General features: G+C 41.8%; 1 protein-coding gene across 4 annotated transcripts; it reads right to left on the reverse strand.

The window, feature by feature from the left end:
* Positions 1-16,683: 16,683 nt before the first annotated feature.
* On the reverse strand, positions 16,684-50,598 carry LOC101484908 (axin-2). 4 transcript variants are annotated; one of them, XM_012917573.4, is made up of 11 exons: positions 50,542-50,598; positions 30,729-31,672; positions 28,054-28,194; positions 25,276-25,378; positions 23,332-23,472; positions 22,306-22,727; positions 22,071-22,220; positions 21,751-21,984; positions 21,511-21,615; positions 21,005-21,130; positions 16,684-18,484 (listed from the first exon to the last, which is right to left on the reverse strand). In XM_012917573.4, exons 2-11 carry the CDS (start codon positions 31,559-31,561, stop codon positions 18,358-18,360), a joined length of 2,382 nt encoding a protein of 793 aa, XP_012773027.2. In that variant the 5' UTR covers positions 31,562-31,672; positions 50,542-50,598; the 3' UTR covers positions 16,684-18,357. The 4 variants fall into 4 exon arrangements, with proteins under 4 accessions (XP_012773027.2, XP_012773025.2, XP_012773028.2 ...); XM_012917571.4 differs by lacking the exon at positions 50,542-50,598 and adding an exon at positions 33,071-33,318; XM_012917574.5 differs by lacking the exon at positions 50,542-50,598 and adding an exon at positions 32,750-32,894.
* Between the last annotated feature and the right edge of the window lie 21,491 nt (positions 50,599-72,089).

Below are 72,089 nucleotides of genomic sequence, written 5' to 3' on the forward strand. Positions count from 1 at the left end.
TAAAAATCAGCTTTGCTCCATGAGATCTCTCTTTATGAGCCCCATCTATCACGAAACTGAACTAATCGCCTGGTTATTGGCCGCGTTATCCACAGTTTGCCCCTTCTGAATGGTCTTTTGCCACGAGGACATGCCATTGAATGAAGACAATTAAACTACAAAGGGCTCGATTACAACTGTACCACTTTGATGAGGGAACAATAATTCTGCCAATACGCATCCTTATGAGTTCCTCCGGGTTAAACATTTTGGGAAAACAGTGTTAAGCTGTATCAAATTAAGTCAGAAGGGGGAAGTTCATTTAATAGCTTGGAACTCCAGACTCAAGATTAAATATCTTTTCCCATGAGCCTTTGCCCACTGTGCCCCTCCTCCCTCCCTACAGTGAGGCCTAATTTTCCTGTTTTCAGCAGGAAGATTTCACGGTTCACAAGATCAAAAGCTCGCATAAGCTCTGTGTTTGTTTACATCAGCCTACACCCAGGCAAATAAAGCACTGCTGAATATCTTTCCTGGCTTGCGCTCGTCCGCCATCGCATATGACCGCCCACCTCTGTTCGCTGCACATGCTCTCATTCACTTTCATTTTGCACTTCTAACAATCCCAAGCGATAGATAGAATCTCAACTCGGTCCATATTCATGAAGGGATCCCAAAGAGTTTACAGCTAAGGCTAATGCTAAACTTGGATCCTCTGAAAATGCCGTCTCTATCCACGAGAGCGACTGACAACTTCTTCCCTGTCTCCACATGGTGCATTTTGACACAGCCCAAATGAGGTCCTTTGACATTTGAAATGGAAGTGTGACAAGAGGGACAAAAACAAGCACCAAATCAACACATGAATAAATAATCTGTTTGCCTTTTCAGCGTCCCATTTCGACAAACCGCAGGCCATCCCTCCTGAAAGATGCCTGTGACTCATTTGGTGCTGAACTGTTTTGAATGAACACGTCTCTTTGATGTTCGGCTGAGTTTTGACATGCCTTTATAGTTCTATTGTTTTATACAGTAATTTTCCAGTGACTGGAGTCATTTAAACAATAACAACCAGACAAGCAAGCATCTTGAACAAACTTGTTGAATATTACATATTGCAATAACTGAAGTTACTCACTTTTGCACATTTCGGTCCTCATGTGTATATGTAGTTGCTAGTCAAGCCACTTTTTTAACTATGGAAACTTAAGAAATTAAGTGAATCACAAAGAAATGTCTCAGGCTGCAGTAACATCTTCCCACAGTGCAGGTTAGAGCAATAAGTAAGTAAGTTAAAGACAACTTTTCAGTTTGCAAGACAAATTCTATTTAAATGCCTGTACGTCTGAGAACAGGGCAGCTAGTCCTGACTAGAGGACAAGCAGCTCTGCTGAGTTACAGCTGAACCACCTAACAAACACAGGAGGACAGGCATGATTACTTAACTCATTTCAAAGGTAGATATCAAGCAACACCTATGAAACAGTCCAATTTTACCTGCCGCAGAATAACACCTCCCGGTGGAGAAGGACTTCCAGCTAGCAGGAGACTAGGAGGTAAAAGGCAGACATGCTGTAGAGATTAAGTCTCTTGGATGACTTGGGATTTCTAAATAGGCCCTACAGCATATCAACACACTTGGGCTTGCTTTGCAGCCACAGCCATTGACTATGAACTCAGTATCAAAGTATAACAGGATATCATGCAACAAGATAATTATCCCATAGACACCACCAAAAGTACAACAGAATGGCTTAAAATGAAAGGAAACAAGGTGTTGCAATGACCCAGTCAAAGTCCAGACCTAAACTTGAAATCCTCTGGCATGGGCTGTAAATAGGTGAATGCCCACAAACCTCAATGAACTGAAACAATGTAGTAAAGAAGAGTTGGTCAAAATTCCTGCACAATAACGTAAGAGTGATGAAATAATAACCTGAAGTTGTTGCTGCTGAAGGTGGTTCCACTCGCTGCTAAATCACAGGATGCACTTACTTTTTAAATTCTATTTTTTCACATCACTGTTTGAGGATTTATTACTTTTTTCTTTCAGTCTCTCAAATTGTTTTTAAATAATCCCAATTGTAGTTCAAATAAAGTATTATTTTGGACATGTACTTTTATTTGATTTATAAATTTATTTAAAGCAGTATAATACTTCCCAAATTTTGGTGTTTCAGTCATAATAATGACTTAATACTCTTGACCAAACTATCTCACTTATATTCAGGCTATGTAATCCTGGAGGCCTTGTCATCTCATGCAGCCCTCAATACTCTGCTTCTTACACAAATAGCCGTTACAGAGCTTTGAGATGTGATTTAGTGCTGGAAAACTAATGATGGTCCCATTAAGCTCAGACTAGATGGGATTGTGCATCCCTAAGCGGTGCTGTGGAAGCCATACTAGTTAAATGCTGCCTTAAATTGGCCTTAACCAACAGTCACAGCTCCTCCTCTACATATTCTACATATTCAAACGTTAACCTTCACCACTTCTCACAAAGACGCAGCATCTGTAACATGAAATCTCAAATTAGACCAAAAGACCAAAGTGCATGTTTCCCCGGCACAGATGTCCACTCCAGTTTCTTTGTTCTTCCTCAGCAGTGGTGTCTTTGCAGCAGTATCAGCCATGAAGGCCCGATCCGTGTAGTCTCCTCTGAACAGTTAATGTGTCGACTAACTGTGGAAAGCTGATTTGGGCTGTAATCTGAGGTGTTTACTTCTCATCAGAGGTAACACTTGTCCTTCTAGTTGTGGCCCTTGAGCCAGCTTCATCGCACTGTTTTATTCTTTTCTGACACTCAACTTGAGGAAACTTTGAAAGTTCTTGAAATTTTCTGTATCAGCTCTGTTAAAGTAATGGAAGAGATATTTGCTATTAACCAACACTACATGAATTTTCACAACTTTAATTCAAACAAGGCAAAGGCATTCACCTGTTATCAGTAAGAAGCTCAAAATTCTTCTTCTTTTTTCCCCCTTTTACATCTGTTGGTACCACATTTGTTAGCCTGACATGTCATCATCTGTTTTCAATCATCATGGATCTTTCTGCATGCAAACGTTCTTTCAGCTGTGAGCACGGAGATGTTTAACCCTGCCAGATTCCCCGAAAACAATCATTAGAAACAGCAGAATAAGCATTGCATGTGCATGGATGAAAATCACTGTTCACAAATGACTGATTGCACTGTGGTCTTTGCATTTCTGGTGTTTGTTTTGATTTGTGAATGTGTCAAAATGAGGAGAATCATCTCATGCTGCAAATTTAGTGAAATAGGTCCCAGGTTGGTTCCATATCAGGTCCAAAAGATTTTACTGTCATTGCCAAAAACTGAAACTTTGACAAGTTGAAATGATTGCAGATTTAGAGCTTAACTGAGTGTAGACTGATTGTAGACTGTACATCATTTTCAAATTACGGTAAGTATTTTACACCTGGAAACAATGTACTGTTAATCGGCAATGACCTATTAGGGCTTTTCCCACAATAGTCAGCCAAAGACTGTATATAAAGGATGGATGTAGATGTGCATTGCACAAATACCTGCTAATTAGTAAAAATGAATAAAATTAAAAGAGGCCACCTGCTGGTCATTAAAGATAACACAGAAACCTTTCAGTCTCTAGGAGTAATTTTATACTGTCTAAATTTTGAAGCCAAAATGAAATACTTGCTTAAAAGAACTATATTTTTTAGCAGGTGTGAAATCTGTGTTTTATTCTCATTTCAAATTAGAAGTTTTGCAATAATTTCATGCATACAGTTCTGACAAATGTGACTGCAACTTTGCCATGCATCATACAGCTTTTGCTTCTCATCAATATCTTAAAAATAAACATATGCCTTTTTGTGAGTGTGTTAGCCCTCTTTTGAACAAGCTTTACTAACAAAGGCAACAAAGACAGGCGTAGCCATACGTGCCAGAACAAGCCCATCACCACTTCTCTCAAGAAAGAGACTCTCCTGAAACAGTAAATATACCACATTTGTTTTTTAGTTCTCCCGACACACTGATGGATATATTAATGATTTCTTAATCACAAACACTTTCTCTTGCCTAGGTCCAAAAACATATTTCCACTTCATCTGAAAGCCACTTGTACAAATAAAAGCTTTTCAGACATCAAAACCATGTGTAGTGAAATTATTTAGTGTCAGTCCCACATAATCAAGAACGGATGACTTTTGTTGACTGTTATTTGTGCTTTGATGTCTAACAATGATAAAGTGAGAACTCAATAAAAAGCAATAAAAGTATTGATTTTGATAAATGATGCAAAACAGCCACACGGTTAAGAGGTTATGACTTAAAAAGGAAATCTGGTTTGATTTAAGGATCTTGAACTTTGAATCATAAACTGCTACAGGTGAAGTGCAGTAGGTAAAGGGTAAATTACGCAGCTTTCCAAACACTTTTGCAACACTAACACCTGGAATGCTCAAGGCTGCACTTCCGAATGAAACCAGGCATCCAAGATCTTTACCTCCCACAATCGATTTAAAGGATCTCATTGCATGTAAAGTCTGGTCCTCGGCAGATTACAAGCCAATTGCACAAAGGAAGAAAGCAATGCCTCCCACGCCCCGACTCTCACTACCTCTCCTACAAGGCAACTGGACCACCACCGACTGGTGTGGATACACCTCAGACACAGGAGAGGAAGAAGGAGAGGAGAAAAGTGTGTGGTTCTCATGAAGGCTCCTTAATGGCAAGGCCAGTGCCAGCAATTTGAGGTGCCCAAGGCAAGTGAAAGGATTACAGCAGGGGAGTGTGAACCGCTGAACTTGAGCCAGAGAGCGAAAAAGAGACACTGAAGCAATCAGAGTTCATGATAAGAAAACATGTTGACTTCACAATAAAACTAAAATATGTCTTTCAACAGTGACAACCTAAATTTTGGGTGCTTTCAACAAGATATACATACATGTATATGATCTAATCCAAATATCCCACATTAAGGACGACTCTATCAATTGCCAGGGGAAAAGTCAGATTTGAAGATGATTAGGCCAACGTACTTCCCTCTGCTCATCGCAGGAAACAAACAGTCCGGCTCTGAATTTAATTCAACAAACAAGAACCATATGCCTGTCTTTCTTCTTCCGTCATCCTCTTCCACCGCCCTCTTTTCCATGAGAAACATGTAAATACTAAGACCTAGAAACACATGTGGTTAGTCATAAAGCTGGAAATGCAGCCCCCGCTCCCACCCCTTCTCTGTTTTCCACCCCCAGCCTCGACCTCCTCACCCAACAAAACCAACCCGCAAGAAAGCGGGCGAGAGAGAATAAACTTAAAGGAATCGGACAAAACCAAGAACAAAGAATGTTGGTAGAGCAATCACAGCATTGGGAAACTGACTTAACTGCCTGTGTGTGAAAAGCAAAGGAGAAGAGGGACAAAGTGGCGACAGAGAGGAGAGAAAAAAATAAATAAATAAAAAAAATCACACAGGGCTGCTCTGGGCTCCTGCTGACTCTAGATCCATTTCCTCACTATGGTGGACTCTCGTTAAACTAAGGAGTCCATGCTGGTCCATCAGTAAGTTACGCGAGAGACGAGGAACATAAACCAGAAAAGACAGCGCCACTGCAATCCTCATTAAAAGACTGTTGTCTAGTTTGGACAAAGAAAGATTCCTTCAGAGACAGCCATTTTGTTCACACAACTTTCTACCTTCTCATCTAACTTAGTCCCTTCCCATCATCAGGGCCGATTAGCCTAATCGTTTGTGCTTCAGGGGTAGTTATCTTCTTGGGTGTTAGATGAAAATGGCTTGCAGCTGGGTTGTGTAGAATTCAATCTCTAACAGGTGCTGGGCTCTGTGGGTAAAGAGTAAACAATGGTGGCTAAGCCCTGAGCTTTGCCAGGCAGAGTGTTTAGGGTGGGAAACAGTCAGGCTTGTAGGGCTCGCAACGCAGGTGGCTTTCAGAGGTTCATTTAGGCATGTGTAAACTCTTAGTGTGGCTTAACTTGTTTTGGATGATGAAAATCAGTGATAAAATAAATTTAAAAGGTAAGTTTAGATATTTTACAAGTTAAATCTTAAGTGTGAGGCAAAAGACAGAAGATGAAAGTGTCATGGAACTGTTAAACAAGGATCAAATCTGTGTGTGCTAGAATTTCTTGTAGATTATAATATTAAGGAAGTTGATGAAAATCACTTGTTGCCCGGTCTTTCCCCTCTTCGCTGGACTCTAGTTCCGCAAGAATCACATGACTGCATCACATGACAGAGGTTTTTTTTTTTAATCCCTGTGGTTTCTGGGAGGCTTCCAAACCTAGAGTGGCCTCACCACATTTCCCACAGCCGTCTAGGGAATGGACTGCGGACCTGAAGGTATGTGTGAGGCACAACACTGAAGGACTATGGCTGTCTTAGGATGAAAGCAGAGAAATTCCCCAGTTTCTAAAAACAAGCGCAGTTCAATATTTTCTGAGGCAGCCACACCCAAGCAAGACAACATGTACGGACAACAACGTTTGGTCGCTGCTGCAGATTCTTTCTCAGGATCTTGGAACACAAAGTTTTTTGACTTGTAAATCTAGAACGTGACCGCATCAGTGTTTAGTTCTTCTATGCTACTTATCAACAGTGTTCAAGGGAGGTGTTACTGCAGTAACATGCATTGTACTAAATTTAGTACTCATATTCTAGTTACTAATCGATGAGTTGTGTTCTTCTGTCTTCTACATGATGGATCAATAGAAAAAACCAACAACCAACAACCTTGTTTTGTTCTGTGTACACTGATGCAGCCATTGCTTGACCTTACGGCATGTAAGAGATGACAAAAATGACAGAGTCATCTACAACTTCAATCATTTTTGCATGTATGACTATGCCAAGGTTTGCTTGGGCCTGTGGGACATAAATTTTCCTCATCAGATGGTGCTTACTAATTTCTACGACCGTGAGGACTCATCCACAGAGGCTCCAAATATATGTCCTTCATGTGGACTTCAAAGAACAATAACAGGAATGACTTCTCGTCCATGGTGACTGCAGCTGTCTTTGTCCATGCCCCCAACCGAGTATATAATCCTCGTCTTGGGGAGAGAGACAATTACTGTTAATTTTTTGTGCAAAGGGGCAAGAACATGACATTAAAGAGCAAACTGTGCTCAGTCGACGAACAGCAATCCACCGCTGTGGATACAACATCAAAGCTCTAAGAGCAAAAGCATTATGGTAACCTCCTTTATGTGCAACTGATAAATAACACAACCACATGGTGGTAAGTTGTGTTGCCGGTTTGAATCCACAGGCGGGCTGGGACTCTTCTGTGTCAAGTTTGCATGTTCTTGTTGTGTTGGTGTGGGTTCTCTGTGGGTACTGTGGCCTCCTCCCACAGTCCAAAGACATGTATGTTAGATTAAGTGGTGATTCTAAACAAGCCATAGGTATGAATGGTTGTCTGTCTGTGTATGTTAGCCCAACAATAAAACCGTTCCCTCAAAGCAAGAAGGTCTTGAGTTCAAATCCACCAACACTGTGTGGCGTTTGGATGTTCTCCCTGCATTTGTGTGGGTTCTCACTGGGTACTCTGGCTTCCTCCCACAGTCTAAGGTTAGGTACATTCATAATTCTAGATACCCATAGATGTGAGTGTGAATGGTTGTTTGTTTCTCTTTGTTAGTCCGGCCATACACTTGCAACCAGTCCAGCGAGTACCCTGCCTCTCCCCCTATAGCAGCTGGGACAGGCTCCTCATGACCCTGAATTGGATAAGCGGAAGAGAACGGATGGATGAAAACAAAATCCACCAACACATGAAGGGGCATTAACTGTTGGTAATTCAGAAGTAACTCCAATGAGTTACTTTCTCAGTTGGTAACAATGTAACAGATTATTTTCAGCTCTCAGAACTGTTACCATGTAACAAGTTACCTTTTAAAAGTAACTTTAGCCAACACCACTTACCATCCTGAACAGCTCAACAAAACAGAAACAGTGACAGGTAGTACAACCAATGTGTGAGTATACATATGCGAAGAACAAGCTGTTTTATTGTGTGCTTTTTGCACTTTTGATAAAGGTAAGCAAAACCATAGTAGTAATGTGATGATAGCAGAAGAAAACCAGTTTGCACTGCCATATCTATAGAGAAGTGGAAGAGTCCACATCTTTGACCTCTTTTCTCTCATGCAAGTGAAACATAATATATGAGTTTTCATAACCTTAATAAATTTTTATTGTTTTCAGCCATACACGTCTCTCACACCTCCTCTGCCTTGAAGCACTTTTCTCAAGCTGTTAACATTTTTCTTTCAGATTTATCAAGTAAGTCTGGTGCTTTTCGGGTAAGAAAGTTTGGGTTTTATGGCTATTGACAGATTTGCTCCATGAGCTGAAGATATTCTACAAACTTGTTTCCACTTGTGATTCATTTATTTCCTCTGTGGCTATAAAAGATGCAAAATCTTTAATGACACCAGTGCTCTGACCATAATTGTCAACATGTTTCTATCTAGTGCTCAAATGCAAGACCACCCCAGTTTTTTCAAACATAATAACCAGGAAAATAAAGAAAAGAAAAAAATCTTATGAGCAAGATGGCAACAGCCAAGATGATCATTTCAAGCAGGTCATCAAACCAGTGGGCTGTGTCCATCTTTTTTATACAGTCTATTGTTTGTACAAAAGAGCAAGAGAAACAAAAAGAAGAAAAAGACATTGTGAGTTGTCTGCAAGACAAACAAAACAACAACCACAACGGCAACAATGTAGCGAGTCTTGTCCAAGAGACCGCAGTTTTATTGTTGCTAAAGTTTAATGGCTTCTTGACAAGTGAATGAGTGTCACAGACATCTGAGTCAGCTTTTCTGCTAAACTTACAGCAAAGACAATTTTCTACAAGTGATTACTTGTCAATTACTTGTCAACCAAAAACGCTGCTAGAATCACAGAAGCAGCTTTTATCCGTAAAGGATTGACATTTTCCTTCTTGTCTACACCACCAATTCATGACCAGACTTCATAGGCGACAGACTGGTACTGGTTTATGGGTCGCATCCATCCCAAATATGTCTTTATTGTAAGAATATGTTTAGCTTCAAAGCCTTTTCTGACCCCAAACTCCAAACCAGTTCTCTGTTTGCATACCAATCTGCTCACTGTGTAATGTAGGCCAATGTGATAACAAGACTCTGGGTTGCCATGTATTGACACATTAACATACTTTGTATATGTACAGCGTCCCTAAGGGAGTTTGAGTCAAGTGAAAAACCACAATACCTTAATCAATGTATTTTTAGAAAAGTGCCTCCCAATATTCAGGATGGTACAAGAAAAGAGTCCAACGGATTCAAAATACACCACACACCCTCCAAACTGAGGCCACAGGCGAAGCCTTTCGAGGGACTGCATTCCTCGGTCACTGAGGAATGTGGACAACGTTACGTGCCATGACTAACTTGTGTTATCGGATCATTTGGCCATTCTGAACTTCTAAACAATGGCGGTCCAAGCAGCGGTCAGAGTAGACCAACTTTGGGCCGCATGGCATAATTCTATCTGTTTCTGCTTTTGAGATCTGAGAAAGATACCGTCCTGTGGTGTTTACTGACGAAAGAACATTGCTAAATGGAGCTGTGGCTCACCAATCTGTAAATATGGCCCTAGCCAGCCAAATTGTTCCCCTTGTTGACAGTGGTTTTGGCCCGAAGCTGTATCTTGCCCAAAGAACACAGGCTTCCCTTGGGGGTGGTTGAGACCCAACAGGGGATAGTTAGACAAAATAGACAATGCCTATCCACCGCTGACACAGAGTTGGCACAGGTAGAGAGAAAGGGAAAGAGACGGATGGATGAGCCCAAAATAAATGAACGAATGCCATCCAAAAAGAATGCTCTTAAATCCGAGCCGAGGGGGCCGGAAAGCTGCTATACACTTCTTTGAGTTTGTGATTACTGTAGGCACAGAAAGAGATAATTAATGCCATCAAAAGAATTCTGGAGAATTTTTGTAATTGCATTTAAGGTTCAGGCTTCCAGAAATTCCAAGAAAAGAAATATATCAAGTTCCTCTTACAAGGACAAAAAGTTCATACTTGTATCTTTTCCAGTAGCGAATAAAGGATATCCTTTGAGGCCCAAACTTTCAGAAAAGTTGGTTAGTAGCTATTTTGGTCCATCAAGCTACTAATCATCTGCTGTTTTGTAAAACTGTTGAATCAGCTTTTTATTTTTCTTAGATCAGAATACGACTTTCTGGACAGCAAATTTGTCTGACAAAATGTTTTATCTCATGCACTCCTGAACTTTTCTGGGACTTATCTGACAGAGGTGCATGTAAAATGTCAGCAGCTCTTTTTCTCTGGCCGGGGGATGTCAGTTTGTTGCAAAGAGTGAGTGGGGCAGCTAATATTGTAGTGCATTCACTACTAGCAATTGGGGATTGTGTGCATGCTTTATTCTGGCAGCATCCTGGCATGAAGCACAAAGAGTATTCCCAGTTGTGCATCTAAAGTTATTATTTCCTGCTTTGTGCGCCACGTGAGTAGAACAACTATGTGAAATAATATCAAAAGTTCATTATCCCTTTAATTAGATAGATTATTTAGAAATGGGGTTGGCTGTACCAATGAAGCACATCAGCACAGTTGAAGTGGACTCTGACACCTCCACCTTGCTTACAGATTGCGTTAAGGCTTCTGTATTTTCCTGAAAATGTATTTGCTTGCAGGTAGTTAATGAACTATAAATCCGGGTGTCATTGGACTACCAGTTTATTATTTAACTAGAAAAAAAGGATTGTATCAACAGTCAAGAAAAATTCCCTTTCGTTCTAGCCTCCTGTCTTTCTCACATCATTGTACATACCAGGATTTATTTTTGGGTCTGGTTAAGTCAGTAAATAAAGTAGGGCTATGTACTTGCTCAGCAGGCATACTTGCTAGTCAAGGTTATGTTGAATCTAAATATTCCCTCCAGATAACAGAAACACCCTCATCACCCACATACACATCACCCTCATAGTAGAATGACAGAGAAACAAGATAGTTCAGGGAAGCTGGGAAGATAAGCAAACCTGACAACACAAGAGAAAAGAGGAGAGTGGGTGAGAGAGACAGACAGACAGACTGGAAGAGAGACAGAGAGAGATCTCCGACAGTGCCAGCCAAAAGAGGATCAAGGTGGTCTTGGATGAATTTCAGAGGTAAGCTGCAGTTAAAGCTGCTAGCTTGGACCGTTCACACGCAAAAGCCAAGTCCCACCGCACACATCATGAAACACGAGACAGCATTCAGGTGTTTGGTGACAGCAGCGAGGACAGCTTCCACTGTTTGGGGTGTTTCACGAATGCAAATGTTGCATTGTTAAGTCCTGCAGAGGAAGTAGTCTCATATTTTTCTCCACTGACTTGATGCCAAAATCTTCCTACTTTCATATCATTTCCAGTGTGTAAATGTTGCCAGCTGTAGAAACAAAAATCCCCAAATCGTATTTGTTTATTTTGATTGCTTTTTCTAAATGAGTAAAGCAAGATTTTAAATCTGTTGCTGCTGCACAGTCGGTGGTTTCTTACATGCTTTCACAATTCACCCACTTTTTCAGCCGTCAGCAGTAAAGCATAGAAAAATTGTAGCTTATTTAATGCAAACTTCTCCAAAAGGTATAGTTTTAAACAGGTGACACATGGAGTTTTTGAGAAATTACTAGTTTACTAAAGTTCACTAAAGTTAATTAAAACCATAAAACCAAAATGAAATTTAAAAAAAAATACAAACCTTTAACTTAGCTGTACAGTAAGCAGATTTCAGTCCAATTGAGCACCTTTGGATGCAGTGGAATGGAAGATTGCCATCATGGATGCGCAGCTGACAACTGTGAGACAATATTAAAGTCATTATGGTGCAACACACCTTTCTGTGCCATGAATTAAGGTTGTTCTGAAGGATATAAGAGGGCCTTGTATATTCTAGGTAGCTGTGATGGTCAGCAGTGAGTGCACATAAGTGGCTGCTGCTCATTTGACTTTTTTGAAATCAGGTGTAATGTCAAATACTTAAAGAAAGAGATTAATACTCTAATCTAAAAATGCCAGAACTGTTTTAACCCTATTAGGTTACAGTTTGCAGCTGTAGCTGTTATTACATACCAGCCCTAACACCAGTGGAACACAATTACAGTCGCTTACAAGGCAAACTAGCTGACATTCCTGGACTTATGTTTGTGTCAGTGTGGCTTTGCAGCTGACTGAAGTTAGGAGGCACAAGTGTAGTCTCCTCTGCAACAGGTGTGCAACATTTTTGCCATACCGGATCCTTCTGAATTATACTCTACTGCATTTTATATACATACACCTACATCTACTTTTACATTAGCTGTGATATTGACTAAGATGCTGAGCTTGTCTTGAGAAAATCAAGCGACTGACGTTTTCTGTCAACCCTGCTGAACTGAAAACACACTTGTGAGTTTTAAAACAAAAGCACAGTGAAAAGCCAAAAAATTATTCAGGGCTATTTTAAATGTAAGCATTGTCATGATAGGCACTGCAGTGCCTAAAACCTGACTGACAGGTTGCTGTGGGAGTGACTTGTCAATCACAATGTAACAACACCCCAAAGCATGCTCTGTTTATCCAGTTTAGTCTAAATGGGAACAATCTTTACACATCAAACTGTGTTGCAGAAGACTTTAGCTTCCTGAAATTAGCACTCAACTCTACAGAAAATCTTTACTGTGGCAATTAATCTAGTAGCAGGAAGGGCAATATGCTCTCTTTCTGTACAGACGTCTTTTTGCAATCAGAGATTCTCTTCCTGAGAATTTAAAGGATGCAGGTGGAAAGCAGTACACACTGGCTTCACTCTTCATACCTGCGGGCTACGTCCACTTCTTTGATTGCAGTCTATTGAAGTTCTAAAATGTGGATCAAACAGTTAAAGTGCTCCGTTAGAAGATTCCCTGCATTTATGGATTTGCAAAATCAGTGCACGGGAAAAGAAAAAGCGAGGACATTAGTTAGCTGTGGGATGAAACACAACCCAATGTATTGTTCTTTTGGGTCCTTGTGACTTGTGATAAGTGAGCAGACGCTGATTTGAATCTTCTGGTCTTTTAACCTAAAGGTTTAATGTGCTGACAGTCTCCTAATCACCTCCAATCAGTCCATTTGACCCACCTCTTCTTCATTACTCGCCCTTCAGTCATTACAGGAAATGAAAGTGAAAGTGAACAAGCCAACTGGCTTCTCTCACTTTCTTTCTCTCTGTTCAACCCCTTCTATCTGGCACCGGGTTTCAGTGTTTATGCATTTACTGAGATGGCTGGCGGGATTGTCAGAGAAAAAGGAGGGTTTATTTTTTCTTCTCTCTCTTTCTTTTTTTTTCTCTGCAATCTCTTGCCTTCAGAAACCATTAATGCCCATTCAACATCAACATCAAGGCACGGCTTTGATGTCTATTCTGGCAACAGACCCCTTTTCTTTCTCCGCTGCCTGCTGCTCTCTCTCTCACTCTGTCTCTCGCCTTCTCTCTATCCCCCTTTATCCCTTCCACTTCCCTTCGCTCACTCTTTACGGTTACTGTACAATCAAATAATTAAACGGATTGTCGACAAAATGATTTTACCTGGCAATTAAATATGCAAAGCGAGTCGGCAGGCGGTGTATGAGAAGGCGATTAAAATGGGGCCCACTGCAAATCTACAAAGGCTTCACCAGCACAATAGGCAGCAGCCCCTGCCTGCTTCACACACTAGCTTAGCCTGGGGAGTGACTGGTGCCTCTTTATACCAGTCTCACACAGGCATGTTTACAATAGCCCCGACCGTGCTATGCCAATTACGACAATGCAAGGAGAAACGAATGCCAGTGTTTGGAGAAAAGACGGAGATGAAGGTAGCAGCGTATGGGACATATAGGGCGTACAGGGTGGCGGGAAAGAAAAGCAGTGCTGCCAACCAAAATCAAAGTTACAACTCAGAAAAGTTTCCCGCTGATGAAAAGATAGAAAGAGTTGCACGCTTCAACGAAATTAAAATTTGAGTTAAAGAAGTCTGAAGCAGCAGAAGAAAGGCGAGTTTCTGTGACAGCCGAAGCTTCAGAGCCCGTATAACCTGCATAGCACTTCAACAAAGCAACTATTAGAACTGGAATGTCATAGAAAGGCTGAGCGAAGATGACAGGGAGGGAAAAGAGAAGCAGGGGCTCCTGATGGGCAGGAGAGGGAATGCGACAGTCAATGTCCATCTATCAGCGCTTCAGTGGGGAAAAATGCAAGCAATTTTCCTGGATAGGTTTCCCTTCAAAGCCGGAGCCCCAAGAAGCTGTAAAAATAGAGTTGGGAAGAGTCGGCGAGGGCGGGGGTAGAAGGGCGGAGGCTTACACCTGCCCCGTTCCAGACAGTTCCTTATTGTGGAGTTTAGAGCATGGAGGAATTGATTTCAAGGTTGGGCGAGTATGCAATGCATTGATTATGTATTGAAGTTTCACAGCTCAGTGCCTTTGATGAGGCTGGAGAATTAATCTGCTATTTGCGGTGTTAAAAATACAAACTGCTCAGCTGCAGAAATGTCGTTTAAAGAAAGGGGCTTTGGGAAAGGAAAAGCAGTGTCTCGCAGATGTGGCGAGCATTGTCTGTTTTCCTTCTGCAGAGGGGGGAAAAAATGAGAAGATCATTTAATGAGAAGTGAAAGCTTGTCAGTAATGACTGTTGTTATCTTTGTTATGTGGCTACCTTTCTGACCATTTCAAGTCTCTGCTTATGTCAACAGTTTCAACTGAGTTGTAACAAGTGAGTGAGTGTGCACATGGCAGACGCGTTCCCCACCATCGAGTTATTCCTGGTATTAAATGATTTCTTTCCTTCCCCCCACTGCTGAAATAACGCCAGTTAATTGAGGCAAACATGACTAGGCCCTCTGATGGGGGATGCAGGGTGCTTCATTAATGTTTGTGTTGACTGTCAGAGAGTAGCGCTGGTTCTCATTGCTCTTTAATAGGACCAATTAGCCCATGCCCTCATTTCCATGCCTAATGTCTTCCATTTAAGTGCTGAATACGGGACCCACACATTTAACCACCGAGGGTCTGCAGCACATCAAAAGGTTACAAGCTTTCAATGATTTCTGTTTGCGCTGTGAATTAGCAGCTGGCATCTGTGAATTTAAAGTTGTATTTTATTTTCAGCACAAAATTGTGTCTTTTAGGTTTTTGAAACTCCTGGAAGTGATGCGTCTGAGAAGAGACTACAAGAATAACTCGTTTATTTTGTTTTACTTTCGGCTCAAATTCAGTCACCTCTCCACCTTCAGTCTGCACCGCGCTATGATCACAGCGCTACGATACTGTACTTCTTTGATGGTGATAACAACATTTTATGTTCTTCATTACTAAGACGTGAAGGTTACAGAGAAGGCAGGTAACTGTCAAGACTCATTTTTGTGAGTATTTAACAACAGGTTCCACACTCTTGGCCTACTTATTGGAATCCTGCCATCATCGTTGTACATCATTTAACTGTACGGTGCTATGAGGTGAGATTTTCTTTTATCCAGCACTGGTTGTTATTTAAGTAACATTTTCTCTATTTCTAGTCAAAGAGCAAAAGCAGGAAGGAAAACTACAAAGACCTGAGTGTGACATTTGACCTGACCTCACATGCAGAGCTATGACACGCAACAAAGGTCTCTGACTAGAATCTGTTACGTGTTAAACTACAAGGTGACCTGAAGGGCGATTTTAAAACCTTGAGCCTAAGGCTACCTTTTGACCTTGTCACCTCAAAAACATCTAGAAACTCAGTTGATGACGGTTTCATGTCTGTGAGGCCAAAATAAAGACCTTTGGGCGTGGGGGAACTTTGAACCGAACGCTGATGTTAACAAGTTCTCACAACTCTCGACTGCAACAATGCTAAAATGTAATTCAACCGAAATGAAGCACAACAAATTCTACACCCGTTTTATTTTCGGTAGAACTGTTAGAGTGGTTTGACTTTCTTAACAGTTACTGCCTGGTTTCTGTGAAGGGGTCTCTGGGGTAGAAATGGTAAACTATACGATAATTTAAAAGTGTGAAGGTGCCGAGTTACTCAGTTTTGAGTTTTTCAATGAGCACAGCTTCAAGAAGCCCGGTGTCTAAGCTATGTAAATATGGCCATTTTCATCTCTTTGAGAGATTGCTAAATGTCAATGGGAACGCCTATTACATGTTCTTTGACCTGCCAGCTTTCAGGTACAAAGGCCATGTGAGAATAGAGCAGGTAACTGACTTCTTATCGAACGACAAGGCCCGCAACGTGCTGCCTCCTGCACGTTTTACTTAGGCAGCACACACTGAGAAAAAAACACCAGCAAAACAAAAAAACCACAGAGTATTTCTAGTAGTATACTTGACTAGAAATAGTATAGTCCGCATCAGAAGCAGACGCTCTCCTGCTGTGCGCTACACGTGAGAAAGAGCAACTTGGACAATGTCCCGACCTAATTCCCTTCACACTGTCCGAGGTTCATGTGTAAAAACAGCCCCTGTTTATGCATTACCACATGTCCCAGACCGACTGTAGCACTGTAATTTTCTTTAAGTGGACAAAACACTCCAGTCAACTTGTATCATGTCTAAATAACTGTCTGAAAAATATGGCTACGCTGTGAAAATGACTTATTTTCACAGCGCAGCAATAAAAATAAGTTATTCTGAGTCAGGAAAGAAGCAGTTCCAAGCACATCAGTTTTCATTTGAAAAATATAAAACTTTAATAAAGGCTACATCTCTCAATAATTACAATAATTATAGGTCCATGTAAATCTTTAAATGAAACTCTTTATATAATGTATAATTTACAGTTTAGATAGAATGAACCAAAACAAAAAAAAAGGCTGTGGTGTAAAAACAAAACACCAAAACATGATTACAGGATATTAAAAGCATAAAAATATCTTTTCAACATAAAACCCTTCTGAAAACCAAGGGATATATATTAAAACCCTGAAACAGGGTAGCACATGGTATGGCATCCATGTAGGCACAGGTGCTGTACTCATAAAACACCAGCGATCGTGTGTTTGTACGTGTTTTGTTTGTGTATGTGTGCATCACATGTGTCGGTATCCATACTTCAGAATGCATAATTACAATGTATACAGGAGCTCTGCTATATACGGTGTTATTGTAACAACATTCAAAAGATATTGGAGCCATAATTCTTCAACGTTCACTTTTTTTTGTCTTTTTTTTGTCTTTTTTGACACGCTAGCTGAACTCCTCAAAGAAGTCGTTCTCGGTGACCCAAACTGGTTCTCGTTAGCACAAGTCATTTTGGTGTGGGGGCTGTAAACACTGCCATTATTAGGTGGTGCAACTTGTGCTCCGGGTCTCGTCTCTGTGTGTAATCTACAACGGTTTCTACCCCCCATCCCTGTGCAATGCCTGGTTTACAAACAAAGGCACAACAAAAAAGATTGAACTTTGTCGATCGAGACAAAGCGAAAAGGAGGGGGAGGGAGGGAGGCCGAGAGGACGAGGGAGAGGAAATGCTAGTGTGAAAAACTTGCTTATTATAAACTATCAGCAGCATATAAGACTGGGATTGACCATTAAAAGAGTGGAGGGAGTGCGCCTCGGACAAGACCACCGCTAAGAGACGTGGCTACAAGGCTATAAGAAGTGCTAGGCTAGCGTCACGTCCTCTGTGTAACTTAGAACACTAAACTATATCACCACAGTATTCTCCCAATATTCAAAGCAGCTTACCCATTGGCTGTAAAAAAGGGAGGGCGAGGAACACAGGTTTAAGAAGACTCGGGGGAGGGGACAACAGGGGGAAGGTCATTTTCAATAAATACTTAATAAAAACTTTCAACTCATGACAAAAAGCATCTATATATATAATACATGTATATATACATATATGCATGTATGTATATGCACACGTATGGACGTTTTTGTAACGATGTTGGAGTGTAATGTTAAGAGCAGGTCGGTGGCGCTGCGCATTCACCTCCTGCAAGTCCATCAGTCTGTCACACATCACAAGACAACAGTCATCTACATCTTCAGTGGTTATATTCAAGAAGAGGCGGGGTCTCGCGCCCGCCACTGGCCTCCGGTCATCGTCGTCATCCTTGGATTGGTCTGTCATTCCCTTGTGTTTCTAAGGCTGATTGGCTGAGAAAGTCGGGGAGGGGCAGCGCCTCCTCTGTGTTCGGCATACTTCATTGGCTCGTCTTCCTTCAATCGCTCCTCTTGTGCTGGATATATTAACTCTGTTTAGCTTAATATTAAGAAAAAGAAACAAACAAAGAAACCAAAAAAAAGGAGTCCAGAGTGTTCTTGTAAATTACAGTCTCTTGCTCAAGTGATTTAGCTTTTGGTTGGGTGGGGGGAAGGGCATTAGTTGGTTGGCACAAAGTGGCCTTTAGTCCATCCTCTCCACCTTGCCCAGGACCTTGCCCTCATACATGGGCAACACAGTGGCATCCTCCCACACCTCCTCGAACACTGCACCGCACTCAAACTCATCACTCGCCTTCTTGAAGTAGTACCTGAGAAGGGAAAAACAAAAAAGAGAGGTTTGTGATTAGAAAACGTGGAGCGTAGGTGAGAACTCAAACAAAACCTGACAGAGTGGCAGCAGGATGCATCTGATGTATTTCATCGTGTTTTAAAGCGCTTTGAGGCACCTACACGACTACTTACATATACACGCTCGCGCACAACTCCCTTTAGTCCAAATCAAACACAGACACACACACTCTGAGAGCCAGAAATGGATCCTGCTCAAAACAACTTAGTCATAGCCTTCAATGCCATCCCTGCTCACTTCAAAGGTAGAGCCTGACTCCACATCACACCGCTGCGCAAACAGAGTTGAACCCTCCGTTTACACACTCCCTGTGATAATTCAAGCTGCTAGAAAAAGCCTGTTTGTGTGCGTGTTCATCTATGTGTGCTCATCCACTTGTTCATCCTGACTGCTAGCCATTCTGCAAATGCCTTTCTGTCCTGTAAGGCCTTATTAAAGTTGAAGGGTTAATTAGACGCTGTCTTAAGCCCCCCCCCTAGCCTCTCTCTCTCTCTTTTTCTCTCTTCTTCAGTGCCTTTCCTCCCTCTCTGTGTCTCCATGGCTTATAATTGGGCTGGCTGTCAAATGAAGGGCATTTCTGTCACACAGGTTGACATTTCAGGTGCCCGAGAGTCTGCTTGTGACTGCAAGACTGCGCTCTGCTGTCTGCACGTAAACACACACGTACTATGTTTCCCTGTTACGCACATGCACACACACTTCGGGCAGCTTTCCGATCACCAGCCGAGAACAGAGGAAAAAAGAGGCAACAGGAAGGGAAGAAAGCAGGGGGAAGCAGAGCAGAGGCCTTCCCTGGCTCGGTGAGTGGGTGTGATGGGTTGGATGCGTGCCGAGACTGAGGGGCTTTACCCTAGAAGGGGGAGGGACGGTGGCGACTGCTCAGACGGGCTCCTGGAGGTCAAGGGGTCACCTAGCTAACCCACTCTTCTTCTTCTCTCAAGCAGAGATAACTCACAGGGTATAGCTTGGTTCCAGTGACTGTGAAGTCTCCTGGAGCTCCTAATGATTTCTCCTCTCTACTTTAAACCCAGCAAAAGATCAGCAGGAGGGGATATAATGATAAGCTTTGTAATGGAAAAATGCCTCATTTTGCCCATGTGTGCCTGTGTTCAGAATATAAAAAAGGAGAAAAAAGGGGGAAACGGCTCACTGTTTTATGAGCTCAGCTTAGAGTCATTCAAACAACACATGTACAGAGGGGCGTACAAAAATGTACACATGCAGCCCTACTTTCCATGTTGATTGTTACACACAAATAAAAGAGAGAGGGGCCCGCTTTATCACAGCTGCAAAACTTAAAACTGTACTACAGCGTGCAGAGGTGCGACAGCAGCGATAGTTTTCTTTAATCATCTGACATTTATGCACACGTTTCCTCTGTTGATTTAACTTTCTGGTTTAATTCATTGTTTCATTCCTAGCTCTCGAAGCGTGTTACCCTTTTTAAAAATTATTAATAGAAGAAAACGCTACATTTTCACTCACAAATAGTTCAAAGTCATCACTTTGTTGCAGAGAGTGAGACAGAGAGACACAGGAGTCTTTCCATTGGAACATGTTTTATGTGGCAGGATTTTTCTCTCTTCACAACATCTGGCACCAATATCGTCTGGCAGAGCTGCGGCGTACTGTTCTCAGCTGTACTGCTGCCATGTCCAAATTAACCAACTCCACACATTCTGCTGCCATTGAAGCCAGACGCTTCATCCCCACCTCCCCCCCTTTTCACTCGCTCGCTGAAGAGTTATGGGATAGCAGGGGTGCAACGACTTGTGTTTTGCAGGCCTTCTTCTTCTTCTGTCTTGCCTAACAAACAGATGTGACTAAAACCTGATGTTGATGTCACGGGCATGCAAGGCTACATTTGTTTTCAGAGGCACTGGAACAACTTTTTTGATAAATTAAGGTTGAACTTCCTGGACTGTGGAACCCCTGATTCAGAATTTTCTTTAAAACTGTCTATTACTTTTGAAACTACCTTAAGTCTTCACTATGTGAAGGAATTTCCCCTCATCATTTCAAACAGGAGGTATTTCTCCTGCATTAACTGTCATTAGAAGAAGAAGGTGCCTCCAGCATTTGATTCTAATGCCTGATGCAATAGTGTGGAGGAGGAATTTGAGGGCCTTGCAATGGTCTTTGTGCACAAAATAAAATGGCCCAGGCTTCAAAGCCATATTTATTAAGGCTGCCTAAGCATGGAAATCAGTACCAGATGTGAGAAAAAAAATTGCTGCAGAATATCCCCTCTGCTCCCCTCCCCGATTTTTGTAAGCTTCGAATACAGCGGATCAGCCCAGTTTCTTTTCAACTATCAGGCTCCAGTATTTCACACTCCCACTTAGCAGACAAGCACATAAAAGCACAATAACAAATGCCCATCCAAACACAGATGACTAGCCCTGTCGTGACGCTAAACACATCCGAGCATGTATCTGCAAGTGTGATCTGTGCGCACTTTCCAGTGGCGCATGCTTACCGGTAGTTGCCTTTCTTGCTAAGCTGTTCCTTGAAGTGGCCCAGGGTGAGGCAGTGGGTCTTCATCATGCTGCGATAAGGAATTTCCTCTCCACAGAAAAAGTAGGTGACCACCAGCTCCTTAGACCTGAACATGCAAAATCAAAATTGTAAGATTTAAAACTTGGTTGTTTTCAGTTGGCTTTAAAAATCCACCACATTCACTGACATATATATGAAGGGGGCTGATTATTTTGAAGAACCAGGGGCTATTGGGCAATGTGGGAGAGAGGTAGAATGTCACATCTAATCCTATTTTTCTTTAAGAAAGGAGTTCAAAGACAAAGCAAAGCTGACTCTCTAAGAAGAGAGGAGAATGAAAATCTGAGGGTGAAAACTCATAAATGACAGAATTACAAAATAAGTGAGTAATGGTGTTTGGAAAACTAGAAAGTAATTGTGAAAGTAATAAAGACTGAGCTTTAGAAACAAAGGATTTAGCAAAAGTACAAATAAAAGAGCTCTTACTCGTCTGCTTGGACTCCAGGGCTGGCTAAAGAGTTGCTTCCCGTGGGGAAGACAGCTGCCGGGTGGTTCCTGTCTCTCTGAAGGTTGCTGGCTCCAGTTGAATGTCTGTGAAAATCACAAGATTAATGACAAATCAATATTCTTCGTATAAATACAAAGAAAAGAAACTGGACTTCATTTATAGAGTGTTGTGTTGTAGCAAATCAAGTGCACAACTGTTTTGTCTACAAGGTTTCCTACCTTTGTTTTGGTGGCTTGGAAACCTCTTCTAGTCTGCGACAGGCTTCTTCTAGCTGTGCCAGGGTGTTGGGAGGGGGTAGGGGTGGCATTGCTGGGTCCTGAATGAAAGGGTGGCCTGGGTGATGGCCACGGAGGTGAGCCCCGTTGCCAATGCCACCACCACCCCAAGATGAGGAGGTTCGACCAGGCAGGGTCTTGGAGTCGAGCGGGTTGGACTTCTTCAGGCCTTGAGTGCTGTTAAAACAAATAAAGGGTCAGCCTCTTGAGCTGAGAACTCAGTGCACTTTTCTAAAGATCATTTCGTGCAAACAGACACTTACCTGTGTGGCTTGTGCTTTCCCTGCCTCTCACTCTCTAGGATCCACTGCCAAACATTCTGAGAGCGGTCGGTGGCAACTAGAGGAAGGCGTGGTGAAGACACGCCCTCATCGGAGGCCTTCACTGGCCGTTTGGACAAAGTGCTGCAGCGACTGGAGGAAGAAGGCAAATTAGCATCAGAGGAAGAGCAGCTCATCACAGGAAACATTTAAGGGACAGCTTATAAGTAAAACTCACGCAGGTGTGAAGTCGGAGTAATTGGCGCCCCCTTGAGGGCAGAGGCACTGCACACGCTGAGCCGCCTCGGCCTCGATTTGCTCCTTGGTCTTTGGCCCAGCGTGGTGATGGTGAATGTAGTGGTGGTGGATGTGCTTTGTAGACTGCCTGCCTGTCATCAGCACCTTAGAAGCCCCAGGATAAGCACCAAAGAAGGGCCCGTGGCCAGATGACACCACAGCACCAGTCCGGTCTGGCGAGCGTGAGCGTGGCGAGTGGCGAACCACTCCTGGTGACTGGCAGCCAGGTGTCTTGAGGACACGTGAAAGGTGCTCGTCTAGGATAGCTTGAGGATCTTCCTCACACTGGCTCGCAGATGGGAGCAGGGGGTGTTGGAGGGAGGTGCTGCTTATAAGGTCATTGCCCTCCTCCCTTTCCTCTTCCTGGACAATGAAAAGAGAATTTTTTACAATTTAAAGCAATTGACAAAACATTCATACAGTCACATGTGGGAAATGCAGCCAGCAGAGAAATTCATGTCTCAGCTTACACCAACTTATATCTATCGTTCTCTGAAGTCAGGGAGAGCAAACGCCTGGATAACTTGATTTGAGTTTCCTTTTTGCCGTACTGTTATCTTCGCTAACAGGCTTTGGGTGCGCTTCATCTATAATGCAGAGTGTGCCTGTGCTGCACAAAGAGACTGGCACTACACATATTCAGCAAACGTGCCACTGGAGAGTAACTAAGTACTAACTATTTGAAGGAACTTCAAGTGTGTCTAGAAACATAAGTTTGAAAGTTCCTCCAGATGAAATGGGGGAGAACATGGAGGAAAAGCGAAGTAGCAACTAAACCAAGACAGACTTTAAATCCCTTGGTCTGTACCCCGTTCTTCAACATGCTCAAACTGAGGTAAAGGCTTTTGTAGTGCAGCACAGAACCACTGCCTGAGCTAACTTGGATACAAGATACAATTTCCAAATAGCAGTAAGTGGAAGTAAGTGGAAGTGTCACAACTTAGAACATTTTTGAGAGCATCCATACCTCCTGGATCTGCTGCAGCCTCTCCTCCAGTGAGCTCATAGTCTCCTGCTCTCGCTTTAGCTTCTCCAGCCGGGCGATGAGTTGGGCAGCGAAGGCCGAGGGCTCAACGGGGGTCATCTCTTTAGGCAGCCGGTGTGTCCTCTGCAGGGTACACAAGACAGAGAAGAGGACACTTTAGAGTGTGTGCTAGTGTAACGACTTAGTGTTTCTGATGGATGCAATATGGTGCATTAATCCACTGCCCTTGCCCTAATCCTATCTTGTTCCAAAAATCCTGCTACTATTCCAAAGGCCTAATCCACATGCCCTTGCCCTCGAGCTAACCTGAACCTTCTCCGCTGCCCATCCCTCCCTAGATCTTCTCATGCCCAGTGCCCTTGGCAGTGCCAGGCTGCTGGGTGAGGGGGAGAGAAGGGGGTAGCAATGGCGGGTTAGCAGTTGGTCTCGCTCGGAGGGGAGGCCCCCTGCCTGCACCCTCTGTAGCCCGACCAAGCCATCAGCTAGGCAGCCTCTGAAGTCAGCACACTTCAAAGGGCCCTTGTCAAACATCAAACGCACACTAGGGGTGGGAGGGACATGCAGCTTTAAATCTCCGAATAAAAGCCAGATATCGACAGAGAAGCGAGAGCGAGGAGAGAGGGGAAGAAAAGGGAGAGGGGACAAAATTAACAGTGAGAAAAAAGAAGAGGATTGAGACGTACATTTGTGAAGTGGCAATGGTGGCAGAGAGAGAGAGGGAGAGCGCGAGACAGAGAAGGAGGGAAAAGAGGGAGGGAGAGGATAGAGGAGTCAAATACTGGGAAGATCTGAGGGGAAGTAGTAATTTATTTCCCGGCTGCATGCAGGGCAGCTCAGAGGTACTCTAGTCACATTATCCTCCTTTTTCTTTAACTATATGCGCCGGCTTCTCTCTCTCCCTTTCTTACTTTTTTGTTATTTGGCACACTGGCTTTCTTGATTTTGACTCTTTTTTTGTTGTTCCTCTCATCTCTTTGTAAACACGATGAAGGGAAGAAGAAGAAAGGCAAGCGGAGCTGCTGGCAAAGGAGCGCCAGCCCTGCACGGGGCCCCCGCTGCCTGGGGCTGGTGCATCATGGGAGACAGAGCCATCTCCAAATCAGGAGGGAGACATTAAAGGAGTGCAAGTGGGAAAGGAAAAGAGAGAGACTGAGAGAGAAAAAAGACAGAGAGGAAGAGAGAAAAGTGCGTGTGTGTGCGTGTGTGTGTGTGGGGGGGCGGGGGGGGCATTACTGTCAAATGCATGCACACACACACGCACACACACACACGCACACACACACACAAACACACACCTGTGTTTGGATATGAAGACAAAAGAATTGAATATTTATTTTCTTGCCTCTGCTAACCTGTGTCAATCTGTTTTGACCCAGTTCCTTAAACCTTTTCACAACTTCAGAAGGTCAAAAAAAATATATCTTGAATTCATCAGCGCACACAACCTGACCCAAATACTGATGGGACAAGATGGGAATACAGCAAAACTGGAACTGAATAGTGATGTGTCTCCTATTCATGTGCTGGAATTTAAATTGTAGTTTCAATAGCCGTACAGTTATTACTATTCCAGAAAACATACAACACTATCAGCTTTGTGACCTACAGTGACAGAGACGTGACAGCATTTACATTAACAGCCCCAGAGAAGTGACTCTAGATGTGGGAAGAAGGGGGATTTGAAACAGCAGAAGAAGAAGCAAAGTAATAGGCAAACCCTGCCGCCTTTAATGTGAAACTAGCGAGGGAACGAAATATAGTATTCTGTCACAACGCGAGCTCTGAAAATAAATACATAAATAAAGTGCAACTCCTTGAGGGGATTAGGACCCAGTTGTCTGTCAGTTGTGTAAAAGTTTGAGTTCACCAGATTACAAAAAAAGAAACACTAAGACAGGAAGCGAAACTTAAGGAAGTAGGACTTACTGGAAAGTGGGGTAGCGTAACCTGGCCATTGATCTTGACGCTGCGGTGCATCTCTCGCTGAAGCTGCTTCTTGGTACCCAGCTTGTAAGGAGGGATTCCATCTCTGTAACACAAAAAGACGGCATACATTTACATTAACTAATAAAAGACAATGAAGAACACACAAAATATCCTTATTTAGAAGTCGCTGACTACAATCATCCACCCGGTTTTGGATAGTTTGCCGATACTCATCACACATGTCACGCTACCTCTACATTAACCACTGGTGCATTAGCACTATTAGCCCGTCTTTGCGGAGGAGGGCCATTTGGCAGCAGCTCATCATGGAAGTTACTGACACCACCCAGAAATCACTCACTGGGCAAAGTACTGCTAAATCAAAAGGCCAGGGATCCCTTGAAGCCAAGACAAATAAAAAAACACATAACAAAACACACCAGGACAATGGCAGGGATATGCAAAACATCTCACTGTAGGCTTCAAAAGAAGAGCCCCACTGATAAGATTACATTGGCTCGTGTCAGCCCTGACTGTGGTTATTCAAAAAGCAAAACAATTATCACCAAACTGAGCAACTTGTTAAGAGTCAGAAAGTACAACAGACTAAAGCAGCCTAGCAAAAACTGTGATATATTAACATGAAAATAAAGATAGAGCCAGGAATGCTAGAAGTCTCGGGACAATTAGGCATTTATTCTGGGAATCTCATTCTCCGTTTTTCATTCTGTCTGCTTTTCCAGTCAGTTGCCACTTAAGCTGGGCCAATTATCTTGGCCGTTTTGGCTGCTCAGAAGTGCCTGACCTAGCCCAAACGCTACTTTTTCTGCTGCCTCTTTGAAATCTCACACTCATGCACATATGCACCCGCTGCCATCTTCGTTTGGCAAGCGCTCTGCTGTGAGCCTCTGATCTCAGCAACATCAAAAGGCTGGTTTGTAAGATAAGGTAATGTTTGAAGTTGGTGCTGCAGCATTCCCCAGCGTCCAAGTAAATCCATAAATAAGATATAAGCAAAAAGAGAAGAAAAAAATCCCCCTCCCACCCCATCTTCCACCCCCTTCCAAATCCTTCTCTTCTTGTTCTTTATCTGGGAAATGAGATTCAAATTTGCAGTGTCTTTTAACCACTATAAAAGGACACACAATCAAATTGTTCCCTCGAATGAGAGCCGGAGAGAGACAAGAGCTCAGGACAAGAACCAGAAAGATCTCTATGTCAAAGACTTTGTAAAGAACTGTTAAAAGGAGATGACTTTGACACATATCCTTGTTCAACAATTAGACATTTTTTGCATTTCTGTGCAAGATTTTCAGTGTGACATTGTCAAGAAGAGTCAGACAGTGAAGCCAGGCTGCCGATATCACCTGTGTTCCAGCGAACTTCTTGTAAGAGGGGCCTGCTTCCAAAATCAATGCTTCACAAACTGCACCCTTGAGACTACAAGCCATCATCCCTCAAGGCGCAGGAAGAAACACAGGAAACTCTTCAAAAGTAAAACTCAACAGCCCAGAGGAACTCGTGAGCTAACAAGAACCCCCAAATTAGAGGCAAAACATCCCAAACAAAGCTCGCCAACTTCCCCCTCGCTAACTATGTTTTTAACAATCCAAACTGTCCCCACCCCAGCGAACCATGTGATGGCTGAGCGCTTTGTCCAGGTTGGAGAAGAGAAAACATACTCTTTCATGGTTTCATGGGCCCTTACTTTATGGGGATCTCCTATTCAGTTGTGCAAGTCATTTTCAAAGCAGCCAGCCACCCTCTTATCCCGCTAAGCTCCCCTCACCTAACAATAGGCTGAAAGCGATTCAGTTAAGCCCTTTATACTCCGTGCACTTTATTTTCTCACTCCCTTGCACTTCGAGCCTCACCACTCCTGCTATTGGCTCTGGAGAGTGGAGGAGAGAAGCTGTGAAGCGCTGGGAGGTGATTTTTTTTCAGGGGTGTCCCTGCCTGGCCGTGAGGGGCGGGGGGGTTCCTTATGTCTTGTCCCAAGGTCTAGAAATGAGTAACCCCTGTGAAAGCCTCGCAGACACATGATCTCAGCACGCCACAGAGGCCAGTGGCAGGAAACCGACCCACCATGTGAGTAAGCCTTCTTTCATTTGGTGCCAACATTTTTCAATGAGTTTGTCTTGAGGCCCGAATGGCCATTTCCCTCCCCCCTCTCCTTCAGCTCTTCAAAGGGAAAAAGCGATTAGATAATATAAAAAAACAAGTCTGTTGTGGCAGAAGGGTGGGTGGGATGGATACATATCAACTTTGAGGAAAATGAGGCAACACCCCCACCCACATCAAGACGTTCTCATTTTTTTCCTCTCCTCTCTACAGCCTGTAACACATCAGAATAAACTTCAAAAGGTCTTCAGACATAATGACTTTCCCAGAGTTATCTCCCTGGAGGCCACAGCAACAACTGCACATTAATAGAATTACCTGGAGTCAATCATAGAGGATAATTGAAATAAATTACAGACCATTATTTTGCAACAGTGCAGTCCCCTGGCCCCAAGAAAAGCTGATTCTGTTGAAGTACAAGGCCAAATATTTTTCTTCACACCCCTACACTTTTTCCTGGAAAGTTGATGACTGAAATCTGGACCAGGCACGTTCAGATACTGGTGGAAATAAGAAAATTCCCAGACCTTTGGCCACTGTGAGTTGAAAGGAAATGAGCTTTTTGAAGCTGCTACATCTCCAGAGCCAGCTGGGTTTCAAATGAAACTGAACGGGTTTTGATTCCAATTTTTTTTTTTTTTTAATGCAAACACTTACACACTGCTGTCTGTCATCGACATGGAATCATCTGTTGTGGCATCGCTGGAGATCTCGCTGTCATTGGCACTGGTGGCAGGGGCAAAAATGTAGCCAGAGTTCACAAAGTACGGGCTGGCGATGTCTCCTCGACGGTGGGACCTGTGAATGATCCGGGAAAACATTTGCCTAGAGTTATTGTGATGTCTCTAGATATCAAATCAATACAGTTAAAAGAGGTGACACCCCTGGGGTATGGGGGTTGTGTTTATTTGCTGTTTCCTGCTGTTGTTTGTTATATCATAGTTATAAAAATGATTTGCGTCTGCTTGGACTTTGTCTTGCCGTCTTTCTCTGCAGATATCTCTGAGTCACTTTACTGAGAGTTTGGGGCCTGAGGAATGTGACAACAGTGCAATAGATGGAGCTGTAAGTCCTCTTTTTCTTGCCTCGTCTAGTATCACTCTCTCTTTCATGTTTTGCCTCCCTAAAATACAAGCATTCAGTTTTGGGGGGTGGTTATGGTTGGAGTGGGTGAAATGAGCAGCCGTGCTGTGTGTGAATGAACACCAGCGTTTCCCTTCTTTCTCTCTCCTCTGCTATCCCTCTACTCTTTCGCCATACTCCTGCTCTTTTCCACTTTGAAACTCCACTCTTGTTCCTTGGAGTGTTTTCTCCTCCATACCCTCCCTCTTTTATCTCTCTCTTTCTCTCTCTCGCTATCATCCAGTCTGGGGCCCCTCCTCTACCAACTCTCCCCTGCTTTCCTTTCTAAAGTCTCTCTCTTTCTCTGTCTTTTTACTCTCTCCTGCTGTGTTGCATTCCTGTTCCACTAGTGAAGGGGGTGGACAAGGAAGAAAGAGGGAAGAAGAGGGAGGGGGAACGAGCTTTAGAGGGGGAGTGAGAAGGAGAGAGGGAAAGGGGGAAGGAGGGCCCCTTTCTTTATGAGAATGCCTTCTGCCGGCAGTGCTGAGGAGAACCCCAGCATGACTAAAGCCGTAGGCCCCAAGCACAACCCTGACCTTTGGAAGGTCCACGCAAAGAGTCAGGTATTTAGCACAGCTGGCTCCTCACCCCCCCCCCCCCCCCCTCTTTCTCCATCTCTTTTCTTTCTTTCATGATCCCCCCCTTCCTGTATTCCCCCCTTTCCCTCCTCTTGTCTCTCCATGTCTCCCTCCAAAGCATGCTTAGTCTCTGTCAGACAGATTTTTCTGTTAAAAGAGGTGAGATAAAAGTGCTGGGCAGAAAAGAAAGAGGAAGGAAAACACTGACACACACAATCTATGGCAGAGTGGGATTGGTGGTTGAAGCTGCGGAACTGAGCTGAGGATGTTTTTGTTGTTGTGTTTCTGTATCACTTTGGAGTTTAGTGTTGGAGGTTTCTCAAAAAGAAGGGGAAAAAAGAATCTGTGCAGTGGCAAAATTAGTTCCACATGTTTGAGATGGAAATTGGTTGACCTAAAGGGATGGTGAGGGGCAGGCAGGGGGAAAGGGGGAGAGTGTGGGTGACGGAAGGGAGAAAGGGGCTCTCTCTCCCCCCTGCTTTTCTTTTAGTGAAAAACAAGAATGCAGGGGATCACACCAGGAGAGCAGGATATGCCCACATGTCAACAAAACCCGTGCTTATTGGTTCCTAACCCAACACGGTGACTTCCAAGCAAATGAGCAACTGTGCTAAGATGTTATCTGACATCTGCTCACATGAAGGCTAAAACCCTCGAGGGAGTCCTTAGGTAGACTTATTGCACTCAATCAATTATTTTTGTACACTGTTATTAAAAAAGTTGGGCTTGAGACAATTTTTATCTCAGCTCATTAAATGTTTAGATAACTTGACAGGAAAAGTATGGATTATCTATAAATTGCACTTTTCCTACCAAACCACAAGACATTGTCAAACCTCTAAGTAATAATTGCCTCCAGATGTGAGGACAAAGTAGTTGAGTGGAAAAAATAAGTACCCTTTGATGGAGGTTCATGCATAAAATCCACTTTTTGAAAATGTTCCTGGCTTGAAAAGATTTCAGCTGTTGGACAATGTGTGGGACGAGCTCTTAAGATAAAAGCACAAATACTTTGCACAAACAGTTCTTTCATCTCTGACCAAGAGAACAATATCTCCGCTTGGCATAAGACTGACTGCACAGTTCTTTTAACTCTCTATTACCATTTCTATGTATAAATGAGATTTTGTGGCAGTATACACCAGCTCTATGGGTTATGGAGCAGAACAAAGAAGGAAAAAAAAGCTGAAAAACTTTACAATAGCACATCATACTGTTTAATGTAGCTGTAACAGTCATGAGGTTTGGTGTCTAAATTCATTCCTGAACCGGAGGAAGGGTTTCAAAGCACAGGAAACTTGAGCAAGCCAGCAGAGGGCTGCCTGCAAGACACCATTTACTTAAAAGGAAGGCTCAGATGCATTGATGTTTTGTACCCACCCCGCCCCTCCACCCCTCCAACCCCTTGACTAACTGCAAGGCAGGAGGGCACAAATATACAGGCATGTTCCTCTGAGACCCTTTGATCAAGTTCCTTTACCTCTCTCGCAGGCATTTGTGAAATACCTGCCACATATTCAGTGTAGTTTAACTAATGAGGGATCATGACCACAGTAAGCAATGCTCAATAAAGCAACAAGCACTGAGAAGTAATTACACAGGCATGCACTTCTAGGTGGGCGCTGCTCTTACCTGCAACTGTTTTCCAGCACTTCAGCTGCTGTCCGGATGGTAGCGGTAGCCCTCAGGTTTTTGGCAGACAGTCCGACCACAGACCCTAACGTTTTTGCCTTCAGGTCGTTACAACTCCATTCCTCTTCTTCCATGAGAGGAGGAAGGTATCCGCACATCAGCTTGAGACTGCCAAGACCGCCGTGGTTCATGTATGCCGCGTTCTCGCAGCCGGTGCGCACGTATTCGAGGTATATGTCAGAGGTCAAAAACATCTGGTATGCATTCTCTTCCATGTTGGACTGAATTTCCGTCTGTGCTTGGTCAAACATGGACGAGTCTATTTGTTGTTTCTTAATACTATCCCTTATGAAGGCCTTGGTGGCCGGTTTCAGTTGCTTGGCGACAATGCTGTTGTTCTCGATGTACCGCTTGAAAATAACTTTGGCAACTCGCAGCGTTTTGGTATCCTTTAAGTCCATTTGCCTGAAGCCGTTGCAGGCGAACCAAAAGTCCAAAGTGTCCACGCAATTCTCCCGCTCCAAAAAGGTCTTAAAGAGGTGAGCGCCGTCTTGGTCGCCCAGGAGAAAATGCAGCGACTTTGTCCACCGGACTAGAGGCGAGTCCGGGGACGCGCTGCCCTCTGGCTCCCCGAGTCCATCCTCGTTCCTCCGCGGTGTGGAGCCGGGAGGAGCGGAGGCGGCGGGGATATCTTTAACCTTGCTCTGGGCTCTCATTTTGGCAGATCTGCTGGGGTTGTAGCATGACGCCTCTCCCTCCTCCCCCGGTACCGGAGGACGAGGAGCATCTTCTCGGAAGCTACTGCTGATGTGCTCCGTAAGCGCCCTGCTCATGGCTCCAGCTCTGGTTGCCGTGTGAGAGTGCCGTCGTGCCTCCACTGAGCTCCAGCCTAATCCTCCTCACTCTCTAAAAGCAGCAGGGGAGCTTCTCAGCTCCTCTTCACTCTGAAACACAAAGTATTGATCTAATCAAAGCCAGATCCTGCTGAACTTCAAAGAAAGACATCAAGTAAACAGTCCCTTTCAAAAAAACCTCGCCGGGTTCACAGAGAAAGGAAATATGAAAGGCTTTCTTCGTTTCATTTATCTATTTATAATCTAAATGAGAGATCAACTGCAGCCTACATTCTCAACGTGCATTGATCTGCCACATCAAAACACATTTTACAAGAATAATCATCTCACACAGCCACACTCTTCACCAAACCGTATTCTCACAACTGTGGCTTACACGTGTTTTCCTAACGAGTCCATGTCACAGGCTTCAACTCCAATTTATTCCCAATCTGTTTCGGACGACCGTACTGTACCCCTTGCCTGCATCACGCACACTCGCACTCACTTCCACACTTGTCCTCACTATCCCAGAAATGAACAGCCAAACTGCACCTGATCTGCACCACAATGACCTTAAAACGCTGTAATGTGCGAGAGGTAAAAAGCCCCGCGGGAGAATCCGGTCGCCCATGCGTAAGTGGAAGCGATCAGTCGCCTAAATATCTAGAAGGTTATTACAGCACATTAATAAAGCCACAGAACCGGTAACGTGTTTAAACTACCAACACGAAAAGAAACACTTAATATTAGGAGGGGGAAAAACAAAATAAAAAAACTGATCCCGTGCCAGAGATTTTAATCGGAGCCTGAGCGTAAAAATGCAGACTACTAAAGCACTGCCACCATAAATGACAAACTTCTAAAATGCTGTTGCAAGTGCTACACAATCATTTACAGTCTTAACAGCCAGTGTATACACCACGGTGAAACCGACACTAAAATCCAATGGATGAATTAACGAGCGTAAAATAACATACCATCGCAGACAGATCCAAACACAGTGAAACCCGTTAAAAAGTTAAACTGTTACTCCATTTTTTAGTTGAGACGAATACACTCCAAAAACTCCCCGAACAGTAATCCAGCACAATAGAGATAAAACGTCGTGCTATTTCAAGTCATGCCACATGTGTCCGCAAAACAAGCGCCGTAGTTTAATGTACCCTGTCCCATTCAACAACTGACCTCAGAGTAGGCAGGCTCAGTCCCTATGTAGATCACTGGGGGTGTCAAAATCTGGAGGTTGAGGGGAGGGGGGCTCCGACTGACGAATGCATCCCACTTTTTCTCCCCAGTCAGAAGACGCACCATCCGACAAATATTCGGTTTTTATCTGGGCTACACATTCATACGCGCGCGCGCACACATAAGCTTCTTATCTATCTCACCGTATTTCTCGCCCACAAACAAGAAACATAGCCCGCATTTCTCAACTTCAAAGCTCAGCAGCAGCACATCAAAGCGGCCAAGAGAGGGGGCCTGTGGAACAGCTTTCCTACAACTTACCATCCATGTACCCGAGTAGCCTCTTCGATTAGAAAACGTGAAAGTAAAGTAGTCCCAACAACAGGCTGCGCATATATACAACCAGCCCCGGCTCTGCTCCTTGTACCGTCACATCGGACAGTTTTTTTTACCCTTAAATGCGAATAAAGGAGAAGAGCTTTTTTCTCTCTACTTTTCTCCCCAGGTAGTGTTTCAAGAAATCATGGCAGGCGGTAGAAATCCTCCGGGCTGTTTCTACACCAACTGGGCTAAAGGTTTAACTGTGGACTTCAAAGTAATGAACCGCTGGCCTGGTCCCGGAAGATACATAAAAACCCAGCGCTCCGGCTTCGCAATATTCAACAAAATAAAAAAAATAAAAGCGAGTAGGAAGACGGATAGTTAAGTGGGATTGTCTGATAATTTTATCGTGTATTTTGTTCTGCTGCTCTTAATCAGCAGACTTTAGCGTTTCGACGTTTATTAAGGTTTATTAAACTTTTCTAGACGGGGACGGGATTTAGTTGTGTGCCAGGACCTTATCAAAGACAAGCAATCTCGAGCCAACTCCCCGAGGCTTTGGAGCTTGAAGTAAGTGATCTGCCGCGCCAATGGCGTTACTCTCACAGTCTGTCTGTTACTACACAAAGTTTCAACAGAAACACAAAGCAAACAAAAGCGATACTTTTGTTGTATGTGGCTCCTTGGAGTGACAGCAGTAGCAGAAGCCATTATAATGAATACTTTTCTGTGCATACTGCTGCAGCCTTTATGTATCACCTGTTGTACAGCAGGATATTTCTTAATTATTCCACCAGTTTGTGGCACTATTATACTCCCAGTTTTTCCCACAGATTCCCCAGAGTACAGGGAATGACAGTAAATAAGTTATGCTTAAATATGACTTCAAACAATGTCCACGATGATTTAAAACTTATTCTTTTGGGTTATAGCACTGCTTTGATAATCCCATGGAGTGTAACTGTCAAATAATTTACATATTAGTCACAGGATTTTAGCCACAAAGATGTCAACCTAACTCACTTGCCAGTTCCACATTCAGCTAAAATGGCACAGCATGACATTTTGATTGAAATTGGACACAGAGCAAAGGCAAGAGCTGTTCTCTAGTCTTTTAATTCACATGACTTCCCTAATGTCATTGTGACAGAATCTTAAAGAGTGGGTTAGACAGTGATCCAATCCCATGGTACTTCAAAGGCTATATTGTCCCTTTGATGTTGGAAATCAACTTTAAAGGAGAATATAATTATATAAGTCAGAGGATTCAAATTCACAAAACTCTCATGATGGTACAGGACAAGAGAAGTAATGAAATCCAACTTCTCTGAGGTCCCCAAGTGGTGATTAATTCATGTCATACATCGGGAAATAAGCATGCTTTGTACCAGATCCCATGTGGATTCACCGTTGTGTCTGCATGTCTTTTGTATTTACATTCATTTATGTTCCCAGTTGGCATTACTAATTGCTGAGTAAGATCAGCAACCATAAACCCAAGACAACATATGTATAGATATGTATATGTGTGACAATCAAGACATCACCTGCTGGTTTCTGGATGTACAAACCCAATTCCCAAAAAGTTGGGACTTTGTGTAAAATAGAATGCAATGATTTGCAAATCTCACAAACCCAGATTTTTTTCACAATAGAACATAGAAAACATATCAAATGCTTAAACTGATACATTATAATACTTGTGAAAATTGTAGCTCATTTTGAATCTGATGGTATTTAATGTCTCAGAAAAGTTGGGATAGGTGCAACAAAATGCAGAATAAAGTAAAAAAGAAACAGACATTTCCTGAACACAGAACCTTTTGAAATTAATTAGCACAGTTACCAACAGGTCATTAACATGATTGGGTATAAAAAGAGCATCTTAGGGACAGAGTTTCTCAGAAGTACAGATGGGCAGCAGTTCACCAATCTGCAAAAACCTTCAAACTGGGAAATTCTGAATAATATTGCTGAGTGTAAGACTGCAAAGCCTTTGAATATCTCGTCAACTACAGTAAATAATATCACAAATATTTGGAGAAATCTCTGTGCGCAAGGGACAAGACCAAAAATCAATACCTGATGCTCCTGATCTCCAGGCCTTTAGGCAGTTCTACATAAAAAAAAAAACAGTCATTTAAATCACTGGATGAATTCAGGAACACTTACAGAAATCACCGTCTGTGAACACAGTTCACTGTGTCACAAAGGTTAAAGCTCTATCATGCAAAGAAGAGGTATGGGGAAACACTGTAATCTTGTTTAAAATGGACTGGGGAAAAGTGGAAAATTGGAAAGACAACATTTTAAAATCCTTTTGGAAAACATGAATATTGTGTTCTCTGGACAAAATAACAGAGGGACCCTCCGGTTCGTTATCAGCACTCAGTTCAAAAGCTTGCATCTCTGCAAGCTGAATGGGCGCGCATTAGTGTCTATGGAATTGGCAGTTGCACATCTGGGGAAATCCCATAATTGCTGGAAGGTATAAATTAGTTTTAATGCAAGATTTTCTCATTTTTTTCAGGGGTGACTTTGCATATTTTTGCAAGACAATACCAAACTAAACCATATAGTGCATTTATTACAGCAGCATGGCTGTAATATGGAGTGAAGAAGAAAATGGGTGAAAAATGGCAAACGGGAGAAGTAATTATTTTAAATGACACATTTTTAATATCATAGGTTATATCATAAATGATTTTTTTGTCGTGTGTTGAGTATTGCAAAATCACTGTATCATAATTCCATTCATCCATCTGCAGTAGTATAAGATCGTACTGTTTCTGTTATACTTGCTCCCTGCAACGATATTTTGTTTCTGACATATTGTGTTGTGTATTTTTGAAATAGTTCAGCTTTCTACAGAAAACTAGTACTTTCTTTTTTTTTTCTTTACAGCAATGGAGTCCAGCTGATTACATTGACATCCTGCCAACCACTTCCTGAATGTTGCATGTTTTTAGGAAATTTTCACTGGTGTTATCAGAAAGCTGCATGACAGCAGACAGCAGAGTCTCTCTCTTTTGTGTGTGTGTGTGTGTGTGTTTGTTTGTGGGTGTGTGTGTGTGTGTGAGTGTGTCTGTGTGTGAGAGAGAGACAGTTTGAATATGAAGAGGTCATTCATCATTGCTTTTAGTTTACTACTGGATGATTCTGTAAATGGAACATTGCACAAATCCAAACAATCCAGCACCCAAAATGCTCCATAAGTGCCTCAGTCTGCGAGATGGAACGCGAAATAGGTCAGCAGCATTGGCACTATGACGTTCAAGTGACATTTGGCTGATCGTGAGGTCCAAATTAAAGCCATGAAATATGTAGCCGTAGTGTTATCTGCACACTGACATCTTTAAAGTCAGCTTTGAAAGGAGAATTGTGATATAGAGGGGTTATAAAATGTAATTTTTGAAGTGCAGGACAATCTTAAAAGTAGGATATTTCACATTTTGGATAAGATGCTATCTTCACTCAAATTAAATTAGGCCGCACATATCACTGGGAAATGGAGAAAAAATGAAAAAATGAATTTTTGCTGACAGGCCGAGAGCCTGCTCGTGCTTTGCTAAGTCTACTTTTAATGACGTGTAATGTTAGGCTATTGAAGATTTGTTTGTTTTTAATCCGTTTTCTATGAGTCAGACTGCTGTGATCAACAAAGATGGAAGAAAAACTGCAAGCTGCTGCCTACTTTAATTCATTTGACAAGTGTCATGAGATTCTAAGCCCATGAGACCACACCTGCTGACCTTATGAATGTGCGCTCTTCTGCTTAGCAGTGTCAAGAGAGAGAGGGTGCTGTAAAGTGGCCGCAAGAAGCCCCTTTTTGAAGTTGACCCTGCCCTGACCCTTTTGTTGAGGCCCTAACCATTTCACAGGAAGATCCAAATGCTTTAAAAGCACAATACAGGACGAGAGTGCTGCCACTGACTTGCTATAAAGCCCCAATAAAACAGGGTGACCTGGAGGCTAATTGGGAGCTCGTGGTTCCGAAGAAATTAAAGGCATCTGGTGCATCAGCATAGAACATAGATGAAGATCATCTTAAATTGTAGCTCATATTAAAGGCAGAGACAAGGTATGTATTTTCACAGGAAAAAGGACATAAATTTATGACAGTGAAAATTAAGGAATGATTTTTCTAAAAACAACATTATTTTAGCTTTTCATTGCATTAATTGCATCACTCAGACAGTAGGCCTCTATACCCACTTTTTGTCGCTTTTTCATAAGAAACTTTGGATTTGCATCACATCACAGCGAACAATAAATTCTATACAGCTCATTTTTAGTCCTCCTTCCTCTACTCAAAATCCTACACTTGAGCTAAAATAGCACAGAAGCAAAAAAAAAAAAAAAAAAAAAAAAAAACAGTACAGAGGGAGGATAATTGCAAATAACCCAATATTTGGGAGTTCAAAGGCTGTGGTGGGTTTGAGTGATAATTTTGGCTGAAGCATCACCATAAACACTAATAAAATTAAGTGCGTTGGAGGAAAGAGGGGGCGTGGCCAGGCGTCCCTTTGAACAGACCCTGTGATCAGTTCCCCCTCTCAATTAGCGTATTGTCCACTTCTCCTTTCAGCTGGGAGGGAGGGGGCAGTCTCCCCCTCAGCTTCCCTTTGAAGTGATTATCCCTTTATCTCAAGCCTGAGCGAGGAATATCTTGGGGGACAATGGCAAATTAAAGCCCATATGGAGAGAAGCGTGAATGTCTGTTTGTAGGCTCAGAGAGAAATACCAAAAAAAAAAAGAATAAAGAAAGAAAGTGGCAGTAGAGAAATAAATAGAGCGGATGAGCGGGAGGCAAATAGCATCATTCAGTGTGAATGAGCTGATGACTGAGTGGTAGATGTCAACACTCATCCAAAAAAAGTAATTTGGGGCTCGTGCTTGAGTTGACACTTGTAGCAAGGAGACTTTGGAAGAGCTGGAAGTGGGGGGTTGCAAAGTTGTATCTGCCATGACAGATGGAGAAAGACGGAGAGAAGAGTGCAGCGATAGAAGGATGAGCATGAAGAAGAGAGAAGAGTGTAGTTGTCAGCAGAATCAGATGGCGGTCAGGCAGACAGGCTTGAAGAAGATACAATTAAAGTGTGGAGTTAAGACGGGCTTTGAAGTCGGACATGGTGCATAACACCCTTAAAGTTTGAGAAGGCAGCCATTCATCTGCTTGTTATGGCTTGTTAAGACCATTCCTTTAAAAAGAACCAATTTGAGAAAATAAACTTTAATTTCAACTTCGGGAAGAGTCTAAATAAATCAAGGGTGACAACAATCAGGTTAGGCTTCCAACAAGGTAAAAAATAAGAAATAAAACTTGAATGGTCATCTTTTGAAAGCTGAGTGAGGGATTTGCTATAGAAACTGTGGGGTGCATGTGAGTGCTGAGGATGAATAATTACTTTCTCTTCCCACTCTCCCCGTTTTTTTTCTTACAATCCTGTTTTTCGGTGGCTTAAAAGTTTAATAATGTATAGAAACAATGCTTGTGATGCTTGGCCTAATCCGTTTTGGCTTGGCAAACCTTTGTGGTAACCCAAACTCTATCTGATGTGAGCAAATGTTTGCCAAGCCAGTCTGTACAGACGGACAGAGTGTGCGACTGTTTGTGTTTCTTTCATTCTTCCTAAGGTGGAAGACAGTTTGCACAGCTAGAAAAACAATCTGCTTGCTGGATTGCTTTGTTATAAATGTCTACAGAACTATAAAAAAATTACCCTGCTAAAACCCCCCCCCCCAAAACAATAATAAATAATAATGAAGGGACAGTTTGAAATCACATCAGATCTCAGTTTGTGGAAAGAAGTCATATCTATACTGATATGAACTGGGAACTGAAAGATGCCACATAGTTTAATGGAAATTAATTTATCAATCTATAGAGGGGTGAATTCAAAGGTACCCCAAAAAACAATGTGAAAGAATGATGTGGCATGCTACTTCATTGCAGCACAGAGAAATGCAAAAGTAATGTAACAAGTAGCATAACAAATTACTTTCTCCTGGGAGTAATTAAATAATGTACTGCATTACTTTTGAGAAAAATGTTCTGTGTAATATGTGTAATACATTACTTTTTGGAGTAATGACCTTAACACTGATCACAACAAAGAAAGCAAAGACTCAAACATGGACAAACATGTGACAACATAACATGCAGTTAATTTGCATAAATGTAATGTCTTTGATGTGCTGCTTAGAGATAGCGGCAACTCTCAAATTGGAGCTAATTAGAACCTAGTAAGAACTGATAACAGAATTGATAAGGAATCTAATCGATGAGTTCTTATTAATTCCCATCTCTACTGATACCTAATGACAGTCGGTGCCGTTGCGTAGCTCATGGAGCTCTTTAAGTCCCTCCATGGATATGTCTCCCCAGGCCATCACTGACCACTGACGAACTGGACACGCTGTACAGTGTTACAGGCAGTTTAATGTTCTCCACAGTGTTCTCCTGCTCTCATCTGTGAAAAGTACCGAGCACCAGTTGGGGACCTGCCAGTTTTGGGATTCTATGGCAAATGTCAACCGGGCTCATGGTGCTTGGTAGTGAGCACAGGGCCCAGGAGAGGATGCTGAGGCCATCCACATTAAGTATATTTGAAAATGTTTGGTTAGAGACATTCACAGCAGTACCCTGCTGGGCGTCATGTTGTAGAGCTTGGGCAGTTCTCATCTTGTTCCTCCTTGCAAAAATGAGCAGATACAAGTCCTGCTGATGGGTTAAAGTCCAGCTATAATAGAGGATAGTCTCCTGGAATTTCCTCCATGCTCTTGTGACTGTGCTGGGAGACACTCCAAAACTTCTGGCAAAGGCACGTATTGATGTGTCATCCTTGAGGAGTTGGACTACCTATTCGGCCACATTAAAGCGCAGGTATTGCTCAGTAGTGACGCTGAGCTTTGCAAAATGCAGAACTAATAAAGAAAAAGTCAGAAAAGCTGAGAAAGAAAAGAAATGTCAGTTGCGTCCACCTGGAAAACCATTTGTGTTTTGGCAGTTGTCTCATTGTTGCCCCTCTAGTACACCTGTTGTTAATTTCATTAACATCAAAGCAGCTGAAACTGATTAACAACCTCCTCTGCTACTTAACTGACCAGATAAATATCCCAGAAGTTTAATTGACTTGATGCTACACTCTGTGCATACTGCGCTAAATTTGCTGTGTCAGTTGTTCCTGCAGTTGTAATTCCATAAAACAATTTCATGAGTATTAATTATGTTTGTTAATTTATCATGCATGAAAAATCAAGTGATTCTCGATTGTGACTGCGAAAGCAAGGCAAATGTTTGAGTGTTCACTTTGAGCTCATTTAGCCGTCCTTAATGAGCATCAGACAAATGATACTGAAAAGTGCTTGATAGCAACGAGCACTAAGACCCATTAGAGGCCAAATAAAATGCTAGTTCAAACTGACAACTGCTAACTAACCGAGGCTCTGCTGGACAGCAAATTCAATGCACTGATAAGGAAAATGAATTTGCCGCATAGATCCGGCACTCGGCTGTTGAATTCTGGGCAGAACAGCAAGAAGAGACAACAGTACACAAGAAAACCAGCAGAGAAATGTGACAGCAGTTCATTGTTTAATGTACAACATTTATAGCCATTGTGATTTCAGCACATACACATCTTGCCAGTACCGACACGCTCCAACAGACAAGTATGGCTATGTCCTAACACAGTGTCGGACTCTGCAGCAAAACGAAACAATTCAGTGTGGCTTAGCATTAACCAGACAAATATTTCATCACCTGTGTGAAGGACTGGTGTTATATTAAAACCCTTTTTTTAATTTCTACTTTTAGCTCTGCGAGGTTGGAGCTCCTTCCTACTGTTTGTCACGAAGCCTGTCACAGCAACGAAAGTGGCACTCACAGGATTTAAGGGAGCATAATTACTGAAGATCACATTAATGCAAACACCACATGAAAAAGGACCTAAACTCCGAAACACATGAACCACAAGTTGTAACACAGATACCTGATGAGCTGGTTAGCTGATAAGCTAATGTGAAAGTTAACCGACACTGCATAATCTGGTCTCGTGAAAAATTAGAATCTTCCACAAAAAATGCAACGTAATTACTTTTTTTTAATGGCACTTATTATACTAATGTTGTTTGTAACTGTAACCACATATATTTTGGGGACTTCTTTGAGGGGATGTTTGTTATACTTTGACATTAGACTAGAAAAACAATTGCTGGTGTATCAAATATATAAGAAACATCAATTGTCATCAGTGACTTAAGATCAATTTATGCCAGCAGTTGTTGCCATTGCAAATTGCAGCTTCACTGAAGATGACAAGCCTTGCTTTGGTGTTTCGACTTGTTGTGCACTTCTGGATTTTTGTGTGGTTGTCATGTTTTGATTTGTTTTGATTTCATTGATATATCAGTTATAGAAATTGTAATAAACAAGGCATTGGCCCTCAGAGGTTAAAAGCTACAAAAGTGGCTTAAGTGAAAAGTAAAGGAAAATTATGGCTTCAGTCATTTGCATAATGTTAGGCAACTACAACACTTTCATTTTTATGTCAGATTGCAAACTACTGCAAGAAAGCTGTAAACCCATTCAGCAGCTTGGAGAGTTCAAACACACTTTGTGCTCTGAAGTACATAAAGGGAGTACTACTTTCTGCCTGTAGTCTCTAGTTTTACTGGGCAAATTCATTTCCAAATTGTTTTTTGCTGTTCAAAACACAGCCTTGTTGCATTTGAGTGTTCAACAAAAGTCGTTTGAGATTAAAAAAAAAAGGAGAAAATCAGAAAAAATATTTCAGTACAAGAGATCAGAAACTCAGAAACGTAAGTCTCTGATTATCTCTCATTCAAATGCAAATTACACCAATAAAACATGAAGAAACAAAAACGCTTGCCAGAGAGAATCCGTGATTTATTATAGCTGTCAAATAGAGATTTTGGCTTATGAAATGTCTTACCTGCCAATCATGTGATGATGGTTTTTGTCTTTTAGTTGTCCTAGAATATATGGTCACCATGATCTGCTAGAAAAGCGATTAGATTTCATTAAAACCTTTTCAGGTTGTTTTTATTAAAACATATTTTCATTGCAGTTGCTGAGGGTTTGTGTTAATATGCATGAAAGTAGCACATCTGTAACACATGCTGATTTTTTTTCCACTGTAACATACAAGCCTGTGTGCTAAACTTTGCATAAACTCACCAGCCGTAACATCAAATTTAAAGTTAGAGAACACAACAACGACAACAACAAAATTCCTTCAACTATAGCTTTTATCGTGCTTATGCATGCTTTCATGGTTTCAGTGTGACTCACATTCTTTTAAGATTGTGCCTCACACTCTGAAAGTCCCCAAAAGTTAAATCACAAAGTGCACTTACAAAGCAAAGCCACCCAAAAGCCTAATTTGTAGCATTCAGTCATTTTTAGTAAGAAGCCACTGTGAGTCATATGTGCATAAACAAAATGTTATGAGAAAAACAACTTTTCCTTTTTTTTTGGTTTGAAATTCGTGATTACAGTGGAAATCAAATCCACTAAGGCTAGAGCTCTTAGTAGAAGGCTGTGAGGATGACGATCATGTTATTAGTCATAATGAAAAGCTGATTATATAATAAGCAAGTTTTCTGGAGGATGTTTGAGAGGAAAAATGCTTTGTTCACAAAGTGATGAAAGAAATCAGGAAAAACATCCACATGTTGAAATAGCGATTACCAGATGTGAAACTGCAGTCCCTCCAATGGCCACTCGAGGTTGGATCTAAATGTGGGTCTCCCATAGAGTCCACAATGGCTTCAAAACACGACAAAAACCACCAAATAACCCCGGTGGCAATGTCCTTCTTTTATATACAGTCTATGCTACAGATCACTAACAATAAGTAGGCCGTGTGATGTTTACACAAGTGCATATTCACACATATGTGCATATGAAGTTTTCTCTATAAGTCTGTGTTTGGGTTCACTATAATATTCGGGGCTTTGAATGTTTCCTTTGGGGTTATAATATTTTTACTAAATGAAGAGTTAAGCCCACCTACTGTGAAAAAAGGAAGTCCCAGATGCAGCAAAAGAGTGCGATCGTCTGGGACTTCAACTCTGGCCAGCTGCATATTGTTCATTTATTCCTGAGAGAGTTTCTAAATCGATAACCAAAACTAAGATAAAAGTGTTTTGACCCTTTTGTGGGATGTTTCCCAGTGTCATGCAGCTTCTCAGCAGGTGTGCAAAGGGAGGGTGAGTTTCAAAACACACTGCACAGCAGATAGGCAAAGAGGAACATCAACAAAGCGCTGCTGCTATGCACCTCACTGACTGCTCTGACAACCGATAGGGAAAACATTCCCACAGAGAGAAAAAAAAAGATGGAGAAAGGGTGCGTAGCAAGAAAAAAAAGCTGTAAAGTGAAGGCAGAGGAAAGGAAGAGGGGGGAGAGGGCCAAAGAAATAAGAGGAAGGCATGGAAGAATGAGAGAAAAATGAGAAGAAACGTGTCTGCTTCTCTTATTCATGTATTATGTATTGTTTATATGCTTTAACTACAGCGAATCTGGCATCACAATGTACATGTCATTCCAGAAGACAAGTGAAACTTGATGTTTGAGGAGAACAGCAGGGAGGAGGAAGGAGAAATATATAAACACTGATATTGATGTAAAACGCTATAAAAGCAAATGTTATTGAAGCCTGTGATTTTTTGCTTTCAATGAGACTCTATCTATCTATCTATCGATCAATAGATCTATCTATCTCAGTTTTGCTCAGGCAGTGTGAAATACTTAGGAGCAGCTGGAGGTAGAATGAGTCATCCAACAATCAAATGATCCTCCATTTCACATGTTTAGGTATCATTTTTCTGTTTTGTTTGTGTGTGTGTGCCAGCCAGGCTATGCAGATGAATAACTGACTGAGATACTAGGACCTGAATTTTGAATAAATGATTGATCAATAACAACACTGATGTTTAGTACATTTGTTAAGCATTTTTGGTCACCCCATATATATATATATATATATATATATATATATATATATATATATATATATATATATATATATATATATATATATATATATATATATATATATATATGCTACTCTATTCTACTCCATTTATTCTGAAACCTGAATAAAGGAGCTTTCCATGACTGACAGTTTAAATTGCTCCTTTTTTCTCCATCAGGTCATCCTGTTTATTAAACAAGCTGTTTTAGCTTTCTTTCCAGCCTACTCCTGATTGGCTGCTCCTCACAAAAAGAAGGTTTTAATAGCAGAAGGGTGGAGGCTCTGGGTGACCAGTAGAGCCGTGTGCCTCAGATGACCATATAAGAGATATCTGTTCTCATCCAGACAGACTTTTTAGAGCAGTCTGAAACCTAACAGGAGATGTATGCTGCTGGATTAAATCTACACCTATGTAGGTATGTCATAACCACAAACCCTTCTGAAACGCTGTGCTATTACTTACGCACACATTGCACTGATGCAGCTATCAATCACTGTGATTGGCCCGTTTTGTACCATTATTCCCTCCTGTGCACGTCTGGATGCTTTTTGTTTTTGTTTTCAGGTCAAGTATGACAAACTCCACTGCCAACTAGTTTAGAACAACAGAGGCACATTGGGACAAGTATAAATACGGTACTAGAAACTGACAATGGTCACTTGCAAAACTGTTATTGGCTCTCCTTAGAGTCCACACAAGTAAAAATTAAGTTATGATTCATAATCAGTACTTGTAAAAAAGCAGACATCATTACTTGAAACTTTGGCTGTATGACTGTATGACTTTATCATCGGATAATAGACCATCCCACAGAAATGTAACATAATTGTACTCATGTGAGCCAAGAGACTGTGTGCTTTATTAAAAAAAAAGGCTGAATATAACTTTGCCGCTATTTCCATTATTATTTTGTCCACCTCATGTACAGAGAAAAACATACAACAAAAAATAAACACAGTAGAGGAAAGGGCACAGCAAGAGAAAAACAGCAGTAAGAAAATTATTTTCAATGCGTTCCAGTTCCTGAAGAACAAAAATAAATTAATATACTTCACCCTTCAGCATTTTTGGAAACACTTCTGAAACTTTCAGTCTACTAATGCTAGCCAGTAATGCCACGTCTATTCCAAAGATGCAAACGTTTTGACTACTGGGAAGCCCTAACGGTAAGCTGGGGGAATAATAGATTGTGGGAGTGAAAAGGTCATCAAGGTTCACCGGGACCCATATCAACAAGCAAAACCACCTTGGAGTTGAGCTGAGGGGAAAGCAGGCTGTCAGTTATTACTGCTCCTCCGGCGGCACCTCAAATGTGTCAACAAAGCAGTGCGAAAGGAGCATGCTCCGCTGTTTGCCCTCCCACACCTGAAGACGATGTGATAGGTGAAAGTGGAGTAAGAGAAAAGATGTGAGAAAGTGTGGTGGGGTTGGGGGATAGGAGCCCACCCTTTCACCCTTAACTCCTCTACCACCAATCCCCCCCCCTCCTCAATCTCAGAATAAAACCCGGTGCCATAAAATGTAAGAGCGGGCAAACAGCTCCTCCCTGGCTTGTCGGGGGAGTTTGTTTTAAAGTGGAAATGAGGCTGATGCGGCACTTGGTGATTAGCCCCCCAGCTAACATGAAAGGAGAGGAAAAGACAGCTGCTAATTTTCTCCTTTGACCTTTGGCTCCTGCTGGTATTTCATACAAACGTTGATTTATGGAGGAGCCTGACAACTAACTGCTACTAGAGGGATTACCGTAAGAGAAACGGAGCGAGAGAGAGAAAAAGAGTCTGACCTCTAAGGACTCCCAGTATCTAGATTTTTTATTTCTATCTCTGTCCTTTTTATTTCATTTGTCCTTCTCTGCTTTCCCATATCTCTTTGTTGATTTTCCTTTGCCGTTCTGTCTGCCTGTGGATTTCCAACTCATTTTTTCCATCTTTATTTATATTCTGCTTCTGTCTGCATTTGTCCTTCATCCTGTCCATCTACTCGCCACCGTCCCTTGAGTTCTCATACTCTTCTATATATACACTCTGAAATAACCATCAGCGCATTAGTCTCTTCTTTGCTCACTCAGATTATCATTACAAACTGCCCGTCTAAAAACAAACCCAGACATCCTGACGCCCTGTGGTGCAAAAATGAGAAGGATGACACCGTGCGGAAGCTCTTTGTCATCCACTGCGCAGTGCCCACTACTTTAGCTGCAGGGAAATCCCATCAAAGTTCAGTTTCATTTCAGTTCTGAATCCCATGCGTGGATCGGTCCCATATAAGGAGGCCCTGTAACGGCCTCTGGGGCAGTAGACACCAAGGAAATGAAGATTCGGCTGCACATTCTCTTCTTCTTTATTATCGTCTAGCTTTTGTCCCCTCTATTGTTCTCTCAGTTTGCCAAAGGGGAAAATAGGCGCAAGGGGCACAACTTAAAAAAGAAGGCAGTTACTGGAAAACCCCACTTTAAACATTCAGGTTGGATATTACCTTGCAAATCACAGAATGACTCATGGTTAGGAATACAGGGATCCATGCTGTCCACATAAAATAAACAGTTATATTAATGCTTAACTGTGTTTATATCATAGCCAAAAGCTCCAGACCCATATGCTAAACGCTTCATCTGTTAAAGTAGCCTGAAATGATCCTAACAAGTCATTTGGCTCACAAGATTGTTTTATCTTGAAACCAGGTAAAAGGTTGCCAATGTGTTAAGTGGTTCATATGTTGACTTTCTATCAAAATAAATGTTTTTTTTTTCTTAAATTTATTACACAACATTGTTTCCATGGAGCACGTTTTGCCCTCCTCTTTCAGTGGCTTCACATTATAAGTAAATGTAAATTTAAAATAGTTTAACTATGATTAGAAGCATCTTTCTGGTGCTGTGGTTCTAAAGTTGCTGCTCAGTATAAAACCTTTTATATCCTATTATTAATTTACGCTAGCCCAAATCAGTTTAACTACATTAGAAAAGTTCAGTCCATTTTTGGGGGTTGGAACAACTAAAATAAATACAGGAAAAAGGTGCTGGCTATGGCGCCTTTACTCTGTTACTCAATATGAAACATCAAATGTGTCTCTCATCAGTAGTTGGGCAACCAAACTTGGTACACGGGTCCCTAAAGGTTCTCATTTATATCAGACAGTATATTATCATCGTGTCGACTAGCATTTATGCATTGTCTTAATTTCACAACAACATCTCATTTGTATCCACAAAAGTTAAATTATGCATGATGTTTAATGATGCCATCACATTGCATAGAACCCACCTACCAACAGGCTAAAGTTACTCATTCAAGACAAAACCCACCAGCAGCAGACCAGATAAATAATGCTAGAAGTAAAAAAACAGTTATATCAAGATCAGGTATTTTCTGGCCCCACACAACAAAATCTGGACAGCTCAATGAACACAAGCAACTGATGACTTCTAAAATACATGCAACAGATCTTTCTAGTTAAAGTAAAAGAGAAAAAGATTCCTGGGCTTTCAGACAAGAAATAAGAACATTTTAATGAATGATTTTGCAATCACATGATACACTTTTTGGAATATGGCTGTAACTTTCTAAGTAATACTGGTTAGGCTTCTACATTTCCTTATACGATGCTTAATGGGTAGCCTGCACAGATTTACATACGAACAAAACCTCTTGTTCAGAAGTGGGGGTTGTGGTGGTGACATGAATGAATCAGCATGACTTTTTCAAATTCATCTCTTATTATTCAGATGATTCATCCCTTTAGTTATTACTACCATATTCTGTTTGATTGGGATTAGACAAGGAATCTTGTTGTGATGATATCACTCCCTAACCGAATAGGCTGGACATTCTACACGCACTTAATCACGCCCATGTAAACAGCAATCATCTGATTTTGTTTAAAAGTTGACCAGTTTGTATTGTTTTTAAGCTGAGTCCAGGTTGAAGCATGCTACAGTTCAGCTGGTGATTCAACAGTTCAGTGTTCATCTTGTAGTATTTTAAAAGATAAAACCTCTGTCTCTGGTTTCCAGTGTTGGAAATTCATTCAAACTTTAGCCAAATTGTCAACTGGCAGGGACTTGATTATACACGATGGAGTAAAATATCTAAACCGATTACAAAGCCAGTACCACCAAAACTGTCAGATTATTAAAATCTAACAACAAACCACAATAAATCTTTCCAGCCAGCTGTGTTCACATGCTGCATGACTTCAACTGTAGCTCTCCCCACCTTTTGTTCTCACCCTCTGGGTTTCATTCAGAGTTCAAGCAGGTCATTAGCAGAGTGATTACAGTGGAAGAGAGGCCATCCATTAAGAAAATGTGCATGTATATATATACATATCTGTGTAAATGGTAAATGGACTGGTTCTTATATAGCGCTTTTCCACTCTTCTGAGCACTCAAAGCGCTTTACACAACTTGTGCATTCACCCATCTGACATTCACACACATTCATACTCCGATGAATGCATCGGAGAGCAATTTCGGGTTAGTATCTTGCCCAAGGATATTTGGCATGCAGACTAGGGGAAGCCGGGAATCGAACCACCAACCTTCCGATCAGTAGATGACCTGCTCTACCACCTGAGCTACAGCCACCCGTGTGTGTGTGTGTGCATTTGCATGTCCCTTTCCCTGTGTGCACATGTGCCTGTCTGCATATGTGTCTGCCTCTATGTAACCATGGTGTGTGCCTGTGTGTGTATGTGCCTGTGTGTGTGTGTGCTTCTGTGTGTGTGCGTGTGTGCATGGGTGTGTGTGTGTGTGTGCTTGTGTATCAATCACTCCAGTGTGGGTGACTACGAGGAGCTGTTTGTCTTTCTCATAAAAGGGAAAGGGATCAAAAGGGCTGGTCTACCAGCTGGACCTTCAATCACACTGGGACAACGTGACTTTAGAGCCCTGGGCAGCTGGAGCTCTGGGGACTAATGGTGTGTGTGTGTGTGTGTGTGTGTGCACTCACGCCTGTAAGAATCCTCTTAATCAGGGTCCCTGCACATTTTCCATCACAAAATTCCAGACTTATCATTTATTAGAAAGCATTTCTTGTTTAGCACAGCTGTAACCTTTGAGCCATATTTTTGGCCATCATGTCTCATGGTTATTACTTTGTAGTCAACAAAACAGTTATATCATAATTTAATATTAGTAATACATGACACTACTACCTCAAATCTGCCAGTTATTCATCAAATAAAAGCTTGAAAAGGTTTCTTTTGGACTGAGCATCATTTCAAAATATGACAAAGAAATGAATCAAATGCCAATATTTGAGAACCTGAAGCTCAACCGACATCATCAAATCACACTGCACTCTATATATTTCCAGTCTTAGTTGGTTACTGTTGCGAACTAATCTATTGAAACATGGATGTAGCTTTTGGGTAAGATTACTTAAAATGGTTTCAGTTGACAATTCCTGTGGTTGCAAAAATAAGTCTAGTTGTATAGAAGCTTATGGGGAAGCAAGCCTTTCTTTCCTTTATCAAAATCTTCATTTTATAAACAATGGTCTGCATTTAAGTCAAAAGGGCTGTGGTTAGAGTGGGCCTACCTTGTGATTGACAAGTTGGTAGTACATGTCATCATCTCAGACCTCATATGTATGTTATCCTAATGGAGTACTTTGCCCTCAGAGGCCTCAGGCCTACTTGTGGTTCCTAAAGTTCCCAAAAGTAGCTTTAAGCTAATGTGTAACTATTTTTTTTTTTTAATGGAAGCCCAGGTGCTCCAATTAATTGTTGGGAAGAGCTACACTGAACTCTCTATGAGTTGAAAGTGGAGGCCAGAAACAATAGGTCTATTGTATGAACAAGTGGATTTCTTATAATGGTTTTACCAACTTTTCCCAATTAAGCAAGATACAATTAAAAATATGATAATACCCAACAATATCCAACATAAGATAAAATGGACTCATACATCAAGATAAAAACCTTGAAATGTTCAGTTTGTACGATACTTAAAGTTTTTAGCTTGACTTGAAGCACTGTGATATAACAACAGGGGAATGTGGTAGTCTTCAAAAAAGTATATGTCAAATTCATCTGTGTTAGAATTTGTGAAAAGCATATTAATAATGTGCATTTCAGTCAAATGACTGTACTGCATCCTTGGCAGCCTTGGGGTTTAAAATGCTGATTATAAAACTCAAGGTTTTGAGTCATCCACCATCTTTCTCTCCCCTTCAGTTCACGTCGTCCCTTCATTGCAAACCAGCAGCACAATGAAGAATGACTGTAGTTCCAAACTTGAAATCAAAGGGGTTAAACAGTTATGTGCAGTTTGGCGAGAATGAAGGGGATTCATTTGTCAGCGTGACAACGGATGCATATAACGTGGATGACAATTCATGTTCCAGAAATAAGCTTTTTAAAAGGGCTCATGATGCAAATTAATTGTCTCAAAGACTGAATGCCAGTGGCATCTTAATGTGACAACAACTTCAAATCCCAGAGAAAAACCATAGACATGGACTTACCTATTGAAGCATTTAAGTTCAGTTCTTATGACGTCTTCCCCCAAATTTAGCCGACACCTATAAAAAACAAACACAGTCAACAACAAATTAAAAATGCTCTTTTGCTTACAGCATGTTTTATCAAAGGTAGTCCCATATAGAAGGCCTTGTGTAGATGCTTCTGTAAGACACTGAGCTGTGAGATAATCTGTGATACTATACAGACTTGAGGGTTTGAAGAAAATCTAGATTCAAGTTTTCAAATGCACAGGAATGCCTGAGCGATTACAAAAAGAGTTCAGCAGCCAGCAAATGAGGTGAGAGTTCAAAATGTTTGCACATTGTTGCAGAGACATTCCACAGACATAACTTATCATATTTCCTTTCGGTGCCCCCTTTCGAGTTTCAAAGTTCCAAAAAGTCGCTACGTGCTTTTCTGCCTGATAAAAATCTCTTTGCTCTTTCACAAAAAAGAGGATTTGACCTGGGCGTGTGTAAGTGTATACATGTGCATTCATGGGAATGCATGAATGTGTACATCTATCAGTGTGACGAGATCAAAGCAGTGCAGGCATGACTGAGTTTTAAGATCTAACGCGAACAAAAGTTCAGTACATTCTCTGGTGTCTGTCTGAATGGTGAGTATTTACTTAGAGCATTATAGTTAATAAAAGACAAAGTTACAAAAGCACTTGTGGGTTCGGCCATTTTTTCCTCGACAGCGGAACGCAGTTGAATCAACTAAAATTAAACTGGGACAGTACTGAGCATACTTTTTGCAAGATGTACAAATTCATGATCTTAACAGAATATATTTTGCCAGGGTTTGTGCTATACCAAGTCTGACATGCATTATCCCGTGGAGCTATAAATGTGAAATGTATGAATCAGTTGGCTCTGACATTAAATGGACTTTAACCTCCCAGCATATGAGTACAGACTGCATTATGTGTAATTAAGTCAATGTGAGAACATAGCAGTTAAAGGTAACTGTGAACAAATGATTATTTCCAGTGTTTTTCTCGTGAACAGTCTCCTGTTGTGACAAATGGAAATTGAGGACAATGTGCAGACAGCACACAGTCATGGACTCAATAGACCATGCCAACATGCACCAATCAATAGGCACTTTTGATATTAATTAATACTTTAACAAATCTCATGTGCATAAGCACTGGTGAAATTCTGTCCACCAGGTTTTAAAGAGTGTCATTTTGGTATTAAGTTAATCAGAAAAAGCTAGGAGCTAAAATTGCTACACGCCAAGGGTTTTGCTGTTGATTTGGCATGCTCTTAACAACGCTTCACTTTTTTTTTTTTTGCAGAAAACAGAAAAATGGAAATTTCCATTAAAAAATACCCACATACGTGCAGATTTAGACATCATTACATTACTCACCAAGCACATTGGGAAAAAACGAAACAAAACTCTGACTTTTTCAGACACATACTTGTCCTGAAATGTATATAAACAGAGAGAAGATTGTGTTTTGCGAAAAATTCATCCTAAAAAAATGCAAACAAAATGATATCAACATCAAGTGATGAAGATCTGGGGTCCGTTCTTCGTACCTCGCTTACTACATCCAAGATCAAATGACACATCCAAGATCAAATCATCGCGCCAACTTTGAGCTCGCTATTCCGGGGGCCCGTTCTTCGTACCTCGCTAAGTAGGTTAGCCGGATTAGATTGTTGACGATTTCGCGTGATCCTGGATCAGTCGGTTCCCCGAAGCTCATCCGGGACTTGCTGTCATAGCAACAGAGCCGTAAGCGTAAACCTGCTCGGGAGCAGGTTTACTTTATGTAAACAGGATTAGATCACGGCCACGCAGGTATGTCCGCGTCATTCATACGAAAGCAACAGCGATATTCCACCACTGTTTCACCATAAATAAATAACATCAATGTAACTAAAGACAATGCAGCACCTGATCCATTTATTGATTTCACACAGGTCATTTCCTAAAAAAGGGAAATGTACTATTAACATTCTATTACATGTATGTGATTATTACAGATTTAATTCATATTTCAGAGTAGCAATTGTAAATTACTTCGTGTAATCAAGATGAGAGACCACGGCTATAAAAGCGAAGGTGGATTTGGGAAGTCTGTCGCAGCCATGTCCTGTCCGTATACGCGAGCCACCCATTGCGGAAGGTGCAAGATTGATAAGGAGAGTCCTCAGAATTCAGCGTATATTGCGGGACAGACAGGATCCTTTAGCTCAGCGCGACAGTGTGCTCATAGAGAGATATCGATTTTCCCGTGAGGGTATTATTTACTTAACCAACTTGTTGACGAGGGGGTGCAGGACCACCACCTGTCTTTTGTTGCTCTGCCCTTTTCTTGGTTGCTGTTATAAACAAACAGATTATTCCAGGGTCTCTTTCCAAGAGACTAAAAGCAATATAAGTGATAAATATTACCATTCTGTAGAATATTCTTATATTTCACTTTTACCTGTTCCCATGTTCTAGTGGGTCCTGTCGTGGCTCTAATGTGACAGAGGATAAAATATAACATATTATAATATAATGTAATATAATATTGGATAATATAGTGTAATATAATAAATCTACCCTACCGCCTACTGGTGTTGGCCAGAGGGGCCGATGGCGCGATATGGCAGCCTGGCTTCTGTCAGTCTGCCCCAGGGCAGCTGTGGCTACAACTGTAGCTGCCTCCCCCAGTGTGTGAATGTGAGAGTGACTGAATAGTGGCATTGTACAGCGCTTTGGGTGCCTTGAAAAGCGCTATATCAATCCACTCCACTATTATTGTTATTATTAAATTACTTACGAGTTTGATTTGTCAGCAACTTCCTGCCAGCCCTCGCTCCTTGCTTTTGCAGCCTTTGCAGTGTTCCCTTGCGTTCTGATTAAACTCTGAAACTCCTGAAATCCCTCACTCAAGAGTTCTTGCTCTGCTGCCGAAAAATACCGAGCCGAGCGCGCTCCGTCGACATTTTCGCCGACCAATCAGAGGGTTGCCGATCAATGTTTCTACTATCGATGCGTAGCCCCTTTTACGACACCCAGTGATGTCACATTACTGCGTCCAGCTGTAGTAATCGTCAACAGCAGGTGTGTTCGGGGAACCGGATTAGCGAGCTCACGGTTAGCGCGATGATTTGATCTTGGATGTTTCATTTGATCTTGGATGTAGTAAGCGACGTACGAAGAACGGGCCCCTGGTCTCCAGTCTTCCCAGAATCCAATCCAATAGTTTGTTAACAAGTGCGACATTTCAGACCTGGGGCCCGTTCTTCGTATGTCGCTTACTACATCCAAGATCAAATGACACATCCAAGATCAAATCATCGCGCTAACCGTGAGCTCGCTAATCCGGTTCCCCGAACACACCTGTTGTTGACGATTAGTATAGCTGGATGAAGTAATGTGAGATCACTGGGTGGCTTAACAGGGGCTACGCATCGATAGTAGAAACATTGATCGGCAACCCTTTGATTGGTCGGCGAAAATGTCGAAGGAGCGCGCTCAGTATTTTTCGGCAGCAGAGCAAGAACTCTTGATTGAGGGATTTCAGGAGTTTCAGAGTTTAATCAGAACGCAAGGGAACACTGCAAAGGCTGCAAAAGCAAGGAGAGAGGGCTGGCAGAAAGTTGCTGACAAATTAAACTCGTAAGTAATTTAATAATAATAATAATAATAATAATAATGGATTGGATTTATATAGTGCTTTTCAAGGCACCCAAAGCGCTTTACAATGCCACTATTCATTCACTCTCACATTCACACACTGGTGGAAGCAGCTACGGTTGTAGCCACAGCTGCCCTGGGGCAGACTGACAGAAGCGAGGCTGCCATATCGCGCCATCGGCCCCTCTGGCCAACACCAGTAGGCGGTAGGGTAGATTTATCATATCACACCATATTATCCAATATTATATTACATTATATTATATTATAATATGTTATATTATATCCCCTTTCACATTAGAGCCACAACAGGACCCACTAGAACATGGGAACAAGTAAAAGTGAAATATAAGAATATCCTACAGAATGGTAATATTTATCACTTATATTGCTTTTCGTCTCTTGGAAAGAGACCCTGAAATAATCTGTTTGTTTGTTTATAACAGCAACCAAGAAAAGGACAGAGCACAAAAAGACAGGTGGTGGTCCTGCACCCCCTCGTCAACAAGTTGGTTAAGTAAATAATACCCTCACGGGAAAATCGATATCTCTCTATGAGCACACTGTCGCGCTGAGCTAAAGGATCCTGTCTATCCCGCAATATACGCTGAATTCTGAAAACTCTCCTTATCAATCTTGCACCTTCTGCAATGGGTTGCTCGCGTAAACGGACAGGACATGGCTGCGACAGACTTCCCAAATCCACCTTCGCTTTTATAGCCGTGATCTCTCATCTTGATTACACGAAGTAATTTATTATTACTACTCTAAAATATCAATTACATCTGAAATAATCAAATACATGAAATAGAATGATTAATAGTACATTTCCCTTTTTGTTAGGAAATGACCTGTATGTATCTGTATGGAATCAATAAAATGATCAAATACTGCATTATCTTTAGTTACATTGATAATATTTATTTATGGTAAAACAGTGGTAAAATATCGCTGCTGCTTTCGTATAAATGAAGCGGACATACCTGAGTAGCCGCGATCTAATCTTGTTTACATAAACTAAGCCTGCTCCCGAGCAGGTTTACGCTTACGGATCTGTTGCTATGACAGCAAGTCCCGGGCCCTGTGCTTCGTACGTCGCTTACTACATCCAAGATCAAATGAAACATCCAAGACCAAATCATCGCGCTAACTCTGAGCTCGCTATTCCGGTTCCCCGAACACACCTGTTGTTGACGATTAGTATAGCTGGATGAAGTAATGTGAGATCACTGGGTGGCCCAACAGGGGCTACGCATCGATAGTAGAAACATTGATCGGCAACCCTTTGATTGGTCGGCGAAAATGTCGAAGGAGCGCGCTCGGTATTTTTCGGCATCAGAGCAAGAACTCTTGAGTGAGGGATTTCAGGAGTTTCAGAGTTTAATTAAAACGCAAGGGAACACTGCAAAGGCTGCAAAAGCAAGGAGAGAGGGCTGGCAGGAAGTTGCTGACAAATCAAACTCGTAAGTAATTCAATAATAACAATAATAATGGAGTGGATTTATATAGCGCTTTTCAAGGCACCCAAAGCGCTTTACAATGCCACTATTCATTCACTCTCACATTCACACACTGGTGGAGGCAGCTACGGTTGTAGCCACAGCTGCCCTGGGGCAGACTGACAGAAGCCAGGCTGCCATATTGCGCCATCGGCCCCTCTGGCCAACACCAGTAGGCGGTAGGGTAGATTTATCATATCACACCATATTATCCAATATTATATTACATTATATTATATTATAATATGTTATATTATATCCCCTTTCACATTAGAGCCACAACAGGACCCACTAGAACATGGGAACAAGTAAAAGTGAAATATAAGAATATTCTACAGAATGGTAATATTTATCACTTATATTGCTTGTCGTCTCTTGGAAAGAGACCCTGGAATACTCTGTTTGTTTGTTCATAACAGCAACCAAGAAAAGGGCAGAGCAAAAAAAAGACAGGTGGTGGTCCTGCACCCCCTCGTCAACAAGTTGGTTAAGTGAATAATACCCTCACGGGAAAATTGATATCTCTCTATGAGCACACTGTCGCGCTGAGCTAAAGGATCCTGTCTGTCCCGCAATATACGCTGGATTCTGAGGACTCTCCTTATCAATCTTGCACCTTCCGCAATGGGTTGCTCGCGTAAACGGACAGGATATGACTGCGACAGACTTCCCAAATCCACCTTCGCTTTTATAGCCGTGGTCTCTCATCTTGATTACACGAAGTAATTTACAATTACTACTCTGAAATATGAATTACATCTGTAATAATCACATACATGTAATAGAATGTTAATAGTACATTTCCCTTTTTTAGGGAATGACCTGTATGTATCTGTGTGAAATCAATAAAAGGATCAAGTGCTGCATTATCTTTAGTTACATTGATGTTATTTATTTATGGTGAAACAGTGGTGGAATATCGCTGTTGCTTTCGTATGAATGACGCGGACATACCTGCGTGGCCGCGATCTAATCCTGTTTACATAAAGTAAACCTGCTCCCGAGCAGGTTTACGCTTACGGCTCTGTTGCTATGACAGCAAGTCCCGGATGGGCTTCGGGGAACCGAACGATCCAGGATCACGCGAAATCGTCAACAATCTAATCCAGCTAACTCACTTAGCGAGGTACGAAGAACAGGCCCCCGGATGAGCTTCGGAGAACCGAACGATCCAGGATCACGCGAAATCGTCAACAATCAAATCCAGCTAACTTACTTAGCGAGGTACGAAGAACGGACCCCTGGTCCTAATGCTTCTAAACAAGAAAAGTAATAAACTGAGATTCTGGGTTCATCTCATGAGAAGTTCAGCAGCAGAGAGAATTTAATGCTTTGATCCAGGAGTTGTATCACGAACTCTTTCATACATTTTTCAAGATGTCATTGGGCAGTTTGAACGCTTGTTAGCAGAGATGGGACCATATCTGAGGCAGAGAAATAATTTCAGAGGGCCGACTGACCCAGAGCAGTGTCTAGCTTTGAGTCTGAGGTAAAATAGCATTATTTTACTCGGTCCACATCATTGTATATTCAATGCATACCAGTGCACATTCTGAGATACGAGCCCACTTGTTGCCAGATGTAGTGATCTGATTGGACCGATCTGTTTATTCGCATTAAAAAACAAAAACAAAATTGAGCTTGGAGCAAAATAACTAACTAAATTCATTTGTCCAGCAAAGTTATGCAGTTGGCGTGAATGACTGCATTAAGAGTAGGTGAGCCACAAACATATTTGATGCACAAAATATTTGCAAAACCTTTATATGTTCACTGTGTAAAGGACTTTATTGTGTCAGAGCTAAAGCTTTGGATTTCTGGGCCTTAAATACAATATCACCATGTGATCAACTAGTGCTAGTCATTTCTATCGCACTGTCTTGTTTCTGTATCGTTCTGTTCTGTCTGGTGTTGCACTGTTTTTGTTTTTTGCAATTTTTTCACACTTGCACTATGTAGTCCTGTGTTGATTGTCTGTTATATGTAGCATCATGGTCTTAGAGGAACGTTGTCGTACGTTTCACTGTGTACTGTACCACTGCTCATGGTTGAAATGACAATAAAGCCACTTGACTTGACTTGAATGTAGCCGAGTATTTACCAAGTGAAGAGGCAGCTTTCCTTTGGCCTCAGAAATCAAAACGCGACAGGTGGGGCACTGTAAACTCCAACACAGCAAATCTGATGGTATTATCAGACATTAGCCAAGATAGCTACTAAAGGGTGTAAAATGTTGTAAATAAAACAAAAATGTTTCAAAATATGGACATATTTAGTCAGAGAAAATGTTAAATGTATTATTTTTAAAAAGAATAAGGTTTTTGGGTTCAGTCAATCGACTTCTGAATTTGCTTAAATACCAATGAATCTAAATTTTAAGAGAAGTTATGAAGATAAAACCTATAAATCTCTCAGTCACTGGTTGACAGACATTTAGGTTTCTGTTTCCAAAAAGTGTCCATGAGGGTTCCTAAACATACATTAGATGAGGAGGTGTGTTGCAAATTAAGTAAGATAGGACGTAGATGACCGGTGCAATGACTGCAACCTTTCTTAGTATCTAAATATATCTCATTTTGTGTGCATATACGAGCACCTCGTTCTCACTATGTAAGTCTAGTTTAATGGAACTGGTGGACTGAACGATTATGTCTTCTCTGGATTCAGAACATTTTTGAAGCAGAGTCACAAATCTTCCCAAGCATGTTGTGTAATTTCAAAAATGCATGGTCACCAAAGAAAAACTTAGAATACCGAGAAGCCTGTGGAGGGTTTCTGAACCTGCAGCAGTGGTAGCTAAATGCATGAAAGCAGCTTGGGAATAATTTCAGACACATTCTTTAGGCAGCCTCAAAAAAAAAAAACCAACAAAAAAAAATCTTGCTCTTTTTTAGTCTCTTTGGAATCTGAATGATATTTCAGTCAAAGGCGAGAGCAAAAGCCTGTGGTTGTGTGGGTGAAATTCGGATACCATCCAATGTTCAAAGCCTTGAAATACATACGCCACACAATGTTAAAGCATTCCTTTTCACAATTTACAATGCATAAACATGATGGTTTACAGAGGCCCAGGGTGATTATTTGCACAGAGGTCTAGTTTCAGCTATTTCAGGTTTTTCTCGAGGCTGCCCGGCGATGTCGCCCCACAAAGTGATTCTTGAAAGTGTTAAACCACAGTCCCCCAATCCACCCCAACCCACCCACACCCATCTTCTGTGAACATAAAAAATTGAGTGTTTAGACTTCAAATATCTAACACAGACTGACCAGACAGCACAAGCTGCATAGAGCAACGCACGGCTGTCAGAAAAGAAAAGAAAGTATCGAGTACTTATGTTGCTTTACGTGATAAGTGCGCTGATTCATTGCTCTCGTATCACACACAGTCCTATGAATGAGGGAAAGGTCTGTTTCATTTAAAGTAAGCACTGCTTCTGTGATTTCATGACAGCAAAATTGTTGTTTCACTTAAAAGAGCTGACATATAAATCCAGGTTGCACCTCAGCACTCGGTTTTGCTCCAGGTCATGTATTCATTGCATTGTCTTCCTGCACGTACAGAACATGAACTTACTGTCAGCCACTCTGATATCACAAGAGAGAATGCACCAATTTCTCATTTTTCAAAACTTGTGAAAAACCTAAGCAGAGCAGCATCTCCACAAGGGCCTCACTGATGTATCTTAAAAGACTGCGACTTCTCAGTTTGCATTTGATTCTGTGTCTTTTCAGCAGCCGTGCGAGAAAGCCAGTTATGGGAAAACTGCAAAAGGGAGAGACAGGACGAGCTCGTGGGCCTTCAGAAGTCTTGTCAAAAGCCTTTCCTTTCTACGCTTTGTCCCACCGATATTCATCTTGCCAGTTGAAAAGTGAAGACGGCAAAAACTTTGGGCTTGAAAAGAACTTTTCAACTTCTAAGAGATACCTCGCAACAGGATTGAGCATTTGAAAAAAAAAAAAAGAAGAAATGAAGAAAAAGAATGAAACAGTAGGAATGGAAGGGACTTCCAGACCGAGAGGCATGTTAAAAATCAGATACCACAACTGAAAAATGGAGCAAAGATGAATATAGCATTGTCTTCTGGTGAAAAGACGAACCAGACACACCCTAGCACGCTCTGTGTACCCACATGCTTAAAATCCATTTGACACATCCCAATAAACATATACTTAATCTTCCGATATTTCCTCGGTCGGCATGTGCCTTTGTGTACGCGTGTGCAGCATGAGACGGATACAGACATAATAGAAGGAGAGAGATTGTGTGGGCGGGGTGATGGGCATATGTTTATGCATTAGCCACAACCGTCAGTTACACCTTGTTAGACACAATCCTCCTCAGATGTGTCATCCTGCAGCGTGCCGCTAAAAGAAAAGTTTAATAAAGTTTGAACACCATTTACTTTATCTCAAAGATCAGTGGGGCCTTTCAAAATTTGCCGAGCAAAAACTTTCGCTCCACATCTTTTTACCTCAACTCCGCTCGTCTCTGAAAAGAAAGCTGACTTCATCACCGCACCTCAAGAGTTTGACGAAAATGAACGCTAAGCTCTTGAATCCTTTCTTTCTTTTGCTCAATGGCAAAATGAATAAATGATATTCCTCCCTTTAATCGACGCACTCAGCCATAACAAAGAGACTTTGAGACACTTTGAGGACACCTAACGATCAGAAGCATCAGGAGGTGCTCTTCGTTTTCGTTGATGGACAGGCAGATCAAAAAGCAAGCCCCTTAAACGCTTCTACCCACTTTAGAATAATCGCGCCTTTTCCCTCTTTCAAGCACAAAGTGGGAAGAGAGAATAATCGTTTCATCTTTTCTCTCTTCTCCGCTTTCAAAGTTATTTTGCCCATGATAAAGCAGTCTGTATTGACGACTTCGAAGGTGCCTTGTCTCTTGAAAGAAGTGACATTTTATCTATATATAGTGTTAGAGTGTGCTTCAATTTAACTTTGTCTGGCGCAGAGCATGTCTAGTGTTGATGTGGCTGACAGCTGCTGCTTGAAAGAAACAGAGAAAGTACTGAAGATTCAAATGAAGTTTTTCTATGACGACAGGGGCTTGATGTATGCTAATCAATCGATGGTGTAGAAAATATGCTTGCTGGTTGGGAGAGAGAAAGGAGAGAGCGTGAGTGACAGAAACTTGTCAGACAGCACTCACCAAGATATCAAAAAGTCACAAAGTTTGCGTCGCCACACAAGAGCCCAAATCGCATGTGGTATCTGCTACAAAAGGTCTAACTTGAGAAGTGCTGCATTTGATTTAAAGGAACAGAAATTGGGACAATTCTCCATATGGTGTGGCAGAAAGCAGGATTCTTCTTTTTTTTTTGAGGAGGGAGGGGGGCACGCTTTGTCTGTGTGACACCTACAGTGAATTCCTGAGAAAATTCTCTGTCTAGGTCTGTCTGAGTCTCTTCCATCCTTCAAAGGACATGGGCCATAGGATGTCGAATTTACATTACAAAAGACCCCAAACTGTCTCAGCCGGTTAAGGTGTAACGCATGATCAAATGGACACATCAGATCAAATATATCAAACATCGATATCGAATAGAACAGATCATGAAAGAAGGACAAGGCATCTGGTTTAAAAACACTCAGTTGGGGCTCAGAAACATTCTTTTCCTATACTTTTTCAGAGCTGTTTAGAGGCTTAGCCAGATGCTTGCAAGTTTACCACCTTGAAGCTTCTCTCCAGGCTACCTGACAGTCAGAGGGTTTGGGTAAAATCACAACGTCTGAGTTGCCGCTGCTCATTTCGACTTTCAGCTCAGACTCCCGAGTTTTCATAGTGCAGTAAAAGTAAAAGAAAAAAAATCAATTCCAGATGTGGATCCCAGCGGAATTCCAGGAAACAAATACTAAGCTGTTCATCTGCACGTTTCAAACTGTATGCTTCAAAATCAGCTGGGTAAGATTCAATCATCAGTGAATATTGACAGAGATGCACCATACTGGCCTCTTGAATGCAAACTTTTTAGACAATTCCAAGCCTATACATGGATCTCAATCACATGTGACTTAGTAATGTACTTTTGTTACTCAAAAGAGACAAAGAGTGTCAAAAAATGTAAACATCAGATTGAAGCTGATGCATATAACCTCTCTCATATTTACAGATTTGATGTGCTCATGCTGGCACAAATGTAGTCACACACACACAAACCACAGATGTGTTATCACCAAATGTGATTAACACTGTAAAACGATTAACATCATGGTATTTATTCAAATCGCAACATCAAACAAATTCTTTCTTCTTTTTTATCTGACTGATCAGAGAAGTTACTGTCAGGGGAGAGAGGCGCCTTCCGATCAGCTCACCATCGTGCGTCCAGCGCGATCGGCCAAACAAGGCCTGCGCTTTCAGCTCAACTCCCTCGCTCTCTTTTATCATTTACAGAGGGAGCGTGCCACACCAGCGCCGTCCTCGGCCCGAACAAGGCCGCTCACTGTCAGGCGGACAATGGACAGTAGAGCTGGAGGTGGCAGCGGAGTCATTGTGACAGATGATGTCAGGAACATCAGACGCTGATGCTGCCAGACACCAAGCAGAGGGTGACGGGGTCAAGAGAGAGGGCGGACAGCAAAATGGTAAACAGTGACACGGGGCTGTGGGGTCGAGGGGGTGCAGAATGTGAATGGAGAGAGTGTTTTTTGTGTGAGTGTTCCTGGTACTGCTGAAAGAAATACACTCTCTGAATAAAGAAAACAGTCATGCGTGCAGTCCCAGACCAGAAGAACTTTAACTGCAGCAGTGCAGTGATGCCATTTGATAAAGCAATCGTGTGTGCTCTGATATTTGTGCATATTATCTCAGAGCACAGCTTTCAATAGTATATCCCACACTCTTCACTTCAGAGGAGTAGAGCAACAGTCACTATACTCAAATATTTCTTCACTATATAATCTATAGCCAAATCTTTAATAATGCAAATTCAGCTGGTTCTAGGAGGCAGGATGAGCTCATAATCCTATTACATCATGATTCTGAGAGTTTCATTTTATAGCTTTATAGACTTTAAACCAAAGGCAGAGCACGGGTGAAATAAAAGTGCCAGATACTCCTGAGGAGCATAAAAAGCATTTGAAATCCCTCTGTTAGGAGCCTCGCCTTAGATTTGGACTCCAAAGTTTGGAGGACCAAAAGCATTTTGTGCTTCAATAATGTATTAAAACAGTAAATTCATTTTTAATCATTTTATTTATTTAAACATTACTAAAGTAATTTATTATTTAATTTAAAATGAAAACCCATCCATCCCATCCATTCTCTTCCACTTATCCTTTCCAAGGTCGCTGGGGAGCTGGAGCCTATCCCAGCTGTCTTAGGGCAAGAGGCAGGATACATCCTCCACAGGCTGCCCCTCTATTGCAGGGCTGACATATAGACACAGACTACGTCCATACTAGCCCGGATAGATTTGAAAACGGCGTTTTCATCTGAAAACACTCCGCATCCACACTAGCGTTTTCAGTCGTTTTCACAGAGTCGTGTGTCCACAATGAAACAGATGAAAACGCTTACGTCCTGCGCATGCGCAAAAGTGAGTGAAACTTAAAGAATTTGAAAAAAAGCTATCTGGAGCATGTACAAACTGATATTCATCTTTTTTAGGGCAGTCAAAATTGAGAGCAATCAAAACAACCGCTGTATAATGCACTGCACTATCTTTGTATATTTGGTCACATGACTGCATCACATGACTAAAATACATCATCGTTTTAGAAAGTCTGCGTTTTTGTGTGTCCACGCTGCAACGAGACAGCCGCGTTTTTCCTTGAGGAAAGCGCCGTCTCAGTGTGGACGGGAGGCCAAAGCGCAGAGAAAACGATGCGTTTTCAAAGGAAAACGCATTAGTGTGGACGTAGCCACAGACAAACATTCGCACTCAGATTCACACCTGAGAAAATGCTGTTTTCGCGTTGCAGTGTGGACTGCGAAAACGGAGGCTCTCGAAAACGATGATGCATATTAGCCAAATGATGCAGTCATGTGACCAATTCAACTGAGATGGTGGACGGCATTGTACAGCAGTTGTTTTGTTTGCTCTCAAAACTTGGCACTTTTCCTCAACATTTTGCTGCGACGTTTCAAAGAGCCGGAAAGTAAATAAACCGCAGACGGAAATGATGCAGGTAAATGGTCTTACGTTTTACGCATGCGCAGTACAGGAACATAGTGTTTTCAGTGTGGATGAAAACGATCAAAAACGATAGTGTGGACGTGGAGCGTTTCACTTATCCTGATTAGCATAGACGTAGACTTAGAGTTACCAATTAGCCTATCCCCACCAACTGCATGTTCAAAACCTCAGTTCAATACCCCAAATAGATTTTCAAAACCTGTTTTTTAAAAGAGTACAATTTAAAAAAGAGAAATATGTAAACGTATTCAAAAATCAAAGATTTATTTCTGACATTTAAAATGGCGATTCCACTCCTCATTTCCAATACCATTTCTTCCCTGCACTTCTCTTTACTCTCTTTACTCAAACTGTGTTGTAGTGATGTCATCAAGGTTTATCCAAAACTCAGGCTTAGACAAATTTTTGTGTCAGCCTTTGTTAAAATCTTGCGTTCTGATTTTGAAAAAGCTTCTACGGAGCAGTATGGTGCTAGTAAAAAAGGAAAAAACATGAAATAGTAATGTTTGCTGTGTGATATTGAACATCCAGAGCTTTTAGAGGGTGCACATCTATGAGTTGTTTCAATTCTTTGTGGCGGGCATGCTTGACGTGTGACACCACACACGAGGCAAGCTAAAGTGGGTGTCCACATATCAAGCAACCAGAAGCGACGTGGGCCCAGAGACCATAGAAAATCAATGACATTCAGAGACTTCAAGCAGCAACAGGAGAAGTAACCGCTGGCGATGTGAAGTTTTGAAACTTTTCTCAACTTCAAGGTGGGCAATTGAAGCACTGCCAATTACAGGAGAGGCTACATTTGAGGAGGTGGTAAATACATTGCAGGGCTCCATCAGGGCTGGGCAATTAATTTACCCAAGGGGTCATATGAGAAACTGGGACTGTTGTGGAGGGTTGCACCCTTAGCGTTAGAGCGTTACCTAGGCAACAGGAGTCAGTATGTGGACCAAGCTTCAATCAGCAGTTTGCATAAGCTAATTGCTATTTGGGCACTTGTGTGATGACAAAAATGTTTTGATATTTCTGAGTGCTGTTATACAAATTACTGTCACACATTTTTTTTCTTTCCACCAGCAAATAACCATGAAAAACAGACAATTGTGGAGAATATTGGGTATTTAATTTGGATTTAGCACAAATGATCCTTAATGCCAATTACTAACATTGTACACAGTCACCACAATGATCAGTTTCCTTTTCTTTTTTGGGTCTGTGTCGCAGGTTATTTCTGTAAAATAACACAAGTCCAGTCTGAGGGGACTCAAAGTCAGGATATTACTGCATTTGGTGAAGTGATATTCACAATAAAAAAAAGTCTTCCTAATACGAGTTCCTTGGCATTATGAAACACTGGCTGTATTTAGCAGACTCACCAGACTGCACAGTTTTGATCATTTAAAATGTGTAATTATGCATCTGGTCTCTACTGCTGCAGGGAAGAAGAAGGGGAAACTACCAAGAAAGGCATCAGAGTGTGTTTTGAGGTGCATTCGAATGTGTATTTTTAGAGCTGCTGTTGTTGGAGGAGGAAACACTGTGGAACTGAGCAAAAACATTTAGACAAGCTTGTCTTTATGTTGAGACTTCACTCTACTGGTTGCTTCCACAGTCATGCTGTGGGATGAAACAATCTGTTGTTGCTCTGACACCTGTTTTCATGGCTAACTCCTCATATTAGTTGAACTGGGTCTGGGAAAAGAAGACACATCGAACCACCCACTCACTCTAAACCGCAGTTCCCCTCCTCGGCTTCATGCTCACACTTAATTGTCTTAGTAATTAGAGACACAGCTTTGTCTGCTATACGCAGTAATGCTACAGTATTTGCACACGCATTTGGACTGGGGTCTTCTTTAAGCCAACAACCTTCCCCCTGCACATCTGTTGTTGTTTGATGGCTTAAGGGCCACATAGCCACGCTGGGCTGACAATGATGACAACAAGATCGGCAAGAAGGTCTGCACAGAGCAGTAGACAAAACAAGTCATATTAATACACAACCTGTAAGGAAACTTTAACATTATCATTATGTTGTGTATCCATGTATTTAATATATCATTTAATATGGAGGACATGATAAGGCACGCACTCAAAGTTCTGAAACGCTAACATTTCGTTAAGACCATCAAGAAGAAAATGGTCGAAACAAAAATACACTAACTCTTTGTTCCCCTGAAGCATGCACACAGGCGCACCTCTGGAAGAGTTTCACAGTCATTTAACATCCAGGCATCCATTAAAAAACAGATTTTAACAGAGTTAGAAGTTAGCAGGAAGTTAGCTCACTAGTTTCCACCCAAGCATAATATGCCACGCTCTGAAAAAATTAAAACGTATAGCTCTGCTTTTGCTTCCAACATAAATGAAGACAGAAAACTAAACAGCAGTGAGGTTTGTAGTGTTACTGAAGTTTGGCAAGCTTAGGGTGACCATATTTTGATTTTCAAAAAAGAGGACACATGAAGAACATGAAGAAGAAAATTTTAACATATTTAAATGATGCCTTCTCTGTGCGGTTAATGAATGGTGAAACAAAAAATGTCATATAAGCTTTTACAAGTCAACAAGGGCAAAAGACTAACTTGAAAAACCTCTGCAGAACAACAACTCACAAAGCAGCAGCTCGGGGATGACATCACACATATGAGTCCTCTGTAGGAAAACCCGGACATTTTCATCAATCTCGAAAATCCGCCTGGACGCCTCGGACAGAACATTAAAAGTGGGGAAGTGTCTGGGGGAAAGAGGATGGTTGGTCACCATAGGCTGGCTGGTATATAATGATGTGCTACGTGATGGCTACCGACACAGCTATGTTAGCATAATATAAACACAGTGAAGCTGGAGGAACGCTAACTTTTTTCCACCTGATAAAAGTTATCGCGAGGATTCCCGACGGTTAGGGACAAATGCAGTTGCATGGCAGGATGCTGTAAACGGACCAAACTTCAGTCAGGAGAACAATAATCCATCCACAAGTCATTAATATAATGCTGCATGCTGGGCTGTGGTTACATCGCAAGGTTTTAAAAACTGAGCTTTAAAATGAACAGTAGTAATAAAATCTGATAGAGGCGGACAGTGATCATTGACCTTTAGGGGCTTGTACAGGATACAGAGCATTAAAATATGTTAAAAACACAATAGCCTTAATAAATGCAGAGTAGTTTGGACCCAGAAGCAGGGTTCATATGCCATCACTTAACGACCAGATTCTTAGGTAAAACTGACAGAAACCTTTGAAATGTTATCAGATCTGACAGGAGATTCAATGTCGCTGTGCCCACTGAAATTAAAATGATGTCTATCACCAGATTTATTTAGATACAGATTTCAAGTTAAATTCCCAGAGTCCACAGATGATGACTGTCAAGTTGTGAGACTTGCTTTTCAAGGGACTTTGCCAAATACTCATCATCAACGTTTCTATATGATGGCTTTACATTTTGTAGATAAAAAAAAAGCAAAATTGATTTAAGTGTGCAATGAGATATGAAGAACAATTGTAATTCCTCCGCACCAATCAGCAAAAATAAGAATCTGAAAGAAATGAAAATAGCAGTTTATCTGCAGTATTTGTAGCTTGAGGAGTTCTTGAGTCTTTTTAAAACGAGTTATTTCCTTTATAGCATCTAAGACCTGCTAAGTAAAGCCATCAAAAAATTTGGACGTCTCACTCCCGTTACGCGACAGTTTATAGAACCATTTTCTGGATGGCATGGCGTAGAAATAAAAGCGAACATCCAACCTAGCTGCTACGTGTCTCTTCACTCGAATACTTCTTCTTGTATTCAGGCAATTGATTCGTCTCTATATGGCAACGCAAATATGAAAGGCCCGCTTGTGTGTATGCGTGGGAACATCAAAACAGTTTTAATTGTGGCTAATCCTGGACTAAGATTCTTTCTAATGGGAAATCTTCAGTGAAGATGCTCCGACTCAATTTCCATCTGGGATTATTGAACTCTTTCATTCACAGGCTTACATCTCACTGTGGATAATCATCCATGTCCTGGCTCACAATTATAAAAAATGGAAATATATATATTTATATGGTGCAAACGCACATCCACAGTCACACACACACACACTTGCAGTTGTTTATCTACTGTAATGTGGTGATACTGTAACCTTGCTGAATGTAGCCTAGTGTGAATTTCAGATGTGTTCTTTGCTCTTTTCTTTTTTTTGCTTTTTGGAAGGGAACACGAGGCCTAGGACGCCCATGTAGGTCAAAAACAAATCCTGCGCCTCAAGCTGGGAAGCCAGAAACTTCTTTGAGCATCTGAGGGAAAGGAGCAGGAGCACTGAGTTTCTTCCAGGTGCTGCTTTTCACAGTGGTAATCCTGCCACGGCGTGACTGTGATTTTTACAGAAAATCTCTCCAAACAGGGCCCAGATGGTGGGAGGTAGAAGTGCGTGCGCACACACACACACACACACACACACACACACACACACACACACACACACACACACACACACACACACACACACACACACAGAGAAAACACATTCATTCACAGACACACAAACACACACACATAAAAGCATAGGACTTGTATACAGACACAGCTGTACACTTATAAAGTACAAACCTCACACACACACACACACACTAAAGGTGAGAACTGACTTGTTGCTCCTGGGTGGTCTCTGTGTAAAGATAAGGCCAGGCAGGAATAAAGCCTGTTACGTTACGTTGAGGCTCAAGCTCGGGACTGTTTCGTTATGTTCCTCTTTCATACACATGTGGAATGTCTGCGGCAGAGAAAGAGCCTGCTCCTTTCTAAGTTTAGCTCCGATTACAGAGGGCTTTCTTAATGACAATGAGTCAGGAATGAAGCTGTATAAACCTCCTCCTCGGCTCTATTTCTGCTCTCATCAGCTCTGTTTGTGGAGGAGTTATACGTGTCCTAATACAGAAGACACCTCTCCTTTGTAGTAGTGTTGGTCAGGCATGACGATCCTGACGGTGGTTAGCATGTGGAGGATGTGGAAACGGAGGACGTTTGAAATGAAGAGATAAAAGAGTTAATCTTCCACCGTTTCTAAACCGATCCCCTCCATAGCTTCCTATTTGAGTACAAGGGAAGAAAGAGGAAAAAGAACTTGCTCCATCTCTCTGAGCCTTTCTCCATCTCTCTCTCTGTCTGTTTCATGTGGTTACTGGAACAACAATGTACATTCTGAGTGCTAGGCCTTTGATGTTGTTGCATTCACGGAGCCGTCTTAAACCGGAGGAGAAAGAAGAGGGTGAAAAAGACGCAAGAGAGATTCTGTGGTGTGTTTTTGGTCTCTCTCTCTCTGTCTTTCTCTTTCCATCTCTCTCTCTCTCACTGGCAAGGCATCTGACATCTCCCGGCAAAAGACAAATTCGGTTTCGCCTGTTAAGTCGTCAGTCAAAGCTTCGTAAGACTTTTTTTTTCTTTCTTGCTCTCTCTCTGCCTTTTTCTCTCCCTCGCGCTCTGTCTTTGCTTCATTTCCGTGGATGCGGTATTGTGTAGGCCGCTTACACGCTTTTCAAACAATAACAGTTCACCCCCCCACCACAAGTTTCCTCTCTGCCAGAACCCTACACATGCCAGCACATCCTTTACAGATCCTTGAACCAACAACAAACGTTAAGCATTTTCACCGACGAGAGAGATGAGGGGCCCATCCGCAAGCCCCTGTGTAATTAAACTAGATCTAATACTGTTATATGTTTCTTTTAGAAAGAAGGAGCGTTTCGGGGGTTTCTTTCTCACAGTGGTGAATACGAATTCCCAGGTCAGCATAATGTTCTGCGTATGGGACGATAGGAAAGGAACACTGCAGGTCTCAGACAGCCTGCAAAATTGTGATTCTCTGAGCTTCGACGGCCTCTGATTATAATTCCTTTCTTACAATCACAGTGTTTATGTGCTTTTAAAGGATACGATTATACTAAAAGAGGAAAAACATAGGAAACAAACGTGTGTTTTTATCCCAGAGCATCAAATACTACACGCAAGGCGAGTTGATGCAATTTCCATGAAAATATTTAACTGACACATGAAAATGGCCCCCTTTTAAAGAACAGTGGAGGTCATATTAAGAGGCTGCAGAAGTACTGTGGAGTAAATGACAGGTACAGCAGCCAGGAGATCTTCTAGAAGGAAGGCTCACCACTAAACATGGATCAAAAGTAAATGTAATTTGGATGCCTCTATCTAAATAAACGACCACACGTTTCGTTTCAAGGATCAGTGAAACATAAAAAAATGCACAAATAGAAATGAAATTAAAATCATAGAAAATGTCTTTCCATGTTTAGCAACTTGGTCCTAAAATATGATTTAAGAAGCTTGTTTCTGCCAAATGTTTCATAGCACTGCTTCTTATACGGCTGTGAACCTCTCCTGTATGTGTACGTCAGGACAACAACATGTTTGGTTCATTTTCAGCTGTTGATTGGCTCTTTGGGGACATAGCAACTTAATTTAGTCCTAAAGTACTATTTAGTTTATAGGGATCAGGCATTTTTTCTCCACAATAAAACTTGATAAAACTGTCTTATTTGAAGCCTTGAGAATGAGGATGAACTAAACTATCACTAGTCTCATCCTATTATTCCAGGCTTTCGACAGCGGGCATGTGTCGGAAGCACCACGAGAAACAGTGAGCCAAGTCTATTCTTGCACATACAGTACTACCTCGCACTGAAAGATTCCCGTCTTAATGCTTTTGTACATAGCTTTTCCACGAGGGTTATTTGGATTATTTCGCTGTTACATCTATGAAAACAATAAAAACCAACATCCTTCCAGTGCCTCTGTCCGTCACACTGACAGAAACACATCTCAATCTTCCCTCCATCGCTTGCCATCGCTTCACCTCCACCTCCAGTGCTGCTGCTTACACCGACGGCAGGAGGAGAACATGAAAGAGACAATCAAACGCGAGGCATCAGAGCTGTCATTGGTGTCTGCAGAATGCAAAGTGTTATCAGAAATATAGCTGAACCTGATCCTCTGGTGCTCTGTCCTTCCCACAGGCAAAGTTATCCTTTCAACTCACTGTGGCTTTCAATAACATGCAAACAAAAAAACATCGACAACTTCATAGAAGGCTGTGTGTGTCTGTGGTTATTCAGAGAACGCTGAATGGTCCTCTGCTAATGGTGTGGTATCTAATGCATGTTCTGAAAGAGAGGTTTATAAAAGAATACATTCGATCCTGTATTCTTTAATTAATGCTTCCCTGCAGGCCTTTATTTCAGTTTATCATCTATAATTTATTGTTATAGATGCCTCGAAATCATTAAAACTCTTCTAAGTGACAACAGACATAAGTTGCTCACAGAGTAAGTAGGTCTATAGCCTCTTTGAAACGCTGAACACAGTGGCGCTATTGTCACAATAAAGGGAGGTGTGAGGATGTGCAGGGAGAATACCCAGAAGCCTCAAATACCCCACTGTCGGTGCAGATGAAAGGGCCGCACCAAGCCAAATCACTTTATCAGCCCAAACAGCCTCTCTTATTGTTAGGCGCTTCTCAGACGTTGGGTGCTGAGATGTCACACCACTAATTGAGAGTCACAACAAGGCCCCTTGTTTGGCCTGCTCCACCGGTTGTGTACAGCTACTGTAATCACCACAATAATTTGGCTCCCTGAAACATCAAATGGCAGCGTGGAAGCTGCAGGAATTTGCATTGCAGCCTTTGATGTGGGAAATTTAAACAAAGCAAGCTCTCGCTCTCTTGAACGGTGTGAAGGTTACAACGTCCTGCCCTCCACTGTCTGCTTGTCATTCCTGCTTCTGTCTAAATCACCTCTACTGTGGTTATTATTTTGGCTACGAATGCAACAGAGCGATAAAATCACGCATGAAAGGCAAATATAACCCAGGGTTGACCTAAGGGCTTGTTTATCTTTTACACACAAAAGGAGACAGACATCGTTATTAAGACATACTAGCAAGAGCCCGCAAGTCTTGTTGATGGTGGTTTACATTGCACAAGAGTAGGAACCTTTACTCAATGCTCGACTTTAATCCAAAGCCATGCTAGCCGCTCCGTGTGGCTGTGTTTAAACACGCTCATACTCTGGGCAAAATGTTAACATCATGCTAACATGCTAATCTTTTACACGCACAATAGTATATTGAACGCAATGCTTAGCATATTAGGGTCAGGATGTTAACATTTAATATAGGTTAGAGTTATGGAAATTTTATTTCTCAAAGGTTTATGATCAATCCATGGTGGGAATACTATAACTAA

Source organism: Maylandia zebra, linkage group LG6, assembly GCF_041146795.1.
Source record: "Maylandia zebra isolate NMK-2024a linkage group LG6, Mzebra_GT3a, whole genome shotgun sequence".
NCBI lineage: Eukaryota > Metazoa > Chordata > Actinopteri > Cichliformes > Cichlidae > Maylandia > Maylandia zebra.

What these genes read in the sequence shown, in the direction of transcription:
- LOC101484908 (XM_012917573.4), bottom strand. Translation starts at nt 31,561, where the DNA reads ATGAGCAGGGCGCTTACGGAGCACATCAGCAGTAGCTTCCGAGAAGAT. An exon ending in TCGATGACAGACAGCAGTGT is followed by an intron (nt 25,379 to 28,053) that starts GTAAGTGTTTGC and finishes TTTGTGTTACAG; the next exon opens with AGATGGAATCCCTCCTTACA. An exon ending in GGCTGCAGCAGATCCAGGAG is followed by an intron (nt 22,728 to 23,331) that starts GTATGGATGCTC and finishes TTCATTGTCCAG; the next exon opens with GAAGAGGAAAGGGAGGAGGG.